The following is a 55,000-nucleotide window of genomic DNA, read 5'->3' on the forward strand; positions in this document are numbered from 1 at the left end:
GTCCCAGTTTGATGAACTGATTTTCAGCCATTCCATCTTTTGTTATTTCATTTTCAACAAATCAAAGAAAAACCAGCTCTCAGGTCCACCAATATCTTCATTTTTTTTTTTGTCAATAAAAATTGGAGGATTCAGTTTTCCTATCTTATAACTGTTTGAGCTAAAAGCTTTACTGTTTGAGCTAAAGAGTTAAGTTATGTAGTTGATCTACAGATAAACACTAATCAACTAGGTACTATTAATTACAAGCCTTTCATTTAAATATCAATTGTGTTTTTTAAATGACTTTAGCACGATTTCTGCTGGTTTAAGGCTAAATTTGGAATATTGTATCATTTCATTATTGATAATGTTATTTCATGAATCATCATTCCCTCTTACAATTATATTATATTAGAGCACAAACTACTGAATTGTGGCTGAGGAAGATTATATGGTAAATAATAAACTCCCTGTGCCATAAATCTGGCATGATGTGAAGCCTATTTTAAGTTAACAGAGCTAGCAAACATGCCCCTCATGAATATCTGCATAAACTTTGATCATATTAACTAACAATATTTTTAATTCAAACAGTTTTAGGAGAAAATTTTGAGGTTCAACCTTGTATTGAGCAACATTTTATAACAGCTACTGGTATTGTAAATGAAATATTATTATAAATTTAAAAAGATAAGGATTTCAATATTAAGAGGATTTGATAGGATAAAAAGAAAAGCTTTGCAAAGAAAACTGTAAAAGTAACCAAGTGCTATGAAACTAAAATAGTTTTTTTATTCCAATATTTCATGATCTTTCATGATGATATCTTCATAATTTTTTTAACTTTCATCAAGTACCTCCTATAGTATTAAAGAAAAATGTTCTTTTTTAAAACCACATTTTTACTTAATCAGTTTCTGTGTTTAAATCCTTCTTCTTCCTTTCTAAGTCAGCAATGTTTAAATGGCAAATAGAAGAATTCATTAAAAAGTAAAAATGGTATATCTTGATAGTTTTACTTATATTATCAATATAAAGTTGATTTGAATATTGGATTGAATTACAAATTAGCAAGTATTTTACTATCATATAATAAACAGCTGATATTGCTAGTCAATATTAACATAGAAAATCCTTGCTTTTTGACAAATTTTTGCCTGCTAAAGGACATGTAGTAAAAATTTTTGGATACAATCTTTTACTTCAGTACATTGAGTAGTAGTATTGCAATACAGTTTTCTTAGTTGGTAGTTATGTTTTGGGTATTGTTTCAATTCTTTTTCCAATAAGAAAAACTTCATGATGAAATTTTTTTTTGAAACTATTGCTTTTTTGAAAAAATATGCAGGGTGTTGCAAAAGTTTCTAGACACTTGTGTCTTAAAAAAAAACTCAAAAAATTTTTTTTGGAAGCAATCAAATTTAATCTGCTTTAATGATCATAATAAAACAAATTCTTAAGTATGTTAATAACCTGAATGATTGCCATAATTTGCTAAGAAGTCCAAAATTCTATGACAAAAACTTTCACAAAAGTTTTGGATATATTGAGCAGGTATGTTCTCCCATTCATTTTTAATCCTGGAAATTAGCTGGTCTTTTTTTCAAACTCTAGGTTCTTTAAATACCTTATCCTTTAAGTTAGACCAGCAATTTTCCAAAGATTTAAGTCTGGAGAGTTTCCTGGTGAATCTATATGGACATTTGTGAGGTTCTCATCAATCCATGCAATTGCAGTCTTTTCTGTATGACACTTTGTGCCATCTTGCATCAAAGTCAAATTTTTAGGCACAGGAAAGAACTTTTAATTAGTCATAGTTTCTCTATAATTTGGTAAAATATTTTTTCAATACAGTTAAATTCTTATAAAAAGTTTCATTGTATTGAAAAACCCTTCTAAATTTCTTATACTTTATGGTTTTAGAAAATAATACTGAACTTATCACTGGACTCTTTGCTCCTTTACTATCCAGCAACTTTATTACACACACTACATTCATTCAATTGAAAGGCCTCTTTGATGGTTGGAGTCAAATTGTTGCACATTTACAGACAGTATTTGTTGATTCATGTAGCAACTCCAAGTTTTATAGTTTATTGTTTGCTCTCCTTCCATTAATTGATATGTTTTCTTCTTTGGTTGAGTTTTATACATTTCATTGGGTCCTACTACACAAAACAAGCTGCAAATTGCTCATGGTACTTTACAGCTTGTTTACTGATTTACTTGAAAAGGTATGAAAATTTTTGTTTGATAAATTATTTTATGACAAAAGTGTAACAAAAATTGTCTATATTTAATTTAAAATAATTAGGGTTTTTGCATTCCTGCTGAAGAAGATAATACTTTAGAAACAGATGGAGCAACAGAGTTTGAAGATGTACAACCAAGTGGTTTAGGTGAAGGCCAGGGTGCTAAAGATGTTAGTAATGAAATTGAAAGTGAGGACCAGGTTGAAGATACAAAGCATGGTGACCAAGCTCAAGATGAGCAACCAGACAAAAATGATATTAAAGAGGAAAAAGAGGGAATTGAGATGACTGATGATTTTGATAGTACGTTAATCAAGAATTTTAAAGGGCAATTTTTATGTTTGCATAACTTTTTTTTACAGTTAACTGCTGTGTGTTTAAAGTCACTTTTTTTAATGAAAGTTTTGATGATTCAGGTCATCTACAAGATGTTGAAGATATTGATGAATCTTCTGGTGAAGAAGATGAAAATTTAAAAGAAGAAATTGAAGAACAGATGGGCGATGTTGATAATGCAGAAGACACAATTGACAAAAAGATATGGTCTGATGATGAAGAAGAAGAAAAAGAAGAAGATATGAATGATAGTGATAATGACCTTAATGGTGAAGGAGCTGATTCTTCAAACTCACAGTTGGTTGCTAATGAAGATAACTCTGGTATAGGATCTCAGTTTTCTTTTCTTGTGTGTTTTTTTTTTTTTTTTGCTTTTTTTGTTTAGTAAAATAGAGATATTCTTGACATTAGGTGAACAAACTGGTGACAACAAAAAAGAAGAAACTAAAAAAGAATTTAACAAAGAAGAATTTAATGAAGAAAACTTAGATGAAGAATCCAGAAATCAAGATAAGGATGATGATGAACAAAAAAGTAAAGATCAAAAAGATAGATCTGATCAGGATCTATCAATAGATATGGAAAATGACATGGAAGATGATAATGAAAACATTGACGATCCTGAAAAAAATGAAGAAATGATGGATGAAGGATCAGATGAAAATAATGAAGGTTTTTTTTGAAATAAAAATTTAAATTATAATCTTTAAATTAGTAATTAAAAATTAATAATTAAAAAATTTTTTTTCCCTTTGTAAAAAATGATCTGATACCAGGTCAAAACAATTTTTTTTTAAATTTTATAAATAAAGAACAAGTTTTCAATAATTATAGAAATAGAAAAAGAAGAGCCAGCTCTTGAAAATGAAGATAAAAATGTGAGTCTTTTAGAGAAATAGAGTCATTATTCTAAATGCTTTTAACTGATATTGCAAGTTGTTGTTATAAAATGTTTTGCAAATGGTTGTATTGATATGTCAGTTTTTTTGGATTTAAAAAATTATTTATTTTTAAAAAAAAGACTACTGTCTAATAATTATCTTTACATTTGACATAAAATATTTTTGTTTCTTTAAAAGTTGACTTTAATTATAAATTCAATAATGGCTTTTATCATTTATTATTGTCATAGTTCCTCATTCTTTCACTGCTATGATTCTTTTTTTTTTATGGTAACAAGTCTTCTAAGTTATTTTATTTTAATAAAGGTGTTCTCAAATCACAACATATATTTTCCCTTAGATTGATGAATCAAATGAAATGACCTCAGATCAAGATGAATTGAATCAAACTGATCAGCATGCTGTTAGTTTTTGTGTTTTATTATTGTTTTAGCATTTTCTGCCCGTAGCAACAATAGCTAATATAGGTTGAGAAAAGACTTTTATGAAACACAAAGGATTGTAGATTGCAATAAGTAGTTAATAGTCATTCTAAAATTTAAAATGTCATTGAACTTTTTTTTTTTTTAAAAGGATTTTCGTCAGTTTTTTATGTAAATTTTTGTAAAATAATAAAGGAAATTAATATAGTATAACAAAAAAATTTTTCTTAAAAAATTTTCCTTTTAAGCTCCAACCAAAAGATTCTTCAGAAAATGCTGAACAAGCTCCAAACAACATGTTTTCTCATTCTAAATCACAAGTTCAACAGGATCAGGATGAAGAGAAACATGAAAATGAAAGTGATGGGAATGCTGACAGCACTGGCTTAAAAGGAAACCTTGGCTCAGATGATTGTCTTACCAAACAGCGTTCTGCACAGACAAAAGTAAGTTTTACAAATTTAAATCTTTTTAAACAATTCCTTATTAATTAAAGATACTGTGACTTGTTTTGCAAACTGTTAGAGTATTTAGCAAGTTTTGAGTGTTAAATAATTAATTCATTAGTTTTATTTAATTTATTACATTGGTTCCTCTTCATATTTTAATCAAGTTATTTGTATACATCTTTGTGTAGATTGAACAAATTCAAGCAGATTTGGCTTTAAGTTTTTTTAACAAAATTACCATTAAATAATGCTGATATATATGTATTTAATGTATAACAATTTATGTGGAACATTTGAATCAGGGTCAAAAGCGCAAAGGCATGCAGAGAAGTAATGAAAATCGAACCGAAGATTCAACTGAATCTGTAGAAGTAAAAAAAAGAAAAGCATTCGATGCAGAAAAAGAAGATTCTTCTGCTGATGAAGGAGTAAGGGTTTTTTGATTATTTATTTATTTATTTTTTTGTTAACACTTAAAAATTCAACACTAATCTAATCCAATTGTTTGGGATGGAGGGTTTTTTTGCAGTAGCTATTCAAAAAGCATTGTTTAAAAAAGAGTTGGTTGTAAGCTTACTGTTTAATTTTGACTTTAGACTTTTTAAAGTGTAAAATATCTTCAAAATCAAAAATTTTAAAATATAAGTTGTTTTTTTTGTTTGTTTGTTTGTTTAAAATAAACAGTTGTTTGTGGAGATTTTGAGGATAATTAATTTTTATTATTTTAGGGAAAAGAAAATGATAGCGAGTCATATCAGCACATAAAAGATAGTAACTCCAGCTATGATCAACTAATAGTTGATAGTGCTACCCAGTCACAAATAAAAAATAAATTGCAGAAAATAACAATTGAGGATAGTTCATCTGTTACTGAGGAGGAAGAGAATTCTGCAATAAATGAGAGTTCAAAAAAAAAAGATGCAGAGGTTACTTGTAAATTTTCATATAAGAAATAAGACGTGTGTTGAATTCCATTAAATTTAGGATGATTTCATTTTATCATTATTTTTCTTTCAAAGGACTTTAATTCTAAGCTGAAGCAAGCTGGTTACATGGAGGACGATCAAATGGAGCAAAAGGATTTAAAAGATACTGCTGATTCAGAAGAAATAGAAGAGTTAACCATTTATAAAGACTATAAGACAGAATTCTACACTGGTGAAAACTCTTCATTTACAATTGACCTGGAAGTATGTTAAATGATAAGTTAATTATGTTAATATATGAATAAAAAGTAAAAAACTTCAGTAAACATTATTAGTAACTTTGAGTTTGCGCTTCTTGTGTTGGATTACATAGTAATAGCCTTTTTAGCTTGCAGTTCAGTTATATGCTTTAAATATAGTTTATGCTGTACTAAAACAATTTTTAAAAGTTTAATTCAATGATATCGTCTGGTCCAAAAAGAGCACTTTTACCAAATAAAAGTTATGTAATGGTTAACAGTAAATGCCAGTATTTTTAACAATACCCTAACTACTTGTATTATCTAAAAAAACAAGAAGTTAGGGTAAATTGTTAGAGATAACAAAGAAAAGTGTATATTAATATTTTTATTTGCCAATAATAAAAGTTTAATTTTGATATAGTATCTTAAGGATAAATTCAAAAGGCATCGGGTAACCTAATAGATTTTACATTTTCTTTGTGTGCTTTTTCAGAAAAAAGAAAAAACGCTTGAACTATTGCGTAGGGAGCTGGAAAAAGGTCTGTTCAGTTTATCGCTGCAACGGTCTCAAGTTAAAGATTCTAAACAAGCTTTGGATATGTGGATGAAATACGATCGCTTAACATCAAGTCTCGCTCAACAGTTATGTGAGCAACTCAGACTTGTTCTTGAACCAACTTTAGCAAGCAAAATGAAGTAAGATTTTATGTAATTGTAAAAATAAAAAAAAACTCATTTACCTCCTAGTTAAAATCTTTGCCTCGATTAGGATGTATTTTTTAAAAGAAAGCAACAGGTTTTTACTTCATGTATATCTTTCAATATATTTCAGGGGCGATTATCGTACAGGTAAACGTATAAACATGCGTAAAGTAATCCCCTACATTGCTAGTCAGTTTCGCAAAGATAAAATTTGGCTACGTCGCACAAAAAAAAACAAAAGAAAGTATCAAATTATACTGGCTGTTGATGATTCCTCAAGTATGGCGGATAACCATTCTAAGCAGGTATTTTATTTATTCATCCATAAAAAATTTAATTTAAAGGAAATTAAACGCTTGAACTAACATATTTGTAATATTTAGAATTTTTGTATGTTATTTAACACTCGTATTATTGATTTGAGAATTATACTGCTAATTTTGATATATTTTGCTACATTTGTTAGCTTGCTTTTGAATCAATAGCAGTAATTAGTAACGCATTGAAACTTTTGGAAGCAGGTGAACTCGCCCTTTGCAGGTAAACAAAATTTTGAAAGCATTAACTTCGTTAAAGTGCGTTTTTTCCGCTAAACAACCGTAGATTTCAAAATTTTCCGCTAAACAACCGTAGATTTCTATTTGTTGTTATTTATCGGTTTACTATAGTTTTGGTGAGGACGCTCGGTTAGTGCATCCGTTTGAAGAAACCTTCAGTGAGCTCTCTGGAGCTTCAGTTCTTCAAGAATTTTCATTTGAACAAAAAAAAACAAACGTATCTCAACTTTTAAATATGTGCTCTGTGCTACTAAATACGTTTTCTAGAGATAATGTTGAAATAAACATATCGAAGCTTCTTCTAATCGTTTCTGATGGAAGAGGGATTTTTCTAGAAGGCAAAGAAGTAAATAACCTATTTATCTATGTTAATGAGATTTCTTTTTAATTAAAAAAGACTAAAAATAAAAACTAACGTCTTCAACATCTTTTATAGGTTGTTCGCAGAGCAGTTTGTCATGCTAGAGACGCTGGTGTTTTTGTAGTATTCATCATACTTGATAACCCAAACAATAAAGACTCTATACTTGATATCAAAATTCCGATATTTCCTCAAGGTGGTGGTCTCCCTCAAATAAAAGCGTATATGGAAGAATTCCCTTTTCCTTTTTATGTCGTACTGAGAGAAATAAATTCTCTGCCTTCAGTTCTTGGAGACGCTTTAAGACAATGGTTTGAGTTAGTTTCACAAGATACTTGATTGAATATCGGTGTTGTCAAAACTAGCAGGAAATAAAATATTGTTGTTCTAACTTTAAAAATTACTTTTCTGTTTTCGCCACAGTTATGTATTCTATTGGTAAGGTACTATCTATTAATAAGAAATTCAAGTTGTCAATTTTATCGCAACATGATCTTTAAGTGGTTTCGATGCGCAACGGATTCAGCGAGTTCTTCACATATAAAATTACATTTTTAGGAAAATAGATCATGTCTCATTAAAACTTGATTAGGTAATTACATTTACTACAGTGACTTAAAAAAAGTTACTACCATTCTTGAAAGATTAATGTTTATTTGGTGATAAATAACAATAAAATGAATTCAAAAACTGATGACTCGATAAAGTTTTACAGTGCTGCTTCTTTCAAAGTCAAACTTGTAACGTTCAAGGCAACAAGTTTGACTTCGAAAAAACATATTGGCTGTCCAAAGAATTGCTTTGTTTACTATCCTCTATAACTGAGGGAACTCTAAAGTAAAATGCATTTCCAGGAGATAAAAACGTTTAAAATAATTATAAGACAGGTTTAGCTTAATAACCTTTATTAGATATATTATTTGCTAATGAATGTAAGACATTTTTGTTTTTTCTCATCTCTATGACTCACTTAATTGTTTTTCTGTATGAATACAGTAGAAAAATAGTCACATTTCAAGACAAAAGGAAATTATATTAGCACCGTTAAATTGTAGAACAGCACTACAATTTAATCAACTCGTTCATTTCGAATTTGGGGTTTAATAAAAACGATAGTTTTATAGTAAGTCTTTTATGTTTCATTAAATGTCACTTGATTAGTAGAAACTTACATTAAATTTATTGCTGAAAGGTGACAGAATGACATGTAATAGATGTAAAAGTTTTCAATGGAAAAAATCATTGATACAGTGTTGGAAGAACAAAAAGTGGCTTTATGGAAAAAGCATAAAAATGTGAAAAGCGGTTACTAGCTGATTAGTTAAGGTGGCTCACATAGAAAAAAAAATTTTTTTTTGAACAGAAGCAATTCCAGTGGTTCATATATATTTTAGTTTGCTTTTGATAATATAGAAAACTAAAAATTTGATAAAAAAACTTTAAGTAAATTATATTTAAGACAAATTTTATCAAAATCAGTGTTAAAAGGGGGAAAATCTGAAAAAATTCAAAACACTGTTTCTTGATCAAATTTTTTTGTTTATATTATTATCATTCATCTCTACTAAAACAAAAGAAAAATATTTTAAAAATCTCAAACTGGACACAATAATAAAAAAAAATAACAAACTATGCATTAAAAAAACAGGTGTTTGGGGTTCTAAAAGTTATAAAATTATTCTTAGTTAATTATTTTAGTACATCTGAAATCTTTATGATCAAGGAACATGTACTGAAAATTTCAGCCAAAAAGCTTTTCTCAATCATGAGATCCAGTTTTAAAGTTGCAAATAAAAGGAAAAACAAAAAGCTTGTGAAAACGAAAAACAAAGACAGAAATTATATCAACTTAAAAACCACCAGAAACATAAGCTTCAGCAACATCTTTGCTGTTTGCATTATCAGAGCATGTTAAACTACTTATGAGATCTTTAAGAATTTTAAAATTTACGAACAAAAAATAATTATCATCATCTTTTTTAGAAGTCTCATTCAAAGTTTTTAATATTTTTTGATAACGAAGTGAAGAATATTTTAAAGTTTCTATCACCTTGCTTGACTTGGTATACCGATTTACTTTAAACTTAGATTTTTTCTTTCTTCCAAAATTCTGTTTACTGGACATTATCAATAATCTGATAAAAAATACAAGTAAAATGTTTTGAGATATCAATAGCTACTAAAGCTTGAATCAAGCTGTACAGCACACTCTACAATACATGACAAATCAAAAGCCGTTTTATTTAGTTGCATATATTGTACAATATACAGACTTTATTTAGATATTTATTTAATATTTTAAAGTAAAGATACATAATTTAAAAAAAAAAATTTTTTAATACTTTTTTAAAATTTTCCGCTAAAAAGAAATTTTAATCATAAAAAATTAAACTTACATATGAAAAATGTTAAATTAAACTAATAGTAGTAAGTATTTTATGTAAAATGTATATATTTTCTAGAAGAATGATAAATTTTGCATTGAATGATATGTTAAAAAAAAAAAATCAAATTTTTTTAAAAAAATGAGTTTTTTTTCCATATGAGCCACCTTAACAAATATAAAAACAAAGGAGCTATTGAAACTGAGCGTTTAGGCGAACGACCGAAGAAGTACAACTAATACTGATCATAGAATTATAAGATTCATGAAAAGTATTCGCTAGTGCCAGAGACAAGTTGGAACTTGATATTTCAAAAAAGTTTGTACAATGATGCTTTGTACTTTCTGAAATATCGTGCAGAATGAAAACTATTCACATCGACAAAGAATTGAAAAGCGCGTTTGGAGTTCCCATAGGCTCAGAAATTGGACCGTAGAATAGTGGAGACGAAGATTATGGTTGGATGAAGCTTAACCTGAAAGGTTCAAGTGGTGAACAAGAAGAACAGTTGGCAAACGATCAAAACAAATGTACACTATTGGGATCGTAAAACATGGGGGTGCTGATTCTAATATTAATCATAACTTTCGGTCTGTAATTAAGGCTTTCCAGAGAGAAGGTTCCATGGCGCTATTTTAAAAACTAAGAAGCTAGCCTACCATTTAAACATGAGGCAGCTCAAGGATAAAAACAGTAAATGAAGCTTCAGGGGTAATGGAGACAAAGAATTACAGACAACTTGTCTACCTAGTTGCCAAATACTTGGACCCGTGTTACAAATGTGTGTGAAAAATCATTTAAAAGTATTATTAGTCAAAAGTTGTAGTGTAACTGGCTGTAGTTTACTTTTGTGCAAGTTTCCAATCCACCATTAGACATGCCAATCAAAAATTACATCTAAAGTTGCTAATGTAAATAAGTGCTACAAATGGTCTGAAGTAACGCAATCTGAAGTTACGAATAATTAAAAGAAATGCGAGTAATTGGAAATAGTTGCGAATAATTCCAAAAATGTAAATGTTAGGACACAAACTCAGTGAAATTTGGTTAAAGTATGAATAGATCTAAATATTTCCCCATAAAGTCATTCTTTTTGCCCATAAAAGTCAGACTTTCTTAATTCTCTTTTATATTTTTCAGACCAGAACGCCAAGTTCTTGAAAGCCAGGTTCAAAGAAACTAAATTCAGTCTCCAGAATTTGGCCATGGATCCTGAAGAAGTTATCAAAGAGTTTCTGTCAAGTTGGTTCGGCAAAAGTGTAGAAGGAGACTCCGAGATTGAACCACTCTTTGTTGACGAAAGCCTTCGGCATTCACAATTTGGAAGCTTCTCTTGAGCTTTATCTAGCTGAAGAAGCAGAAGAAGAGCGCGATTGGATTGAAAGGAGAACTTTTTGTCTATGGAAACGATGTTGAGGCAGTTTTTGCATGGATGGGAAAGCCAATGAAGTTCTGGGTGACAAAAGGGAACCGTTATCTAATTCTTTCTAAAGCTGCCTTTGCTATCCTGAGCATTCCTGCAACTTCACCATCCTCAGGGCGCTTGTTCAGCGCTACCAGCCTGACAATCACGAAGGGAAGAAATCGCATGAATCCTCTGAAGGCTGAAAAACTGCTCTTCATCAAAAGCAACTACTCCTAGTTTGAGAGAAAAATGCTGCTCAAATTCTGCTAAGAAACCAAATGCTCTTCATCAATTACAAATGAGAGCCTGGTGATAACATCTATGAAGCGCCTGTTGATGCAATCAACGTTATTGACATGTATGACATCGAAGAAGACAAAGAATTTGTCGAAAATGATTTTTTAAACATTTGTTCAAATTTCTTTCAACTTATTTCTATGATAACTAAGGCAACTAACGTGTTTAGAAAGTTAACTTTTGGTACCAAAACTGCATTTATTTTCAAATCATTCAACCTGTTTCATTTACTCATGATGTTTAATTAACTGTGGATTCAATCTGTTTAATCAAATACTTCTTTAATCAACTCCCAGCTTAAATAAGTTTAATTTAGTACCTTTTTTAAATTTTAGTTTATGCATTTCACAGACTCTTCCAAAGTTAAAATTACCGTAAGCAATAACTTTGGCAAATTTTTGTGAGTTAGCAATTTTTACGATTTTTGCAATTTTTAAAAATCTTTACTTAGTTTCGGGATTCGAACAGTGATAAAGTCAAAAACCGAACGAGTTCGGTATTAAAAAGTTCGATGCTCGAACAGGTACCCGATAATTTATCGGTTACGGTTCCGAAGCTGTCGGTGCTCGTTTACCCGTTCTGTCATTGTTTCGTGTTATCGGCCTATCGGTATTTAACAGGTCTATACCCGAACGGGTTCGGGACCCGAAAATTTCTTTGAAATTACCCGTTCGGCGGCCGAACGGAACCCGAGGACATTTCCTAGTAAGGGCGTTAAACGCATGAAAAATTTGAATGAGAATATTTATTTGATATTTCGAAATACATAGAGGTTTTCTTGAAAGTACAACATTTTTTCGATAAATAGTTACAAAGAGGGAAATACTCCTTAAAGAGCTTGTGCGCTGTAAACTGAATTACCACGTGACATTTCACTTGTAGAAACTAATTTTTAACAAATTGTTGCGCAGTCCTTCAATCTACACTAATTTTTTTTTTAATGCCATTCTCCCTATTCATTTTCTTCTTTAACAAATAGAATATATATTTACTAAATTCGCAATTTAATTCGATCAAACTTGAAAGCCATCAAAAAATTTTGCCTATCTGTCTTTTTGTTGTATACTACGAATAAATCCTTAGTTATTTAAAACTAAAGCATCAGTATTGATTTTTCCCGCAGGGTTTGCAAAACACCTTATTTAAAACGAATTACCCCGGCTGGGGTTGTTCATATAAAGCATTACCAAATACTTTTGATGTATGCACTTTCAAACTATATATTTAATTACACATGGGAATAAGAATAGTATTTCGTGTAATGCTTTGTAAAAGTTAATAAGGTAATTTTAAAAAAAAGTAACCTTTGATTGGAAAATTTGACTCTACTATGAAGTTCAATTCTTTCTTCTGCGCTTTAGGGTACGCTATTTGAATTATTACACAAGGATGATAATAAATTATATTACTTTTCGTCTACTTTAATTTAACGTTTAAGTTTGAAGTTATGCTAAATTTATAATTAAATGAATTTTACAACTTTTATATGAATAGGGAATGATCTGAAAAGATTTAAAAACGAATAATTAACATTAGTTGATTTTTAACCAGGGAATGACCACCTCAAATGTTCATTATAAATTGGGTTTAGGGACAAATATTTACTTTCAATTCTAGTTTACATCTTTTTCATTTTGATTATTTTATTGGTTTTTAATTGTCTTACCTAGTAATGTATACAAAATAATATTGTATGTATATATAATAAATAATATGTATGTATGTATGTATGTATGTATGTATGTATGTATGTATGTATGTATGTATGTATGTATGTATGTATGTATGTATGTATGTATGTATGTATGTATGTATGTATGTATGTATGTATGTATGTATGTATGTATGTATGTATGTATGTATGTATGTAAACATATGTATACATTCACATATACATACATATGTATACATGAATGTATACATATGTATACATTTACATATATGTATGTATGTGTGAATGTATACATATGTATGTATACACATATATACATTCACACATACATACATGCATACATACATACATACATACATACATACATACATACATACATACATACATACATACATACATACATACATACATACATACATACATACGTGTGTGTGTGTGTGTGTGTGTGTGTGTGTGTGTGTGTGTGTAAAATATGTATTAAGGGGGAGGTTGAATTGTAATAAATGTTTGGTTGTAGTAGTGGAACACTGTTAAAAAGTTGTTACATGATCTAGTTTAAAAAAAAGATTAAATTTTTTTTTTATTAAATGTTAACACTTGCTAAATGTTATTTACTTTTTTATTTTCATTTTTTTATTCAATTTTTATAGAAAAGTGTTATTGTTACATAAGCCTAAGATTGTAAAAAATATGTAAATGTTTCTGATAGTCAATGCATGTGTCAAAACCTTTTTCTAATGGCAGTAAGTTATGAACACTGTTCAGACAAGCAATTCAAGTAATAAGAAAGATGTATTTGTTACTTGAAATGATCCTTGGTATCTCTTATTGAGATATCTATATGCTTTTGAACTAGATGCTAAAACATCTTTAATTGACCATTTAACAGCTTGTGAATGGTATGGAAATGTTTGTAGAATAAGTTGCTTACATGTCCTAAGATCATCACTGGACACATGTGCCAGCAGAGAAGGTGGTGTTACCTGGAAATTTTCCAAATCAATCATGTCAAAATAAATTTCAGCAGAGAAGTTTGGCTTAATTTCATTTTTATCAAAAATTCAAACAGCATTAGATTTCACTTTGTCTTGATGAGATTATAGTTTCAACTACTTGCTTGCGAACATCCAAGCTATCATTTCAAACAACAACTATAAACACATGTTCAAGGTGTGCAAAATAACTTTTGTTCTGCAGTACTGAAAACAAAATATCTTGATCTGGCTTATTGAGTTGCTAGCACTGCTTTATAAAGAAAAAAAAGTTTTTTAACCCATCTTGACAGCCACTATGGCATTTTATATGATTCCATGCAGAGCCATAGACATTAATCATGAAACTTACTACAGTAGAATCTCTCTAATTTTATTTAATTATTAATCGAATTTTATGGGGAAAAATAAAAGTTTGAATTAGATAGATTTTCGCATTATAGAAAGTTAATTTTCCTTAAACGCATTTCACTATGACTTTGCATTTAATCAAATTATGGAGGTTTTTGAATTAAGGAGATTCAAATTAGAGAGATTGTACTTTAGTCTCTGTAATAATTTTGGTACAAATGTCTGTGACAAAATATAAGATTTTTTTTAGCTATTTTTTCTGAGCCATCTAGTATGGTTTATATGAACCAGTTGGCTACACTCTAGAAATATGTCCTACTCACACATTTAAACATGCTTTCAGAAGATATCTCTGATCTGTGCTGAGATCTTTATGGATCTGTCAAGAACATCAACAACTGGGATGTCTTTTAAATTGAACATAATTTTGGGTTGAACACAAGTTCAGATTGAACATAATTGCTTTAGGAATGATACCATATGATATTGCAGGCTCTGTCATTTGTCTGCCATCAACATGTGGAAAATATTTTCTAAGTGTTAATTCATTCATGTGTAATTGGCAAACCAGCTATTGTATTGGTCTATCCAACTGTTCTTCAATTTTTGTCAATATGCCATTGTTCTTACCAGTATTGTTGTTTGTCTCATCACATACTATTCCTTGAAGAGTATCTGTCAGCTCTGTTTCTTTAGGACTAACATGTCCTAAAGAAACAGAGCCGATCTCACTGACAACATCAATAGCTTAATTGCTTTTTAGAACTACATTATCAACATGTTTATTTTCTAAAAAGGAAACTATAACATAGTGTTCCTCTTTTATAGCATTTGGTGTCATGCACTAGAGCCATGTTTTGTTTTCTATCAAATAAATTACATGCTGTGGTTTCTTTGTCTTATCACCATGCAACTTAATCTCTTATTATCTTTATAAAACTTCCTTTGTCTCTTTATTTTACTAGGGTTGATTATAGTCTCTGATGTTAAGAGGTTTAGATCTTTCAATACTGCATTTCCATTCATACAAGCTTCTCTGTTACTGATTTTGCATCTATCAAAAACCTTACATAGTTCTAGATACTTGCATCTATTTTTTTAGAGAAAGTGAGTCACCAACTGACTGGTTACTTAACATGCTATCATAACTGTTTAACGTTTCCATGTGATTTTCTTCTTCTTCTTCTTCTTCTTCTTTTGTTTTGTTATCATCATCATCATCATCATCATCATCATCATCATCATCATCATCATCATCATCATCATCATCATCATCATCATCATCATCATCATCATCATCATCATCATCATAATAATAATAATGATAATATTAATATTAATTATAATTATAATTATAATTATGATAATAATAATAATAATAATAATAATAATAATAATAATAATAATAATAATAATAATAATAATAATAATAATAATAATAATAATAATAATAATAATGATAATAATAATCATCATCAACCATTTCTGGTTGAGCATACTTGAAGTTATTACACTTCCTTTTTTCTTTCCTCACAAGCTCAGATCTTGTGGCCATTTCAACTTTACCAATTATGTATTTTCTACTTGTACTTTGATCAACCCAAAAATCCTATTCTGCTACTGGTATTTTATATGAAAATTTACACCCACACTGATTTCTGTTAGAATTTCCAGCACTTAAGCACTTACAACTGCATACATCAAACAACTTTTGAAATGATTGAATTTTATTTACAAATGATGAAGATGATTTTTTTTTCTAATGGGTATTTATCAAGGTCACACATAATTGAGATAAGTTCCTTCACTCAAACCTGTTAACATAAATTGATGGAACACTTGGTTTATCATAAATCTCTTTCACTTGGTTAGCAATAAATTTTGCTTGATCATGTGGTCTAGGCAAATATTTAACAACAATTAGGTATGTCTACACAGGTAGGGATTTGATTTGTAGGTAAATCAACTGGATAACCAAAAAGTGGATGTTCAGTTTGGTTTCTAGTAGTACAAGTGGTCTGAAGTATGCAAACTTGTTAATCAATGATTGAAACAAAAACAATTATATTTAAAATACTACTAATCTCTATCATACTATTTGAAATCAGCTACATCAACTTCAGCCATATCAAAAAAGTAATATTAATTTAGTTTATTTAAATCTGTAATAGTTTCTGAATTTATAATTTTTCAAAAATAATAATATCAAATTGGAAGTCAAAAAATAACTTTTTTTTCATTGGGTGCTCTAAACTTTTGCAAAACACTCTTTACTATTAATCTAATACTATGAACAAGAATTATCTGAATGCTTTTGTCCAATATTTGTATGACTGTTGTAAAAGTATTATTTTGAGCTGACAGTAAAGTTCAATTTAAAGTTGGTATAAGTAAATGAAATTTTTTTTTTACATTTTCAAAATGCAACTTTATTTCTGTGTTTATTATATATATATATATATATATATATATATATATATATATATATATATATATATATATATATATATATATATATATATATATATATATATATATATATATATACACGCACATATAGGTATGTAAATATATTTAATTTTTTTAAATTTATTTAATAATAATTATTTACAAAAAATAAGAAAAATCTGTTTTTTATTATCTGCCTTACATTTTCTTTAAGCATATTTGTTTTTAGAAATAATGAAATACCATGTAACAGATGTTTCATTATGCACTCTAAAACTCTTTTACTTCTGGTTTTTTTAAAACAATTATCAGCATTTTTTACTGGCTTTCATCTGGGTGATTACCCTCCTGCTGACTTTAGTAAAACTGTTAAGTTATCTTCACAAAATAACTCATTTGTTGAAATAGAGCATTTTTTGGGTAAAATTCCATTTCATGTTCATGTTTATGCTACTGCAAGTAATGGTAATAATAAAGGATTCAAATTTGATGGAACTGGTGTTTGTCAAAATGATGGCAGAGATAATAATGCTTACGGAGGAGTGATATTTGCTTATGATAAACATACTATTAGAGTATGGACACCAACACGAATGAGTGGTAGTAAAGTAGGTTCTGTTATTTTTGTTGGAGAGCGCTGGGGCGGAAATAAGTTTTCTCAGGATTCACTTGATGCAGAAGTTACTATAGAAGCTTGGGAAGATGGCCCTGTACCATCTTATCAAATTGAAACAGAAGTTGATGCTGGCTTAGAAAAAAATACAAATATTATCTACCATGATTTACATCAAATACCAGAAATTGTTAGCGTTAGAATTTTTTCTGGTGTTGATTCAGAGAATTCATATATTTTTCATGCTTCTGGAGTAATTCAAACATCAAATATTCGTGAGTATGGTGGAGTTATATTTTCCTATAATGAAAAGAAAGTTGTTTTATGGACACCTAATAAGCCTAAAACTGGCTGTACTTTAGTAAATAAAAGGTGGGGTAATGGAAAATACTATAAAGAGATGTTCTCAAAAACATGCAAAGTTCATATTCGTATGTGGATTAATTCTTTTCCTCCTCCTGTGTTTCAAACACCTTGGAAACCTGTTTATGCAGGTAGAACTACTGAACCATTCCTTGAAATAAAACACAACTTAAAAATGGTCCCTTCATATGTTAAACTCCAATATCGATCTGTAGGTCAGCCTTATAGTTTAGTTTTTGAGGGAGTAGGTTCTGTACAATCAACTACTATGAGTAATTCAAGACATGGTGGCCTAGTATTTGCTTATGACAAAGTTAGTGTGCGAATATGGTTACCTACTAATGTAAATAAGCATCAATCATATATTATATTTGTGGGTGATGGTTGGGGAAATAGTGATGAAAATGTTACTGAAACTATGGCAGAGTTCCGTGTGCAGATCTTTCTTAATCGATGCTTTGAAGCTGAAAAAATAGTAGACTCACAAGGATATTGTAGAGATGTCAGTGAGATAGCAATTATTCAAGATATGTCTGCATGGAGTAAATGTTCAAATCCTTGTGGGGAGGGATTGAAACAAAGGTTTGTTACTGGTAAGTTTTGTTACTGCTATATTAATCATAGTTGAAGTTTAATTTTTATTTTTTAATCAAGTATTATTTTTTTGGTTGAATATGTACAACAAAAGATTTTATTCATATATGGTGTTATTGTGATATTTTATTGTAATATCCTATTATTACTACAAAGGTATTTATTTCATAAATATTTTTCTTTTGTGCATCAAATTATGTGCACTGTAGTATTTAAAAAGTTGATTGAATTCAGTTTTTTTTTTTTTTTTTTTTTCTCTGTTTATCTTAACATTAACTTTTAGGATGCCATGGACAGAGCTTACAAAACATTATGAACTGCCAGTTTAATGTAGATTTTTGTGGCTTTTCAAATATTTCATGGATTCGTAGCATGGGTAGTAAAGAAATAAACATTGAAAATAAGCATTTGCAAATCCCTTTTTATGGTGTCAAGCATGGTAGTTACTTTGTTTATTCAAGTGAAGGTAAATGAAAAATTTCTAAATATACTTTCTTTGGTTATTGGTTGTTAAAGTTCTTTTAAAATTCTTCATCTTTTATAAGTTTGATTTAAAATTTAAAATATTTTAATAGGTGTTTTAACAAGTCCTGAATTGAAAGATGCTAAAGGTTGTATATTATTGTTCAAATACTCAACGGGAAAGTATTATGGAAACCTTCAAATTGATATATTAAGTAACCTTGACTTGTGGAGAGAAAGTATGTATTGTGTGCTTGTTCAATTCTATTATTTTTCCTAAAACAGTTTTTTAGTCATCTTGTATTCATAAAAATAGTAATTTCCTAGGTTGAAATGTTTATGTCTATTTTTTCATTATTTTTGATATAAATAACTTGATTCTGCTTGCTGCTAATTTTTTTTTTTTTTGAAAAAAAAATCAAGGGCTCATAATTTTATTCTGTTGCCTTTTTTTTTTTTTTTTTATGCATGTTAAAATGTCATATCAATGTAAGTTGTTAATTCATTACTAGCCAGTCCTAAAAGATTTACTGTTAAAAATCTGCTTCATCTCTTGTGCTAATTGATATCTGATTTTTTTTAGCTTATCTTTATAGATGTTTCAATAGCTAGTAGCAAAATCTTTTGGGATATGAAAAAATTATTATTCTTTAGATGTATTTTTCTAAACCTATAGTTTTTTTAATTCTTATTTTTACTTTCAATAACTTAATAACTTACTTTAAACTAAGCAATTTATTGCATTAAAATATACATCCATGCATACATTCATTAATTTGAATTGCATTGCATTGCAACTCAATGCATATTTACATACATACTTTTTTTGTAGTTTTACTACTAACTTCACAATACTATTAGTACTCTTAGGTACCAGGTAATGAGTACTGCAGTATTCATTACCTGGTACCTAAGAAGGCCAAATGGACAGTAATTTTAATTGTTTGCAGTTAAGAACCTTTCACCATTAGGAAAAAAAGAAAGTTTGTGCAATCTTCAATGTTATCTTTCAGTCTGTTCTAATTAATCTTTGGGATCTGGAATCTTCTTCATTGATTTATGAAATTCTTAAATAGTTTTTTGCATTCACTACACCGGTTTTTGAAATTTTAAATTTATAGGCTAAATGTTCATTAGTGTTTAGCTTGCTAATATATAATAGTTTTTGATCTTTTTAACACAGTTAATTGTGGATCTAAATTCTTCAAAAATTCAACTGATTTTTTTATAATTGATGAATTGTTTTCTTTTTATATTATTTATCTTTAGAATGTTTGACTGTTGACTTTTGATCTTAACTATTGATTAAGAAAAAAAATTAAACTCTTTGTGTCATCATCACACTACCTTGACTTCATGTTGATTGGGATTGCAAACCAGTTATGATTCAACAAATTGAATTAGTAATTCATTAAATTAATAATTTAATGGTTTAAAATAAACTAAAGTAAGCTAAAAGCAAATAAATCTTGGCTTTGCTTTAAATGTGCCCCAATCTCATCATTCAATTCCATTTTTTTTCTTCTCTGTAGCAATAGCCAAAATCTTCTAATATTCGTAAACTATTGAATCTAATCCAATTTTGTTCTCATTATTTATCAATAAACTCAATTTTTTTTTTGGTTGTGAGTACAATTTCCATGTTGGACAAAAATACAATAAAAGTTATAAAATATATTTGTCATAGGTATACTTTACTTTTATTTTTAGATGTTTGGTCTATGAAGTATGATGAATCATTTGGTTCTAATGTTTGGCTGACTGGGTATCTTAACATTGGTGATCTTCTTTATGAGCTTAAGAGATTTCGGTTTGTACACAACCCAACCAAAAATTTTATATCTGATCCAATATCTTTAACTGACATAATTTTAAAATGTGAAAAACCTGATGAGTTTAAGATGACTGCAGAAGCATGTAAAGAAAAGGAAGAAATGCTTGCATCATGTTTAGTAGATGTTTTTAAACCATTTTCTAGAGGTTTTTTTTACTTTTAATTTTATTATATTATAAACAATTTTGAAACTTTCTCACCTGTTAGCCAGCTAAAATATACAAAAAGTTTTTTTAAGCTAAGTTAGGTTGTTTTTAATTATAAGCTTTTTGAGCTACTTAAAAAGGTTATTATCTTTTAAGGTTAAATGCTAAATTTTCATGAAACCAGTTTTAAATATATATTAATGTTAAACACAAAATTTTCATGAAACCAGTTTTAAAAAATATATTTTAAGGTTAAACACTGAGTTTTCATGAAACCAGTTTTAAAAAATATATTTTAAGGTTAAACACTGAGTTTTCATGAAACCAGTTTTAAAAAATGTATATTAGTTAATAAACTTTCAAGTTTTAAAAGTTGTCTTTTTTTACAGACATGTTTGACTAACAAGGTTTTTTATCAAAATGATTTTTTGATGTAATAAAGTCAACCTTTTCTTTAAGGTCCTGCATGGTCAGTGTCTATTCCAAAAAATGATCTCAACCAAGAATTAGGCACCTATGTTACATCAAATGGTATGTACAATGACTTGATTGCAAAATACAAGTTTCAAATTATGAAAAGTGGTTCATATCAATTATGGCTTGAGAGTTTTGCAATGAATAATGACAGCAATAGTGTCATTGTACAAATCTATGAAGACTTAACAGTTGCAGATACTATTTATAATATGAGGCATGGGTTGTGGTTACCTATTATTAAGGTAAAAGTTACTATTTCTGAAAGAAAAAAAAGTGACTTTTACCTTGATAATAGGTAAAAAGTTAAAGTAAAATGATTTTTATTTTTTAAGGAATTTCATTTTCGGCCTGGTAGCTATGTAATAGTGTTGCGTCAAAAAGACAAATATTTCTCTTTTAAAAATATGATGTTAGCTCCTAAAGAAATTAGTGTTTGGAGTGAACTAGGAATGCAAAGTCATCACATACCTGATAGTAATTTTTATTCCTTAAATTATCCTGATGATTATTTGGTTTATTCTCGTTTAAATGGCAGAGGTATTTGAATTAATATGTACTATTTTTTTTATTCCTAATTTTATTTTGCTACTATTACTATTTTTTATTACATGTTTACTATTTTGTTTTATTTAAAAAGGATACTTGCAGTTTTTTTATTCATAATTTTGTTGCTTTTATTAGTATTGTGATATTGATTTTTTTTTTTAACATTTAAAGCTGGTTGGATGCCTACTGACAGAACAACTGATAGAATGTATCTTGAAATTCGTCTGCCTGACATTGCTCTGATTAACAAAATAGCTACTCAAGGTGGTACATGGCTAGATACAGCTCATCCAGCTTTTTATTGCAAGATTGAAGAGTATAAAATTGTTAAAATTGAATCACTTTAAATATTTATGTATAGAAAGCCATTTTATTTGCATTTCATAAAACATATTAAATGCATAAATGTAGTTAAAGTGTTAGTAATTATTTACATGAAGGTAATATAACGATAAGATATAAGTATTATTCAAGAAAATATTGTTTACCTATTTTACATTAGCTATAAAATCAAATTTTCTTTGGATGGTCAGAATTTTGCTTTTTACAGAAATTTGACATCAAAGGAGATCTTCAAGTTAGAGGGCAATAATAATGGTATGAAGTTTTTGTTTTTTTTTAAATATTTTTTTTGAGTAATGATTTTTTTTTTTATCTGATGCTCTTAAAGAGAAGTTTGAAATCTAATAAAAAGTTGTTTTACTATTGTTTCACTATTTGTTGCACTTACTGGATTTATTCCTCATAATTTAAATATCAGTTTTCTTATTTTTCCTTATTGTGGTCAGTATTATAATCTCTGAAACCAGCTAACCATTAGCAAAATGATAGCGAATTTACAAAAATGGCTTTCTGTAAATTCTCTTTGATTTTGCTGAAATGAATATTTAAAATTTTAAAAATTTACCAGTGTCTCTATTTTAAATGAAGTTTGTTGATTAATTTAACCTTTTTTTCAGTTTACACTTTTTCTTTCCCTATTAGTTTCACATTTGGTTGTTGAGCATTTTTTTGATTATGTGCTTGTTGCTAAATCAATTCGCATTTATCCTTCAACGATTACAATTCACCTTTGTTTACGTGCAGAACTGTATGGCTATTACATTACAAAAGGCATTTGTCCAATAATAAAATCAAAAGCAAAAGAAGAAGTTTGTTTAGGAGATGGGCAATGCGAAAATTCTAAAGCCAGATGTCAAATTGATCCTGGTGTGTTATCTTTTTAACTTTTTAAACCTTATTCTTTATATCAATCAATAAAGTTTGAACATGTCTTCTGTTTTTTCCAACTGTTTGATTCTTTGGATTAGTAAATAAATGTTTCTAATAGTATGAGCTGGAACAAAGCTGCTTTAATAGTAGTAACATTTATTTTTTTAAATTATAAATCTTCCTGTGACAGTAATAATGATTGTGATTGCTGTTTTGCAAAGTTAATTTATTTAATATATTCTTTTGTTTTCTGACATGCTGGTAGTGAATAACCAATCAGTTTGCTTATGCAAAGAAGGTTACCATGGAAACTTGTGTCAGTTTTATGGGTGTAGCCCAAACCCTTGCAAAAATGATGGAGTTTGTGTACAAAATAGTAAAAGTATATTTTGTAACTGCACACCAGGATTTCATGGAAGATATTGTCAAGTTGTTTGTCCTAAAGGTGAGAAATATCTGCTAAATTATGGTTTGAAAAGTATGATAAAATTCTGAAGTAATATATAATGAACCACTAACCATGGTTCTTTTTTAAATTTTAATACATTTTTGTTAATCTTAAACTTAATTTACATAAAAATTTAGCAAAATTAGGCGCAATAAAAAGTGAATACTTTATGTAAGATCAATTTAAAAGTCTCTTCTTTTAAATATGGTTATGGTCAGTTGAAGTAATTTTTTCAGTCTCCAAAAACAGTCCCTAGTTTTTATACAATTCAAAAATACATAGAGTTTGTATTTTCATTTTATACTAAAGGTAAATATGGAAGAAATTGTGTCTTTTCTTGTGAATGTGCTGAAAAAAATTACTGTAATCCTGTCAATGGCAGCTGCCTATGTGAACCAGGCTACCATGGTAATGATTGTAATAAAAAATGTCCTGAAAATACTTATGGTCAAGACTGTATTTTTAAGTGTCTTTGCAATAAGTTTATGGAGTGTGACCATGTAACAGGAGAATGTCTTTGCAAGGAAGGCTGGAAAGGAATTGAATGTTCTTCACCATGTGAAAATGGAACTTTTGGACGAAATTGTAGTCAAAAGTATTTTTTAAACTTTTTTTTTAAGTAGACAAGATTTTTACAAAACATTTATTTTGATTACGTTTTAACTGTAAGTTAATTGAAAAATGTTAATAACTTATTTATGAATAGATGTAAATGCTTGAATGGTGGTATTTGTAACCAGACAAATGGATTTTGTGATTGCACACCAGGTTATTATGGGCAACAGTGTGAGCATATTTGTGACTCAAATAGATGGGGTGATAATTGCAAAGAGTATTGTGAAGCAATAAAGAACTCTACTTGTGATCATATTACTGGTCATTATACGTGTTTTTCAGGATTGATGGGTACATTTTGTAATGTTGAATGCCCTGATGGGAAGTTTGGAGAAAACTGCATGCACTCATGTGCTTGTGACATGAAGAATACTGAAAAATGTGACAAACAAACAGGACATTGTGTATGTAAATTGGGTTATAGAGGAGCAAGGTTTGTAAAAATTATAAGTTTTAAATTACTTTTGATTTTTATATAAAAATTATTTTTTACATTTTGCTGTTAAAAAAGTGGCTTTTCATCAAAATAAAATGGAAAGTTCAATTAAGAAAACTTATGACATTAATAATATATAAAAAAAAATAATACTAGATGTGATAAGTTATGTGAAAATTCATGGGGTTCCCAATGTCATAATCTTTGCAATTGTAAAAATGCTGTTTCATGCAATCCGTTCACTGGAGAATGCATTTGCATGGATGGCTTTATTGGCAAGCAATGTGAGCAAGAGTGTAAAGAAGGATACTATGGAAGAAATTGCAGTATGAAATGCATCTGCGAAAAGAAAAATACAGAAAAATGTAAAACAAATAATGGTTTCTGCAAATGTCAACCAGGTACTACCTTTTAGTTTACTGTAAAACTAATTTCTTTCCACATATGTTGTGAATGTAACATTTTATTATCATAACTTGTAAGATGCTTTGTGGAACATCATTTATAAAGCAAACAATATTATGTAAAGGAATGAGAATTTAGTTGCTTTAAAATGCAAAAATCTTTAGAAGTGGCAGCAGTTAGCTAAGAATAGATTTGTTCATTTTTAGATTACCTTAAGATTGAAAAGGGATATTTAAGGATTAAAAGGGGATAAGACTTTTTTTTTTTACAGTATTCAATCAGAGCAAATATTTTTGTCAAAAATATTTTTTCCGCTTCATAAATCTCATCGTAAATGTTAAGTTTACACTAAGCATTCTTTTTATAATCTAAAAGTAAATAAACAGGTGTTACAGTTAAATTTTTAAAATTTCCCAATTTTATTTTATTTTTGTGACAAAAGACACTTTGCAAAAAGAAAAACATCAGCTTCAAAACCGGCCCTTTGACATTTTTTTCGATTTTGAGTGAAGCACACCAAATGCTTCGTAATGGCTTGCACTATATTGAAAAATTAAAAAAATGATGCAAAACCTGTTCAATCCTATAGTTTTTACTATGTAAAATTCAGCAAATGGTGCAAAGCCGGCTCTTTTTGTTTGCGCAGCTGCTTCAAAACCAGTTTATTATTTCAGCCAATAGGAAAGCACTTATCATACCACGTAATCACAACAGCTGATATTGAAAATACTTTCGTTTTTAATGCTTTTATCCTCTGGAAATTGCAAATTCTTCATGATTTGTCTTGTAAGTAATAGAAAAAGTAGAAAATATTTATGAAATATTAATTAACTAAACATTAACAGACTTCTTGCGATGGAAAACGATCAAAAAGTAAAAAAAACAAGCAGACTGCAGTCACGCAAACGCGTGGCAGACCCCAAAAACACAAAACAAGCAAGGGAGAAGAAAGCTAGGTATGCATTACTGATGAAGTATTATTTGTAATTATGTTTATTAACTTTTAACTTCTATTTTTCTGCAGGTATTCAAAGAAGAGTCCACCAAAAATCCCTTCATGCAAGCACAAATTGGGTGCTTTCCAATGTCACTGCCTGTCACAGAGTGATGTCATCACTTTTAATGAGCGATTTTATCAAACAAGTAAGAAAATGGACCAGGACAACTTCATTTTGAAGCATTGTTCATCCCTACAGCCGAAACGTGTTAAAGGTGAATCAAATAGGAAAAGAGAATTTACTGTAAAATATTTTGTTACAAAGGCTGTCTCTTCCTCTACAAGAATACCAGTTTGTAGGAGAACATTTTTAGGAATATTAGGCATAAAAAAACATAGACTGCTTGGAGTTATCAGTAGATATCACAAATCTGGTACTTCAGCCAAAGAAAGTAGAGGTGGAGACAGGAAAGCAGAGAAGTTTGTTGAGAAAAAAGAGAAAGTAAATAAATTCATAGAATCATTTCAAGTTAGTGAAAAGCACTACTGTAGGTCACACTTAAAATGTAGGCAGTACTTACCAGCTGAACTCTCAACTGCTGCAATGTGGAGGATGTATAACAAAAAGTGTGATAGTCAATTAAAAGTTACCAAATGGTTTTTTTCTAATATATTCAATACAGAGTATAATCTAGGTTTTGGGACCCCTAGAGTTGACACCTGCTCTGCATGTTCTGAACTTAAAACTAGAATCAAAAATACAAAAGATCTCCAAGCCAGAGAAAAAATAGTTTTAAAATTAAACATCCATTGCCAAAGAGCTGATGCTTATTTTGACAAGCTGAGGGAAGAAAGTGATGACCTTGTTACCCTCTCATTTGATTGTGAGAAGAACCAAGTCTTACCTAAACTATCAGATCAAGCTGCATATTATAGGAGGCAACTTAACTTTTATAATTTTACAATTGTAAAAGGGAGCTCTCATAATACACTTAACAAAGAAAATATTGATTCTCACTATTGGATAGAGGGGGAGCAATCTAAGGGATCAAATGAAATTGCATCTGCTGTTTATTTTTCTCTGAATAATTTAAGCATGTCTAGCAACATAAAAAGAGTCAGATTGTGCTGTGATGGATGCCCTGGGCAAAATAAGAATACAGTAATGATTGTTATGATCAGTTATTGGCTCCACAATAAAGCTCATCCTCATATTCAAACAGTGGAACTGGATTTCCCAGTGACAGGTCACTCCTTTATCCCACCAGATAGGGTGTTTGGCACCATTGAAAAGGTCATCAATAAGAAGGAGATCATTGTTAGCCCCAAAGAGTATGTGGAGGTCATTGAAAAACATTCTGCAGTTTTCCACTTAGGAGAGGATTATGAAATTTTTGATTGGAAAAGTTATTTGAAAACAGTTCTAAGAAATAATGTTTCTTGGCATTTCAAAATAGCTAGTTGTAAAAGAATCATTGTGTTAAAAAGACCAAGAATTATTGAGGTGAGAGGTGAACCTTTTTATACAGTAGAAGTTAATGCTTTTAAGTCATTGACCAAGTAAGGTAAAAATTTTAATTCAATTAATTTACCAATCATTCATTCACAAATTAAAATTAACCCGAAGAAAATAAAGGATGTAGAAAAGTTATTGAACTCTCATTATGGTGTTGATTGGAGACAAGATCAAAATCTTGAGTTTTACAATAAAATCATACCTAATGAGGAAATAGATGGCATTGACTCTGATCAGGACAGTGAATCAGAAGAAAATAATGAGCTGTGCTGTGGTGAAGATGGATCATCTAATGTTGATGATGCTGATGTTAGGATTTAGTAATTTAAATTTTGTGAATTTGAAACTATTTTATTGTAAAGAATTTCTTATTATGACATTGACTTGCCTTTTTAATGTGTTTTTTAAGGTGCATATAAAAAAAAAGAAAGCTATATAATTTTTGTCTTGCTAATTATTACATAAGTAAATTTAATTTTTTAAATGTTGTTTACACATGTATTTGTGGCCTATACATGTCTAGCAGAAATTTTATGTACACCATAAACTTATTTAATAACACCATAGTGCAAGAACCATAATAAATTTCTCATTAAAAATTTTTTCCGTGTTTTGTTGCTTCTACTATAAAACCCAGGTAGCTAAACTTATATGACATGTGATGCAGGTATTTCTTCAATTTTTATGACCACTAATAATTAGTTACGTTATTGCATTTTAATAGAAATTTAATGCATGGCAAAAATTATTTCGAAATATATTTAACTTTTTAAAAAACATTAGCGGGCTATCCTGCTAAAAAAAGGGGGAGAGAGTTTTCTAAAATTGTCCATAGATGGCGTAAATATACTGAAAAGCGTGTGAAATTGCAGTGGACTTTAAATAACCATGGGTTCCAACGAAATTAATCACAAAACAATTAAAATTTTATTAAAATGTGCAGTGGCTGGATCAAAACCGGCTCTTTTTTGAAAAAAAATGCCCTTTAATTAAATATTTCTATTCAATGATTATCACAATTACTGATATTCACATAGAAAACCATTCATTAGTGACTAAACACGAGGTGTATATGTTTTTTTTAATTTTTTTATTTGCACAAAAAAAAAAGTGTATCCTGTAAAATTTGCTTTAGTGCAAAGGGCCGGTTTTGAAGCTGGCGGTCTCATATATTTCTAGTAATATTTTTTTAAAAAAAAAATTTTTTTTTTAATAGAAATTGAATGGGTGGAGCCTTCAAAGGAAAGTTATCCAAAAATTTGAAAACATGTAATAACTTTAACAAAGGGTTAAAATATTTTTAAGTGCAAACATCAAAGTTTAGGCAAATTAAGTATTTACATATTTTTAACTACTATGTAAAGTTCATTTTATTTTTTCACAAACCATAACATTTTTATAATTGAGAAGCTTAAAATTAATTGTAGTTTTGATTTGTTAGACATGATGCTTTGTAAGTGAAAATAAACCTGTAATTAGCAGTCTTAATAGATTTTAATTCCTCTTTATAAATTTAATTTTTATTCTAAGATTTTGTTTTTAATTTCATCTTTAGGGTATACTGGTGGATCATGCACAGAAACATGTAGAGAAGGTTATTGGGGTATAAACTGCCTTGAACAGTGTCTATGCTTTAATAATAGTAAATGTGATCATAGAGATGGGTTCTGCTATTGTGCTCCAGGTTTTCAAGGCCAATATTGTACAGAACACTGTGAGCATGGAACATTTGGTGAAAACTGTCAACAAAAATGTCATTGTAAAAATGATGCAGATTGTGATAAGTAAAATATTGATATTATTATTATTGTTATTATTGTTGTTATTATTTTTATTATCATCATCATTATTATTACTATTGTTGTTGTTGTTGTTGTTGCTGTTGTTGTTGTTATTGTTGTTGTTGTTGCTGCTGTTATTATTGTTATTGTTATTATTACTGTTATTAATTATTATACGTTATTATCATTATTATTTTTATGTTGTTAAATTTATTTGTAGCAAACTACTTTGAATAATTGCATTTTGAAGAATTAATGTTAAACAATAGTTAAAAATAATGTTTATTTATTAATCAACTTAATTTTTTTGGATTATTAAAATAATTTATTAAAGTTTAGTTAAATATTTTTTACATTACTTACAGTTTAGTTTAAGCTTTAAATATGAGGCTTTTATAAGCATGACACAAAATTATGTTTTTGAAATAGTGCTGTTTTTTACTCATCCATTCATTAGTTGTGGCTGTTTAAATTCTTGTGATTTAATTTTAGTGTTGATGGTCATTGCATCTGTGCTCCAGGTTTTGCTGGGAAATTCTGTGAGTTTAAATGTCCAAAAGGAAAATATGGAGAGAACTGCTTGAGTAACTGCAACTGTAGAGTCTTTAATACAGAAGATTGTGATAATGTTAATGGTTTTTGCTTTTGTCAGAATGGTTTTGTTGGAACTCGATGTGAAAAGGTGTCTTGTTTTCTTATACATTATTGAAATTTTTCTTCTTGTTTTTTTTTTTCTGCTGCAGTCTCTTTTTACTTACTTGCATGTTTAGGAATGCGATGATGGTTTCTATGGCAAGAGATGCCAATCAACTTGTCCTGTTTGTTTCCATAGCAGCAGTAATATTTGTAACAAGCGTTTTGGTAATTGCTCTTGTGCTGATGGTTTTACAGGATGGTATTGTTTAAGTGATTGTGATTGGTCTCACTTTGGTCATATGTGTAAACAGCAATGTAATTGTAAGCCAAATGAGCTGTGCAACAACATCAATGGTCAATGTTATGACTCTAATTTACATCTTGTAACTATCAAACTTCGAGCATCTTCCCAACTTTTTCTGGAAGATAAATTGCGTCAGGAAATACAAAGAAAGTTTGAAATAATGATGCTGCATTGTTTTGAGCGACTTGAAGGTTTATTATTAAAGTCACCAGCTTTAAATATTTCAGACTTACCAAGTTGCTCTATGGTGGGAGGCGAACAAATGTTTGATAGTGACAATTTGGAACACAGTTCTATATATGTAATGAGAATCTATAACGTGTTTGCTATGTATGTAGAAAATGAAGAGATAGCAGCACTTGTTTTTACTCTTTTACGAGGGGCTGATCCAGTTAATGCAACATTCATTTTGGATGTAATTTCTTTCATTGGTATAAATGCATTCTCTGCAGGTCTTAACTATGAATACTATGTTGGCGAGGCATCATTTGATAAACAAAGGGAGAATTGGTACTCTAATACAATGTATCTTGCAATAGCAATTTCATGTAAGAGATTTTTTTTTAAAAGTTCTTTAAGTTTCAGCTAAAAATCTACAAATCGACGAAACATTCAGAAATGTTAATACATTCTTTTTTAGGTGTATGCACTGTTTTACTATTCTTTGTTGGCTTTGTAGTATTTTGTCGAAGAAAAAACCAATCCCCTTTTGAAAAAGTTAGGCGTGAATCAAAAGATATTGAGCTAAAATCTTGCCTCGGTAACAGTAAGGGGCATGTTTATTCGTTTGAAAATCCTTATTATGATGTAATAGCAGCTATGGGACTAGATGATGATATAGAGGAAGATTATTACAATCCGCTGTACATGCTTGATCTTCAGCCTGATAGCGATAATGAAGTAGACGATATGTATTACGAATGTCAAAACAATGAGTATAAGTCGTTTCTTTACGATAAAGATAGTGGAGTATCTAGTGTCACATTGTCTTAGCTTTTACACTTTTATTATCAGATTTTTTGTTTATTTTTTTGTTTATAGATCTTAACTTGGTTCTGAACTCTAATTTATAAAATTGCTTATGTACCTTTTGGCTGCTATTTTATTATTTATTCGCAACTGTGTATTTGTTGCAATATTTATTCTTTGTTTTTATATATATATGTATATTTTAAATAATTTATGTTGCGTAGATTATTAAAATAGTTATTTATAGGAGTTTACATTTTTATTTTCTATTTTTTTATTACAAAATTTATAAGATTTTTTTTAAACAATCTATTAATGCCTTTTGCAATTAAATCTTATTACTTTTAAATATCAAATTAAATTAAATAAGAAATTTTGAAAAACTGTTAGCAACAACATTCATATATTTTTAACTGAAAAAGTATTAACGAACTAATTCATGTTCTGAAACAAATGTTGTTGTTTTTAGATCAAGAAAACGTTTATTTTTCGTAATTTAATATTTAAATATTTATACATTTAAGCTTAATGATTGTGTTTAATATTGTATTTTTTGTAAAAATTTTGATTAAAAACCATTATTTAGTTATCATTTTGTGATGAATGGAAATGGAAAAGTACTACCCTCCCTCCAAAACTATAGCTGAGGGCGATAGAATGCCCTCAGCTATAGTTTTGGAGTTTTGGAATGAATAGTTTTCAATAGAGGAAAGACTTACGAAGTTTTTCCGAGCGTAAAGATTAAAGAATAAAATTACGTAAAATTAACCGAACGCAACGATTAACGGTATCAATTAAGTTGTAATATCGAAATTCCGTCAAGTAACTGATTCAATTAATTCGTAACTTCGAGTAATTTGTTCGAAAGGTTCGTATAGCTTACTTAAATCAGTTAATTTGCTCAAAATTTCCGTTAAAAACTACGAGAACCATAAATTAATTGATTACATTCCTTACCCGTTAAATTGTCACAAAATTTTGAACCTGACTATTCTTATGATAACAATGATCGAAGATTTTTCTACAACCCCATTCGTTACTAACGTACTATTAAAGAATGTTATACACATACATTAGAACAGTTTTACTTTTATCGAAGTTGTCACAAAAATCTTTAGAACTTTAAACTATACAAAAAATGATAAACTTGTTTGTACATATATCTTCTAACAACAATCACAGCATGTCATTTGACTGCCTTGGGTAAGTCGTATCTTCTCCATTGTTTCCTAGCTGATGTTCTGCTCCTCTGTTGCTGAGTACTGAGACTGAGAGGTGTTTTGAATAGTAAACCCTTTTTTACTTTCATCATCTAGCTCTTCCTCTAAACTCGACACCTCAGTGTTTCTTTTCTCTTACGAGTCATCAATTGGAACCTGACTACCCTCGTTGATCTTACCAAATCATCGCCATATGAGGGATCTTGAGATGTTGGTGACACAAGGACTGTAGAAACCCATATCGTTATTTACGAACTTTTACGCAAATTATTAACGGAAGTTTCGTAACTGACGTAAGAAATTATTACGACTGAAATTTTTAATTAATTCCGTTAATTAGAATATGATCGTAAGTGACGAATCAAATAATGACATTTATTACGAAAAATGCAATTAATTTAATCGATTTTCGGAAGGTCAAAATTTTCCTCGTAGCGATTAAACTGACGCTACTTCGATTAATCGCAATCGCGAGTCTCTTCTCTAATTTCCAATGAAAAAAATCATTGATAATTATAGTGCTGAAACAACAAAAAGTAAGTTTATGGAAAAAACATAAAATGTCAACAGCGGTTACTAGCTGATTAGTTAATAAAGATAAAAATAAAGGAACTATTGAAACTTAGCGTTTAGGCGAACGACCGAAGAAGTACAACTTATACTGATCATAGAATACTGATCATAGATTAGATACATGAAAAGTATTTGCTAGTGCTAGAGACAAATTGGAAGTCGATATTTCAGAAAAGGTTGTACGGCGATGCTTTGTATTTTCTGAAATACCGTGCAGAATGAAAAGTATTCGAGAAGAACAGTTGGCAAACAATCAAAACAAATGTACACTATTAAAACCACGAAAAATTGTGGTGAAAAGAACTTGATGGTTTGGGGGTGCTTTTAACAACTTTCTGGAATCAAATTAATTATAAAATACATTTGGTAGGTTAAGAAATTTAGAACAATCGAAAAAATGCCATCAGTTATTGGTCTTATTTGCTTATGATAAAATACTTTTAAGAATTTCTTTAGTTTTGAAATTGAAATAATAAAAAAATTTTTCCTGCAGTAATTTTTTTTTTTTGAATATATGTATTACTGTGTCACTTCATATCTATCTTGCATAAAACAAATTCATGTGCTATATTTTAACTGAATCGATATTTCTTTTGCATTAAAATTAAATCAGTCGGTAGCGTTATAAGGTTTTAATCAATAAAACCAATACGTTAATTCAAGATACAATACCTGTAATAACCCTCTATGTAAGTATTACCAGTTGGTTTTTTTAAAAAACAAAAGCTACTAAACGAATATTGTAAGAAATGTTTATATATCAATTTTTAAAAATAAATCGAGTTTTCTGAAATTTATCACAATGGAACTATTCATAGATTGATAAATTGCACACTATATAACGGACATAGCCGCTGAGAGAAACGTCGGGGCCTGGGGAAGTTTTCTTAACGGGCCCTCATTATGATCAATCATATACCCAGGACCCCTAGAAGAGTGCTCTGGCCATTGAAAATCAAAAATGAAAATTAATTAAATCTTTTAAAAGTCAAACCTATTTAAATCTTTTCTGTACACTCTTAGGAAAGAGTGTACAAAAAATAATGGTAAACACTGTTTCATAATAGAGATTTGCGAGCCTTTTGAATCGTAAGCAAATTAAAAACTAATTCTTTAAGCAAATTAATAACTAACTTCTTCAAAACTAATTTTCATAGTCATTTTGGCTTCAATAGATGAAAGTTCTAAGTTATTTAAACGATTTTGTATCACTGCTGATCTTAATACGTTTTTTTATTCTTTCAACATTCTAAAAGGTCTTTCATCTTGGAAATTGTCACTGGAATTGTGCAAAATAGCCTTATTAGAATTATATTTGGAAACAGCACATCCAATTTGCTTTTTTAAATTTCATTTAATAACTCAACGGGCTGAAGAAAAATATTTTGTATCTTGCCATCATAAATTGATTTTAAATGTAGTATTTCATCTCTAAGATAATCATCGATATCATTTTTATACTTTTTTTGCAGGTTTTCACACTTATTTTGTGTTTCTTGATCATTTAAGTCACGGAACAACCATAATACATTGAATAAAGAATCTATTTCTTTTACTGCATTAAATCTTCTTGTCATATTTCAAATGATGCTATTCATGAAAACATTGAAAATATTAATTCTTAATTCTTCCGTCGGCCTCCTTTTTAACTCGTGTACTGTTTTTTCCTTTTTAGTATACTTTTTTCCTAAAAACTCTGTGTTTATCTGTAAAGATGTGCCCAACAATCTACATTCATTTAAAATAATATCCCAACTATCTCTTATTGTATTTAATTCAACAAGAAGACTTAACAAATTGGTTATTTCTACATCAATTGTTGAATTGCGAGCTTGTAAAACAATACTCCTGAAGAATCTTCCAGTTTGTGGTTGGTTGCGTGTAGCTTTGTCATTTGTTAAAAGAAAGGCAAACGCGTTAACGAAAACATGGGATGAGAAAATACAATGCGATTTTGTTGAAAAAATGGTGAACAATATGGTAAAAAGAACATGTAACGACGATCCTGCCAAACGTGTTTGGAATGTTTATGGCAGCGAGGCAACAGTGTGGGTGGATGCTAGTTCACCAGCGCTAGGTGTGAGTCTCGAAGTTGATGGCAATATAATTGAAGACGCTTGTTGGTTAAGAAAAGATGATCCAACACATATAAACATGTTGAAACTCTATGCAGTAATCAACGAACTAAACACGGGTCTCAATTGGAAGATGAATTTTTTGCATATTTGCGCTGATTCGAAAGAAGTATTACATTGGTTCACCGATGCACTGACTGGAAAATCCAGATTGAAGACAAAAGCTTCAAACGAAATGCTGATTAGAAGACGCCTTCAGACCATTGCGAATATTGTGGACGAATACAAACTTAGACTGGATATCAAACTTGTACCCTCGGAGTCTAACTTTGCCGATGTACTCGAGTGCCTAAAAGTTGGTTGAAAATGATCGATAAGCCCACTGAACTTGCTGCAGGTGGAACGATTAGTGCTTCTCTATCTCCCAAAGTAATAAACCATATTCATAAGTCCACAGGACATTATCGTGTGAAGAGAACATTGTATTTTGTTCGTAGGATTCACCCATCAGTAAGCAGGGAAGAAGTGAGACAAGTGGTTGAAAAATCTGTAGCCTGCCAATCAATTGATCCAAGTCCGATAAAGTGGCCGAGAAGGAAGATCGAAGTAAAAGGGACGTGGCAACGGCTTGGTATGGATATCACTCATTATGAGGGGCAACACTTTTCTACCCTGATTGACTGTGGGCCTTCACGATATGCAATATTGCGCCATCTTAAAGAACAAATTAGTGCATGGGTTATTCAGGAATTAAACACAATCTTTCTCGAACGAGGCGCTCCAAACAAAATTCTAACGGATAGTGATACAGCATTTCGAAGCACATTGTTTTCACAATTTATGAACAAATGGAATGTTAAAATTCGCTTAAGGTGCGCTTAAGTACCTTCAGGAAATGGAATTGCAGAACGATGCCATCAAACAGTAGAAGGAACGGCGAAGAGAGTTCCGTGCAGCATACCCGAGGCAGTTTATTGGTATAACGTCAGTCCAAAAGATTATTGTAAGTCTTCTACAGCACCCGCAAATAAATTATACCTATACAAAATTAGAGGAACTGACGACGATAAAAACGCACTTGATCCTTACAAGAAGATTACCAACAAGTTTAAACTTGGCAATAAAGTATGGGTAAAGCCCCCGGATAACAGATGCGACTCTCAATACAAGGTTGGAAAAATTACAGGAATCATTTCGGAACAAACGGTAGAAGTGAACAAAGTGTGCCGACACATACGCGACCTAAGACACGTCAGAGTTGATAACAAATCGAATGAGGATCTAGAAGATGATGAAGAACTGTGCGTTGTGTTGCCTGAAGACGAGACAAACCAGACACCAATGTTGCGAAGAAGCACCCGAAAAAGGATGGTACCTGAGTGATATAGTCCATGAGGTGAAGTGATCGTTATGACCAAGGGAGAGTGTAATTATAGCGCTACTTGTGAATAATTATGTGCGTAAAAGATATGCCATTATAGTGTTACTTGTGAATAATTGTATGTGTGAAAAGATATGTGTGAATGCCAAGGGAATTAATTTGTATATAAATTGTGTTGAATTTTACAAAGATATTTTGGCGTTTACGCATAACTATAAACGATCTTTTTTATGCAAAACTATAGAATGTTATACCGTTGTAGCGTTTCAAGAATTAAATTTTCAATATCTTCTCCAGTCTTCTTATTGCAGTCGAAAAATGCAAGAAATCTTTCCATAATTTCAAACTTCCTGGACTTAATAGTTACGTACCGTAAAATGAATGAAGTTTGTTCTATATGTGCAGAATCGAGTGTTGTGCCAACAATAACGGAATACATGTTTTTTTTTTTATAAGCATATGAAATTTTTGAAACAGGCTCGGGTATGCTTAATCAAAAAGTTAAAAGAGGCTCAAAAATATGCTTAAGCTTAAGCATATTTCTAATATAATATGCTTATTTCAATACTTTTTTAAAGTGTGCGCGTTACTAAAGGTTAATGGTTATAATAAAAATAAAAAATTGACTTATGCTCTGTATTTGCTTTGGTTTTAATGTAGCTGAATTAATGTTATAGTATAATAATAAAAAATAAAACATATATACTATATACAAATGTTATCAATGAAATCAAAGATAGAACTTAGAAATAAAATAAACATTTTAAATATGGTGTTAATTAAACTACACATTAAAAGTGAGAGAGAGAGAAAAAAAAGAGAAAAATAAAACACTTCAGAGCGACTCTTAAACTTTATGTTTTTATGTTTAAGTATTGAGGTTTAGGTTTTGCAACACAATGACTTCATTACTTCATAAAGTCGTTGCATAGCAAAACATAAACTTTTATTTTTTTTGTTTTTGTTGGTTTAAATTTCGAAATATATATATTTAAAGTTTTTAATGAAATAAAATTTAAATTTTTAAAATAGTTTATCGAGGCTCAGGAATATGCTTACATATGCTTATTTTTTTTCCAAATCTGAGCCTCTATATGCTTATAAGCGTTATGCTTATAAAAGAAAAAACATGTAATTTTTCACAATCTCTCTTTCCTTTAAAATACAAGTTCTCATGTCATCAGCACAGCATGATATGAATTCATTTTGAATGTCTGCCAATAAGTAATGTACTTGCTATCTCTCCTTTTCTTTTTTTGTATCTACTTTACGTTTTTTTAATGTTCTTCTAAAAGGGAATTGTAATGACTTAAAAGTTCTAATAATCCTAGAAAATTTCCGCTGTTTAAATCTACAATCAAATGAGTAACACCCCTAAAGGCCAATCCACGCTCTGCAAGAAGCAAAATTACATCTGATAATTGATTTAATAAATCTTTCCATTTCGTTTCTTATTTTGTATCTGTTTTACTGTACGGCAATCAACTGTGGCATGTAACATATTTTTCTAAATTTCGCCACTGGATATAGCAAGATTTATGATTGCTAGATTTTTCATAGTCAGGTATTCTATCATAACTGCCTGCCAACCATATTCTTTCGTGAGCAAAAACTGATCTTTGCTCACGAAATTTATAAAATAAACGACAAGGAAAACAAAAAAGAGCATTTTTAGAATTAATGAGAAATCAAGTCATGCAATCATAGGGAACTGTTAACGTTTTAAAAAGAAAGTTAACAAAAGAAAAGTTAACGACATCGATGGAAAAAATTCGAATTTTATTTTCGATTGAAATTCGATTGAAAAAATTCGAGCTTCAATTTTACAAATGAAAAATAGAAAGATTAAAAAGAAGCATATTATGTTAGAAACTCATGTATGTTTTAAGATTTTTTGAAAGCGATAAGATTTAATAAGTGATAAATAAGTTAGATTTCATTAAAAAAGAATTATTTGTACACACACGGGGCCCTGGGAATCTTCCCCGTCCAACCCCACCTCTCGGCGGCCATGATAACGAATATTTTAAAGATATAGAAATAAAATTTTTTGATATAATGCAGTGTTGCACAGGAAAGATAATGACCTCATTGTTCAGAAGAAACAAACATCTCAAAATGACTATTTTTGAATGGTTGCACTGTTGTTTTGGGGCAAAGATTTACTTCATAGCAAATACATTTATTATTAGATGTCTGATATAGCTATGTTAGCATTGAGATATTTTTTTATACTGACATTTCCTTGACTTTGCAGTAAAATGTTTGTTTCTGTTACTGAAATTGATCAAAATACACTCAATCTTTTTTTTTAATTTTGTGTTTATATAATAAACATGCAATTTTAAACTTAAAATAGATACTGACCAAATAATCGATTATTTGGTCAGTATCTATTTTAGATTTAAGTCACTCTTAATTGCAACTTAAATCTCTGTTTATTTGTTTTCTTTTCTCCTTTCAATCTAGCCTGGTAAAGTTTATTCTCTCTTTTTTTTAAAAAAAAACCTTGGATATGAAGTAACTATCTTAATGTCTCAGAAAAGTTTTTTTTTTATAGAAACGTACCCAAGTTTTGTAAAATTAGTATGGAAACAGAGACGTTTGGAAACAAGTCTAACTCCAAAGTCTTTTTTCATTCTCTCCTCCTTTTTCCTACTTCCCTAAACTTTCACGACGGCAGACGATTACCAAGTTTTGACTCCCTGTTTAATATTTTTCTAGGTTCGTTCAACTTTTCGCTGTGCTTATTTTCAAATTTCAGTAACTTTGCTAAGACTTCTGAAATCTTAAAATTTAGTTTTGTTAGTATTTTTAATGGTCAAACTTCAATTATCTGTATGATTAATATTAAAATAAAATAAAATCGATTTTTATCTCCGGTGGAGTTAATATTTGTGCTTATTCAAATTGCATGCGTGTTAATCCGTTCAAGCTTCGACGTTATCAGTTTTTCTAAATGTGAGTAAAACTTATGTTAACACTTCGGACTGAATTTACAAAGTGTAAAAGCTAGCATGCTTGTAAAGTATAAACCAACCTCCAAGAATATGAATTCTGAATAACTTAAAAATAAAAATTGACTCCAAAATACTTTCCACTCAATTTAAAAGTTGGTTTGTGTACCTGAGGAACCAATAGTTTTGTTTAAAAAATGACTCCAGCCATAATTATCTATATTTAAAGGATAATTAACGAAAGTAGTAAATCAAAGTGGTATTTGAACTAAGAAAATTTTAATGACGCCTAGTTTTGAATGTTTTTTAATGTTTCATACTTTAATTTTTTCTGACCTTTAATGTTAAATGTCATATATCCATAATCAATAAAAAGTAAAAACAAGCTATAAATACTACTAATCTACAGTGATACTTTCATTTATAACTACAGGTCTACTGGCTGTCATAGTGGTGTGAATCATATATATAGAATATGTATTTTGTTTAGAACTCTAATTGATAAAATGAGTGAACTTACCCATGCTGCTATTCAAAAGTTAAAGGTTGCTGAACTTAAAGTCGAGTTAACTAAAAGAGGGCTTGATGTAAAAGGTAAAAAAGATGATTTAGTGCAGAGACTCCTAGAAAGTATTAAAGAGGTTAATCAAGACCAAGAAGAAATAAGTAATGATTCAGTGGATCATGATATGGAAGAAACAGAAAATCATGAAAAGTTATTTGAAGAAAATCCTGTTGAAGAAAAATTAATTTTAGAACAAAATATGGCAGAAGAAAGTATTATTACAGAAAAAAATTTAAATGTTGAAGAAAATACAACTGTACTAAATGAAGCTAAAGAAAGCATAGTTAATGAGAATGAAAATATAACTGAAACTGCATATATAATTGACACAAGGGAAGATAAAACTGAGGAAGAAAATATTGAAGAAAATATTGAAGAAAATAAGTTTGAAAACAGTGAAAAAAATGAGAATAGTACCATAGAGGATAGTGTAGTTTCCACAAATGATACTGATGAATTGGCAGAATTTACCAAAGTAAATAGTTCACATGAGGAGTCAATGGAAGAATTGCCAGGTTTGTATTGAATTCATACAGTTTCTTTTAAACTTTGGGTGTATTTAGCTTATAGCTATATTAATGGTGAAATATCATTTTTACTTAAAGACATTTTTTTTGTGTGTGTAAAAAGAAAAACCAAAAATTATAAGCATGTGCCTATAAAAACTGATTTTTTAAACTTGAAACTTTCATAAAAGGCTATGATGAAAAATACAAAATATATTAATAAGTATTGTTAATGCATGGCTTTCTTAGCAGTATTACTGTATAACTCAGTGTAGATATAAGTTTAGCTCATGTTTCACTAAAGTTGTCTTTATAACAAGTGCATAAGTTGACTTTCTATTTAAAAATATTCATTTGAACAGATTTGTGTTTTTGTTTTTAATCTTTTTTAGATTTAAAAATGAAAAACTAAAAAAGTTTAGAAACTTTATATTACTATTTTGTTTTTAAAGCTGTTAAATTTGCTTTCCTTTAGAATAATCATGTTTCCATTTGTCTGTCACCTATTACATTCATTTTAGTAGGTGATACACAAATGGAGACATTTATTCACAATACAAATACTTTTATTTAAAACTGAGCCTAAGTATACACAGTAGCACTCAAAAGTATGTTGACAATCACTCTTGAATAACTTTGTAACAAATCAAAACTAAATTCTTGAAATTTTCACCAATTTTTTTGTTGTACTAAGCCACTTTAATTAATATGAGATGTTAAATTACACACATTTTTTCTTACATTATGGGAAAACTCTAAGTTCAAAAGTATGTTGATCGCAAAGGTTTAATCAATATGACAACAACAAAAAATACAATTATTTTTAATGATTTGATTGAAAAAAATCCTTAATGACTTGTTAGATATGTCCCAGTATTATAACATCCCCAAATCATTATGTTTCCTCCACCATGCTTACTAGTAGAAAAGTGATGCTTTGAATCAAAATTAGTGCTATTAGGATATTAAGTTATGTACTTAATTCCATCAGAACCAAACATCATAAACTTAGATTGAGTCCATCAGAACACTTTTAACTATTAATGTGATTTTCATAAAAAGTGCTTTCTTGCAAACTCCACTCTTGCTTTTCGATTCTAAACTGATATCAATGGTTTCTTTGCCAGGTATCTTACATGTAGATTTGGTACATTCATATTATGTTTTGCAGTTAAAATACTACAGTTTACATCATAGTTTGTTTTTTTAATTCAGCATTTAAGGAGACTGCATTCAGTCTTGATCAGCTTTTGATAAATAAATTAGCAATTTTTCTTCTCTTTCTCTAGTTATTTTTGGTTGGCCAGATTTCTTTACTCTGTGAACAAATCTGGTAGAAATAAAAGGTTTCAACACAAAAAAATTCTTCCTTTTTTTTTAGACTAAATTTATTTTTTCCAACCTATTCTTGTTTGAAGTTCTTATGTTAACTATCAATTGTCTAACAAGCAATGTCAAGATTTTTGGCTAGCCATATTCAAATAATTGCAGATTCTTACATACTTAATTTTGTCAAAGGAATTTATGCTTTAACAACTTGTTGATAAAAAGCCAAAACTTTTTTAATTTTACACCTCATATTAATTAAAGTGATTTCATCTATTATAAATAGCATAACAAATAATTAGTGAATTTTTTAGCTTCAATTGTTGTCATTTTACTTTTGAGCACTACTCTAGATTAAATTATTGAGCTTCATTAATTTTGAGTAATATATTTTTATTCACTTTCTGTTTGTGGTTTATATTTATATTTACTAGTTAAATGCAAAAAGTAAACAGATGTGAACATATTGTAAGATGTGAAACTCTTAAGTAAAAATTCCAGAAGATAATTTAATTAAAAAAAGCCTGACATAAGAGGTATTTAATAGATAAATAAGCAACACACACAAAAGAAATGTGATAAAAGTTACAATTAAGTGATAGTTTGGTGTCCACCCATGGAAGTAAAACTTATTTAAATTTTGTGACAAAGTTTAATTTTTATTTATGTGGGTGGACACCAAACTATTAGTTAATTAAAAATTGACAAAACTTCTGTAAAATTTTTAAAACTAGAATGTTTACAAATTTAAATGTAAGCTAATAAATGAAATACATAAAATTTATGAGTGACATCAAAGTTTTTACCTATTTATAAAAAATTTTTTTTGCTTTTTCTCGTAATATGTAATTTTGTAATCCTACAGAACAAAATTTTTGTAATGCAGATGTCTAATCTTTATACCTTAGATGTTAAAAACAAAAAGCAAATATAAACAATATTTTACTAAAAACATTTTTGAAATACAAAAAATACAAAAGTATTCACTAGATTTATGTAAAACTACTAGCCATTATGACCACCATCATACAGGTTACTCTTGAAATGAGTAAACAGATTACAACCACTTTTCTCACCTACTTACTTCAATATCTTTGTCCAAGTATTCTTAAATTTACAAATTGTCATTTCTTGTTCAAATGTAAATGCTTCCTCTTGTGCAAAGCCCTGAAACATTCTTTTGGTCTTGGTTAGGTAAAGATGGTACATTTCTTTCTTTGGTCAATTTTTTGTTCATCTAGATAATCACACTCAATTCATGTATAATGCAAGTTAGCCATATCTGGTCGGAAGACAGTGTGTGCTTGTTTCAGTTTGTTTATAAATGGAACTAGATGCTTCTTGACACAATCTTTGAGGTAAACTTTCTTGTTTATTGTTCTGGACATGATGTAAGACTCAGAAACTTTACCACTCTGTGTCTGCCACACCAAATGTTTAACATAGAACTTCAACTTTCTCTTTATTTCAGCTTTGAGACCTTACAGTCACAATCAGTATTGTAGTATTCATTCCTGGTACCTAAGATTAATTGATAATTTTAGAGGTACAGTTGGAAAGTCCATAATAAGAACTTTTTGCAATCAGATGCAAGATAATTATTCTTTTTTATCTTTCACATAGTTTGTTGTGGGGCTCTTCATAAATTTCACTTTCAATATCTTCTTTGCATTCACCAAATCGGTTTTCAAAGTTTTGAATTTACAGGTTGTTAAACATTCACTTGTGTTTGACTTGCAAATATAATATTTCTTAATATTCATTGCTTTTGTTAATTATTTAAGACAGTTGGGGTAAAAAAATTTTAAAGTTTTGAATTTACACGTTGTTTTGCTTTTTTTTGGTTTTTTACTTAAGCGTATGAGATTGTTGAAATAGGCTTCATAAGGTTATGCAAAATCAAAAATCCCAGTAATAAGTTAATTGTACTCAAAAACATGCTTAGGATAAAAAGGCTTAAAATATGATTTCATATATTTTTTAACAAAATAAGTGCCTATATTTGTTTACAAAATTTATGCTAATAAAAAAAAAAAAGCCTCTTACGACACCTCCATGAATTAAAAAAAGGCATACAAACCTATGAAGATCATCTCTTCCTTTACATGACTAGGTTTTGGGTTTACCACCTAAATACTGATTTGGGATGTTTTTATGCTATTATTTCAATCTAGCTTTTCTACAAAAATTATGTCTGAAAAGAATCTCAAGAATTAAAACAATATTTTACATAGTATCTGGATGTTACTTGAGCATTGTGATCTTTTTATACATAGAATATTTAAATGGTATTGCTTATTGATTTCAGTTTAACTTATTGTTTAGAAAGAGAAACTGAAGAGGGGGGAGCCAGTGAAGATGTGGACAAAAAATCTGTGGAGCTAACAACAAAACATGAACAAAAGGAAGAGAAATGTTTATATGATGATCAAGATTCGGAAGATGAAGAAATCGATTATGTTTGTCCTCCAGAGTTTGATGAAAGAGAGGAGATGAGAAAAATGTTTTGTGGTGGGCTTGATAAAGCTACTACAGATGAGCAATTCAAAGAGTTGTTTTCAAAGTTTGGAGAAATTACAGACTTTATTATTATTCGCAAAGAAAATTCAAAAAGTGATAGGTTGTTTGGTTTTGTTACTTTTGCAAAATGTGATGACTTAGAACAATGCTTGCTAAGTCGTCCACACAAGTTTCTTGACAAAGAACTAGATGTAAAGAGAGCAGTACCTCGTGGTCAAGATGACTCCACTGGACACTTCAAAGTAAAAAAACTTCATGTCGCAAATATCCCAGAAGATTTTAAGGCTAAGGAACTAAAAACCTATTTAAAATCACGTCATCCAAGTAAGTTTGGAAAAATCGAAGAAATAAATTTTCTTAAGACTAAAGATGAGGAAGGAAATTTAACAGATAAAAATCGTGGTTTTGGTTTTATTACTGTTTCAAATGAAGATTATGCAGACAGAATTGCTATTGCTGAATCAAAGTTTACCTTATCTGGGCACTCTATGAGAATTAGCAAAGCAAAACCAAGAGTGAATGAAGCTGGTAATTAATAGCTTTTCTAGCCTCTTGATTTTTACTAAGTTATTTTTTATCCAAAACTATTTACTTTATTAAAGTACTCAGGTTTTCTATTATACTGTCTTCAAAATTCTCTTCAATAATATTTTATTGATCTTTTTAAAAATTTGTGTATAATTCACTTGATTATTCTCCAAAAGTTACATTTTGAATGAGGTTTCTATTTACAAAACAAGATTTTATTTTTGAAAATAAACCTGTTTTTACAATTATGTATTTCAACTTATAATCCATCTGTTTAAAACTGTCAATTCAATGTTTAATAATTATTTTTAAGTGATGCAGAAGAATACCTACTAGTTTTTCATTTTTATGTATAAGTAATAAACTCACAATTTAATAGATATCATAAACAAATAGATTTTAGAGCATGACTTTTAGCACTAATATATATTTTTTATACCCCTTTTTTTATTTGATACATCCTACACCTGATTTCTATGTCTATATATGATTCTAACCACATTTGTTTATCACAAATTTGTTTTGAAAAATAGGTGCAAATAAACTACCATTAAGTAAAAGTTTGTTATCTAATAATGATTACATTTAGAATTATGTACAGTAGTAATATCTTATCTAATTAATTGAAGATAATATCTTAACTAGTTAATTGGAGATAATACCTTATCTAACTAATTGGAGATATTATTTTATCTAATTAATTGAAGATATCTTAACTAGTTAAAAATGTTAATGATGGCATTAGTATCAAACAATGACAGTGGGTAAGTATCAGTCAGTTTGCAACAATTTGTATAAAAGTATACTAATGCATATAAGGTGGAGACAGTTGACAATCTGATTCTCAAGCTCATATTGCTTTGGTTCTGAATTTTTCAAATGACCTGTTGTTGTTTTTTAATAATCCCTGATATAAGTAGACATTGATTTTTTATTTTGTAACAGAAAGTTGTCTGATAAAAGTTTAAATTTGTTTGTAAAATATCTAAGGTGCAATGAGAGGAGCCTATCGCAAACCAGGTTACAATCAAGGTTGGGATGATTGGAGTGGGTATGGAGGTTATGGTTACAACCAAGGTTATGGGGGTTATGGTTATGGACAAGGTTATGGAGCTTATGATTACTATGGTAGTGGGTATGGCAGTTACGGTTATAGTCCACAACGAACTGCACGAGGTGGAAATCGGTTTAATCCATATTAAAATGGTGAGTTTTAGTTTTAAGATTCTGCGGTTAAATCATCTTTCATTTTAGTCATCTTTCATTTCAATAACCTTGTTTTATTTTGTTTTTGTTTTTGTTTTTTGGTACTATAAATGTAGTAGTCTTAGAATCAAAGGGAATGAATACTATAAGATTTTTACGTTTTTATCTCCTCCTAAGTGTTCGCTTTTTTTTGTTATATTAGATATATTTTGTAAATTTCAGTTTTAGGACCGTAAGTATGTTATTTTGTTTACTGCTTTTAATTCGCTTTCGAATAAATTTCTTTTCTCAAATTACTTTTTTTCTACTACTTGGGTTTTTTGAGTGATTTTTGTTGGTGCTCGTGATTTCTTAAACTTTGATGATTTATAGCACACTAATACATTTTAATTAAATTAAACTGGGGCTTCCTGCCTTTGCACTTGTAATTAAGTGCCATGGATATTCGCAGTAATTTTTGCGACGTTTGTTCGTTAATGACTCGCCATTGGAATTGTGAAATACCACTTGTTAAAGTTTGTGAGTATCGACCCTTCAGCCTTCGTCAGCCAGCATTACGACGTGCATTTATTTAGAGATTTATTTTGTAAAAGTGAGGATCAATTTTGCAATTTAAAGGGATATTAACGGAGCTCTCTTTTTTTTTTCTCTTTTTTTCTTTTTCCACCTCTCAAAATCGCTTAGTATTCAAGATTAGGCTATTTAAATGAGTTGGTTTTTTCTTTTGTAAATTGATCCCGACACTTATATATTTTGAGACTATTTTGTTTAAAGTATAAGAGGTTATATATTTTATGGTGTTAATATTTACTTCTTTTTCAATCCATTATCCAGGCAGTGGCAAAATCTTTCTAATCCTCGAATGTCTTCACGTACCAGCAACTTCTCAATAATCGTACTGAATGAAGTCTTGTAAATACTTGTCAGACAGAATCAACCGTGCAAAGTGTATAGTCCAAAGCCTTGACGAACTAATTATATCTCTTGCGGTTTCTTATTTTTATATACCTTCCTTTTATTAAACTGTTTGTTTTAGTTAAAAGTTTTTAGTAGGATGGTGTAGCTTCGAATGGATGCGATGTCGTATGCTGGCTGGATTTTGGCGAAACTTGGCTATTTTTAGTTTATTTAATATTTACCCTCTTGGGTGACAGATTATTTCGTTAAAAAAAAAATATAAAAATATTTTATTAACTTGATTACTCTATCAAGAACTACTCATTTTTTACATTTATTTTGCATAGTATGAAAAATATGAAACGATATTTGGAATGTAGCTTGTAATAGTAACCAGACACAATTTACATATTAACTGGAGTTGTTACCAAGGTTGGTTTAAAAAAGATACATCAAAATCTTTGGTTATAACTCTTGTTTTACCCCAATAAATGTCTAAGATTTAAATAGAAGCAATCGTGTTTTACATTAAATTTCTAACGGGTTATTCATTTAATGAAGGTTCTATGAAAACATCAACTCTAATTTAATCTTTTCCTCTGTGACTATCTTAAATTTAAAATCTCGGGACTTCTTTTATAAGTTTGAGTCCTAACAATTCAGCATACAAATATTTAAAATATGTTGTTTAGTTATAATAAGGTTGACATTTAATAACGTAGATTATAAAGTGTGAACCTTTTTACATTAACACCCTCTATTAAAAATGTAGGACTTTAGGCAGATGGTTTCTTAAGTATAAATAGGATTTGAATGGATAGATGTCCATTTTTTTCTTTGATTTAGTTCCATTACCTATAAATGGATCTAAGATTAGGGCCATCTGTATTATCTTCCATTGTCAACAGTTTTTAAGTCACTCTTTATGCATAGGTAAAATGTAAAGAGTGCATTACACATTTTCTATGGACTTTTCAATGGTGATGTTTTCACAAATAAAAGACGATGAGAAAAGAGTGTGTAACTGCCTAAAATGTATTCCTGTGTCCTATTGGTAAATTGATACTTTGCTATTTGTTTTACAAAATTTTGCGTTCCATTTTCCAGGCAAATTATTCTTTTACGTTTTGTTTTGCAATTTCACACGAAATAGCTTTGATAAACTCCATCTACTTTAAATCCAAAAGAAATTAAAACTATCAAATCTATATTCGAGTTATTTTTATCTGATGTCGGATGTTATCGACAGGTGTCTAACTAAACTGGTGGCAGTGTTTCCATATTATTTGTGCAAAAAATAGACTGGTGCGTGGGCTAAAAGACCTATCTCTGTGAAACATGTCTTGAGTGTTTCTTTTTCTGACGTCCACTCTTTTCTCATCGTCTTTTATTTGTGAAAACATCACCATTGAAAAGTCCATAGAAAATGTGTAATGCACTCTAAACATTTTACCTATGCATAAAGAGTTGAGATTCCAAATGAAAGCAACTATTTATCGATCTGTCTTTGCTGAATAGTTACTAGATCATCATTTTCACTGTTGCTCCACAATATATCGCAATTTTGTAATAATGACTTTTTGGCATCCATCACTCAGTTCTAATTTTGAATAAAATTTAATTTCCTGATCTTATACTATATTGTAGGCTCTAAATTTTCAATTCATATTTATTAAACAAATGAAATTCAACAAAACAACAACGAAAAATAACATGGAACTCTATTAACAAAGTATTGAAGCGGTTTCGAAGCGATCACTGTAAGCATCAACGCAAAAGCTCAAACGTGTTTTGAAATTTTCGATAATTGGCCGCAAGACATTTAGTGATAATTGGTCCCACTATTAGCGTAGGGGTTCAGAGTCTTCAATCTTGTGTAGGGCTTAAACCTACACATGCGTCATTTTCGACTAGTTGGTCAGAGCGGATGTTGATGAAATATCCAGTCTGTGTCACCGAAGTGCTGCTAGGTTAATGAAAGTGAACATTCAAAGAACTTTTCCTATTAACCAATTCTATTTGTCCTGTGTTTTCAGAAATGAATACTTTATCTGGTTTTGCATGATCCAACTTTTAAAGAACGTCATACAAAGCAGTCTGAGCAAATATCTTTTGTATCTTCAATAAAAACATTAGTATCTTACAGAGTTAGAACCACTAGTTATGAAGTCAAGTACCATACATGCCGCCCTAAGCTCTGGATTTAGGTTTACCTGGTATGTCAATCTTTATGATGGCATATGAGGTTTTGATTACCAAAAACTCCCTCTGCCTCTGTGTACGGTTAATGTTTGAAGCCCAATCTAATTGATTGGACTTACACTCGTTAATACCTGTATTAGTGTGTTCTGCAATGACCATATACTTAACCGTGTTAACAATGGATTAAAGCCGAGCAGCAATATTACGACGCTGCATTCCAATTTACAGAAAACTCACAACAAATTCAATCATGCATCAGAGTTACCGCAGTGGAGGAAAAGTGCGTTAAAATGCATAAATTCTTAATCCCATGCACATATTTGCACAATTTTACCTTTATTTTTGGGTAAATTTAAACTTCATTACGCTTTCTGCTGTAAAAAAAACTTTAAAAAAATCCTTTACCGCAGCTCTGTGTAAATTTGCGTAAAAGTTAAAATGCGTATTATGCATATTTATCGCATTTTACCCCAACTTTTTTACCACCGGTAAATAAGGGAATTATAACTTTTGATTAGATCTATATTTGATACAGTTGTATTCCAAGAATTAGGCATACATATAAACAATATTTCCCAATGCGTGGTTTATTACATCCTAGTCGGAGTTTCTAGAGAGCATTTTTATTTAATATATCAACAAGTTTATATCAAAGCAGCTTTAGATTTTTATTTCAAGGTTCCTTCGTTACTATAGGTGCATTAACTTTTAAAAAAAAAGGCTTTTTCAGCATGGTCGCTGCAGCCCTGAACAAATTCTATCGATAAGAAGTTGCTTGGTTTTGAAATTATTACACGCCTATTTATCATACCATCAACGTGTAATATATATGTATAATACATATGTATAATTGCCGCGTGCAAAAGGTTTTCTATTGAAAAGTGTTCAGGCTAAAAACCTATTTTGTTTGCATATTTCACTGTTAAGGACGAGTACATTAAAGTTCATTTAAGTTTTGATTTAATAGTTTCAATTCCGGATTTTCGTTTCAGCATCGTTTGGGATAAATAGTAACTAAATATATTGTTTCTAGCTTTTAAAGATTTTTATTATTTTAACTACTTTAGTGTTTAAAAAAACTATTTGTTGTTCTCAGCTACCTGTGACGGTTGCTTACACTTTTATATTTTCTCTTTTAAATTTATTGCCAATAAATATACCTATACAAAAGAACTATGTATAACAATATGTAGCGATGACGAGTATGGTAACCAGTGTTGAGTATTTTAAAAAGTATTTTAAATGAAAGTATTTAAAATACTATTTAAAATACTTTTGTATTATTTATATTTTTATTTGAAATGGTTTTATTCATTAGTATTTTCAATTTTATTTCAAATACTTTTCAAGGCTATTTTTTATTTTGTTTAAAACACAAAATACAAAATACTTTTCCACCAACAGCAAATTAATTAAAACTTGGTTTCCAAAAGTTCTTTGGCTGGATTGAGTTGCCTTGGACCACCCTTGGTAATGGTAATTTGTTATTTAATTACTATATTAGAGGGAACCAATCTACCAAAAATTCAAAATGGACTGAAATTGTAGAAAACGACTGAAATTGTAGAAAATGAAAATGCTGAGAGTGAACAAGCCGTCCCTGCCATACTTTGATGGAAAATTTTTCAAAATTATATCTAAAAGTAAAACTACAGGGGGTGTTAAAATTATTGCACAGTGTATGTTATGTGTTAGCAAAAAAATCTACAGTGGTTCACTGAAAGCAACTTCTAATTTTACTCAACATCTTCAGGTATGTATATAACTACAAAAACACTATATTATATTGCGCACTAAACAGTAAAAACGATAAACACATAAAGCAATGCTACAACATAACACAAATAAATGCAATAATCTCGGTTGATTGACTGTTGTTGTTGTTGTTGCAGAATGCTCATGGCAAAAAGCGAATCGAGGAATACAAGCAGCACAAGGTTTAAGTTGCAAAACAGCGTAAGCGCTCGGTAGCTGAGATGGAATCTGGAGTTGGAGGTGGACCTTCTGTCGAATCTGGTCCTGCTTCTAAGAAGTTGAAACAAATACATATTATGCCTCGAAATCAAACATCCATTTCACAGGATGAAATTGACAAGCTTATTGCTGACTACGTTGTGAAGGAAATGCGCCCCTTGATCACAGTGGAAAAGCCGGCGTTTAAAAATTTGATCCACGGACTCAATCGCAATGTCAGTATACCTTGTCGCAAAACATTAGGCAAGCGATTAAACGCCCGTTTGCAAAAAATGCGTGATGATAAAAGAACAGTCTTCAGTAAAGTACCATTTGTTTGTACAACAGCTGACATTTGGTCAGTGAACCAAAAGAGCTACTTAGGAATGACAGCTCACTATATTGATATTAGTACTGAATGCTCAGTATCACGCATATCTGTTGCTCTTTCCTGTCAATGTTTTTTTGGAAGTCATACTTACGACTCAGTGGCTGCAATGATCTCAAAAATTCATAATGATTATGGGTTACACGTGGAAAAAATTACAGCAACAGTAACAGATAATGCCTCTAACTTCAGCAAAGCCTTCCGAGAATATTTTGTAGATACTAGCAGTACTGCATCTGGTTCAGGGATCTCTGCAACTGCTGAAGAACAAATTCAGGAAACAGGAACTGGTGATGATGATGAAGCAGAAAATTCCGACAATGATGTTGAAAAAGCGGACATGACTGCAGTCCTAAATTTACCAGTTAGCAAAGACACGGATGATGATACTGAAGTTGTTCTGCCTCACCATGAAGCTTGCAATAGTCACTCTCTCAGCCTCACATCAACTACTGATGCAGATAAAGCATGTGATTCTGATGCTAATTTCAAACGTCTTTATCGAGCTGCATTGGCCAAGTGTACCAGCATTTGGAATTTGCTTCATAGAAGTTCCAAGGCATCGGATGCTGTGAAAAAAATTATCGCAAGGGCAATACTGATACCAGTCCCTACACGATGGAACTCCCGGCATGATGCATTGAAATGCATTCTCCAGTTGCAAGATAAGCTTGGAGAAATATGCGACGTTTTGAAGTTGCCAATGTTCAAAAAGAAGGAGTTAGAATGTCTAGAAGAGTATGTAATGATAATGGCTCCTATTGCTGTTGCCATTGACAGGTTACAAAGTGACAATGTGTACTTTGGCGATGTATTTCCGACACTGCACACTGTACAGCAGAAGTTGCAGGACCTGCAGCAGAAATCACTGAAGCATGCTAAGAAATTTGCAGAATCTATGCTTACAAGCTTGAAAACAAGACTTGAGGTTCATCTATCATTTTCTGAACATAATGCCAGCAGGATAGTTGCAGCAGTATCGCATCCCTACTTCAAAATGAGATGGGTTCCGGGTGATAAAAAAGATTTCTGTCGTGATCTCTTCGTTCGTGCAGCTAAGTCTCAGCAACAACAGTTGTTGGACAGAGCTAATACTATTTCTGACCCTGACCCACTTCCAGGTACTCAATCAGCTAGTGGCATTGGCATGAGTGATGATTTTTTCTCGTTTAGCGAAATTAACATTGCAGAACAAACAACAGTCAACAACGAATGTTTATCGTACTTAAGCGACTCTGGTACGGATTTTAAAATCTTGGCAAAATATGAAGTTATAAAACACGTATTTGTGAGGTACAATACAACCTTACCTTCATCCGCACCTGTTGAGCGGTTATTTAGCACCGCTGGACAAATTCAGACGCCACGAAGGAACTGTCTTAGTGATGCAACACTCGAAAAACTGTTTCTTTTAAAGGCCAATAAATATTGATTTAAAGGTTAAATTATGTCAATAAAGTTGTGATGTACGATTCGAGTCGCTACAATTCCAGTATTTTGTATTTTGTATTTAAAATAGTTTTATAATGTATTTTTATTTGAAATACTTTCCTTGTATTTTATTTTTATTTTCATTTCAAATACTTTTTAGGTAGACTATTTTATTTTTATTTCAAATACTTTTAAAAAGTATTTTGCCCAGCACTGATGGTAACTATGATACTACTAAATGTAAATAATGGATCTAAATGTAACAACATTTAATTCTATATTTGTTATAATTTATTAATAATCATTGTAAATCTTCTTATTACATCTTTGTTGTTTTAGAAGATTAGTGTTATACAAACAAAAATGAAGGAAATTAAAATTCGAAAGTGTTCAAATGAAGATTGTAAGGATATGGTCAAATGCGTTAAAATTGGCTTTATAGCATCGCGCGGTAAACGATGAAAATGTATAAATATATGCATAAATGTATATATAAGTTCTACAATGGTCATACATACGACACTTATTATTTGGTTTCTCTGTAATAGTAGAATCTTTAAAAGATTTCAGATTTTCGTACTCCTACTTAAATTTATCGTGAATTTTCTGCAAATTAGAATATTGCATCGTAATATCTTCCTGAGACCCATCCATTCAACATTTCCCTCTGTGGGACATGATATCCCGCCGATATTTTAATCAATACATTTGCAATTTAGGTTGTGGAAAAAAGAAGACATCCTGGGCTTTCTACTGATGTTGCATATATGTGGGTGTGGCTAACAAAGCACATGCATCTTCCTTTTCTAATGTGGAAAACCCCAGATCCATATTTTATGGCAGCAGGAGAATTGAGTGATTAAAATTCTGTCAAATGTCATTTAAGTTCCTAAAAAATACATTTCCTCGTCAGTATAAAAATCTTAACCTATAGTTTGTGCAACTTGAAAAACTATATAATATTGTTAACCCTGAAAAAATATAAGTTTTATCCAGTGTCTTTTGTAGGGGGCAGTGGGACTTGCTAACATACTCATTTCATGCTTCAAGAAGTAGAGGGCTGAGAAAGGCAGAAAAGATTCTGTTGAGAATTTTGGGAGAAGAGTCAGACATAGAGCTGTCAGAAGATGAAAATGAAGAGGAAGGCCAGACAGTATAGCAGGAATGTAAAAGGTCAGAGGAAGACATAGGAGTTTATGAGGAATCTGAAGAAGGACAAAGTGAATACACCCGAAAGCCAATAAGAATGATAAGTAGTATGTAAGTTAGGGCCATGGACTTTATTGGTAATAGTGAGAGTAAAGAAAAACTTTATTTTTTTCATATTTAGAACTCATTGACACAATAATATAAAAATGTCAGTTATGTATTTAATTATACATACTGCATTTTTCTTCTTTTCATCAAAATAGATTGAATCCTGTTGTGGAGGAGAATTTCTTGCAAGAAAGCACTTGAAAAATCACTAAGACTGGAAGCTAACTGATTATTCTATAAAGTACATAGATGAAAGCATTTTTGAAAACATGTATAAATACACAAACCAGCGCGAGGTCTTTTTCTGGAAGCAGCCTTAACACCACTCCAGGGGAACTCTAAACCTTCTTTGGTATCTCCATATACATGCCATGTATAAGATACCCCAGGATTCGTATGTAGTTGGCAGCAAAGACGATAGTTCCTGTCATAGTAAAGTCTAAAAACTCGTGGTAGATTCTTCAAGATTAGACAGTCAATCAAAGTCATTAATGACACTGATGTCAAGAGAAAAAGAATGACGTCCTCTAGAAGGTGAGGGCTTTCCTCTTAAGGGTATCAAAAATGGTGTGTGTATCAGATACCTTAACAGGGCGGTGTCCTTTTCAGCAGTTTGTAGCAGGCAAAACTAATCTCACTGGACCAAACATTTTTGTGCTCACTAGTCCCAATGGTCTAATGCTGCATTTTAAAGTTTACAAAGGCAAGAAAACATTCATTGATCTGAAGCTTGGTATTAGAGAAAATGCAATTGGTCGGATGGTACAGTTTCTTAAAAAAGAATACATCTGTTCTTTGATAGGTATTTTACCTCCATCAAAGATTTGAATATGATAAAAACAAAAGGTCTCCTGGCAACAGGAACAATCATGAAAAACAGAATCCCTGCACAGTCTAAGATGTCAGATGAAAAAAAGTTACAAGGACAGGAAGGTGCATTTTAAATGATTGTCCGACAACCATTAGAAATTCCAGTAGCAAAGTGGTAGGGCAATAGGGTGGTTCTGATTGCTTCAAGTGTTCATGGTATAAAACCCAAGG

General features: G+C 30.0%; 3 protein-coding genes and 1 pseudogene across 7 annotated transcripts in view; all 4 read left to right on the forward strand.

Moving 5' to 3' along the window:
• Nucleotides 1-7,595, forward strand: part of LOC145202212 (midasin-like) — a 49,168-nt gene extending 41,573 nt beyond the window's left edge. For both annotated transcript variants that reach the window (XM_090081497.1, XM_090081498.1), the window contains exons 75-89: nt 1,906-2,216; nt 2,297-2,537; nt 2,651-2,893; nt 2,982-3,242; nt 3,405-3,448; nt 3,813-3,875; nt 4,143-4,340; nt 4,646-4,771; nt 5,072-5,269; nt 5,363-5,533; nt 6,005-6,207; nt 6,344-6,518; nt 6,680-6,753; nt 6,882-7,116; nt 7,207-7,595. In XM_090081497.1, coding sequence (XP_089937623.1) covers nt 1,906-2,216; nt 2,297-2,537; nt 2,651-2,893; nt 2,982-3,242; nt 3,405-3,448; nt 3,813-3,875; nt 4,143-4,340; nt 4,646-4,771; nt 5,072-5,269; nt 5,363-5,533; nt 6,005-6,207; nt 6,344-6,518; nt 6,680-6,753; nt 6,882-7,116; nt 7,207-7,470 — 2,807 coding nt within the window. In that variant the 3' untranslated portion in view covers nt 7,471-7,595. The remainder of the gene's footprint in view (nt 1-1,905; nt 2,217-2,296; nt 2,538-2,650; nt 2,894-2,981; nt 3,243-3,404; nt 3,449-3,812; nt 3,876-4,142; nt 4,341-4,645; nt 4,772-5,071; nt 5,270-5,362; nt 5,534-6,004; nt 6,208-6,343; nt 6,519-6,679; nt 6,754-6,881; nt 7,117-7,206) is intronic.
• Nucleotides 7,596-16,866: 9,271 nt separating this feature from the next.
• LOC145200406 (uncharacterized) lies at nt 16,867-31,226 on the forward strand. 3 transcript variants are annotated; one of them, XM_090082160.1, is made up of 17 exons: nt 16,867-18,249; nt 18,534-18,716; nt 18,826-18,951; nt 20,423-20,692; nt 21,152-21,411; nt 21,502-21,706; nt 21,887-22,031; nt 22,218-22,312; nt 22,700-22,924; nt 23,193-23,372; nt 23,685-23,970; nt 24,082-24,423; nt 24,583-24,827; nt 28,840-29,068; nt 29,558-29,747; nt 29,836-30,553; nt 30,646-31,226. In XM_090082160.1, the coding sequence occupies exons 1-17, from the start codon at nt 16,944-16,946 to the stop codon at nt 30,996-30,998; spliced, it is 5,358 nt and encodes a 1,785-aa protein (XP_089938286.1). In that variant the 5' UTR covers nt 16,867-16,943; the 3' UTR covers nt 30,999-31,226. The 3 variants fall into 3 exon arrangements, 2 of the variants coding, with proteins under 2 accessions (XP_089938286.1, XP_089938287.1); XR_016450805.1 differs by lacking the exons at nt 28,840-29,068; nt 29,558-29,747; nt 29,836-30,553; nt 30,646-31,226 and having other exon boundaries at nt 22,700-22,926; nt 24,583-24,747; XM_090082161.1 differs by lacking the exons at nt 23,685-23,970; nt 24,082-24,423; nt 24,583-24,827; ... (2 more) ...; nt 29,836-30,553; nt 30,646-31,226 and having other exon boundaries at nt 22,700-22,928.
• Nucleotides 31,227-38,940: 7,714 nt separating this feature from the next.
• Nucleotides 38,941-47,194, forward strand: LOC145200441 (uncharacterized). The gene is made up of 5 exons (XM_090081660.1): nt 38,941-39,184; nt 39,671-40,260; nt 43,903-44,625; nt 45,616-45,831; nt 46,666-47,194. Exons 2-4 carry the CDS (start codon nt 39,687-39,689, stop codon nt 45,825-45,827), a joined length of 1,509 nt encoding a protein of 502 aa, XP_089937786.1. The 5' UTR covers nt 38,941-39,184; nt 39,671-39,686; the 3' UTR covers nt 45,828-45,831; nt 46,666-47,194.
• Nucleotides 47,195-50,613: 3,419 nt separating this feature from the next.
• LOC149891242 (uncharacterized) lies at nt 50,614-52,085 on the forward strand (annotated as a pseudogene). Its single transcript, XR_016451358.1, has 2 exons — nt 50,614-50,683; nt 50,823-52,085. The product of XR_016451358.1 is annotated as an uncharacterized LOC149891242 (transcript).
• The last annotated feature ends 2,915 nt before the right edge of the window (nt 52,086-55,000 follow it).

Source organism: Hydra viridissima, unplaced genomic scaffold, assembly GCF_058129835.1.
Source record: "Hydra viridissima isolate aposymbiotic clone 2 unplaced genomic scaffold, HvirCarnegie_v1 scaffold_3, whole genome shotgun sequence".
In the NCBI taxonomy this organism is placed as follows: Eukaryota; Metazoa; Cnidaria; class Hydrozoa; order Anthoathecata; family Hydridae; genus Hydra; species Hydra viridissima.

Bases quoted from the DNA above. Each gene is read 5' to 3' on its own strand.
- LOC145200406 (XM_090082160.1), top strand. From the start codon at position 16,944: ATGCACTCTAAAACTCTTTTACTTCTGGTTTTTTTAAAACAATTATCA. The intron at 20,693-21,151 runs GTTTTTTTTACT...CTTTTCTTTAAG, and splicing joins TTTTAAACCATTTTCTAGAG to GTCCTGCATGGTCAGTGTCT. The intron at 29,069-29,557 runs GTAAAATATTGA...ATTTAATTTTAG, and splicing joins AATGATGCAGATTGTGATAA to TGTTGATGGTCATTGCATCT.
- LOC145200441 (XM_090081660.1), top strand. From the start codon at position 39,687: ATGAGTGAACTTACCCATGCTGCTATTCAAAAGTTAAAGGTTGCTGAA. The intron at 40,261-43,902 runs GTTTGTATTGAA...CTTATTGTTTAG, and splicing joins GTCAATGGAAGAATTGCCAG to AAAGAGAAACTGAAGAGGGG. The intron at 44,626-45,615 runs GTAATTAATAGC...AAAATATCTAAG, and splicing joins ACCAAGAGTGAATGAAGCTG to GTGCAATGAGAGGAGCCTAT.